Below are 70168 nucleotides of genomic sequence, written 5' to 3' on the forward strand. Positions count from 1 at the left end.
AGTGATATACATCATTAAACTAATGTTGACAAATGTGCTCAGATGTTTAACAATATTAAAAACTCAGCATCCTGTGCTTTACCAATATGTTTTCCCACCATTGACACGTGATACAGAACAAGTTCCACTACACCCAGTGCACTTTCATAAATACAGGTGTTTAAAACGTTACAAACACAGGACATAAACATACTTGTGTTGTAGATCCTACAGTGAACACTTCCCCTAATGATCACTCCGTGGCTGTCTTTTTACTTCTTCGTCTGAACAACTTAGAAACTGAAGTCTTCCTCTTGTTTTTTGATTTCCTAACTCCTGTCAACCACAAACAAATGTGGACATATTAATTTAGGTACTAAATCTGCTACATGAAACATCCGTTTGTGGCAAGTATATACACTCACCAAGACTCTGCATCATTTCATTCAATTGCTGATCCTCCTCTTCTTCCCTAAAATTGTATATTCTTTTTTTAGATTAGACAAGATTCCAGAATGTAGCACCTGATATGAATGATTACGTTAATACTTCCTTCCATTGTGACCATCCAGACTACCAAATCTACAGCACACGTCATTTCCCTCCAAATGCAACAGGGCTTCAGTCATCAAGATATAAATGCACCCTACCTCCGCCTGTCCTTGTCTAGCCCTTCCACAATGGCATTTCTTCCATTCACGATATCCACCAGTCTCTCCATCAGCCTATGCTCCTGCCAGCACTCCTCTCTGGACTTCAAATGATCTGCCAGGAACACCCAGATATCTGTCAGACAGGGGAGCCACTGTACCCAACTGCCGATCTCAGTGGTACAAGCGAGGAAGTGAGTAGTGAATTTGTAAATGTTCATTTTTATGTCTTTGTATTTTACATTCCGTTTCTTAACTTCATTTCAATTTTATGGCATTCTATAACTTAATCATTTTGAAAAGCACTGTGAATTTAATGTCTCTATTGTGAAGCCCTTTCAGGTGCATTTCTTATTTTAAAAAGGTGCAATATACATAAAGCTTATTATTATCCTTGTATAGAAGGGCCTCCCCCTTGGACAAAAACCTGGAGCCTCTAACCTGGTTTCTCTAACAGCCTCCGGAGCTCAACCTCCACCCCTGGCTGCTGCTCCTCCAGATCCTGGGTCTTTACTCTGCAAAACAACGCGTTTTATTCAAATCATTTAGCAACACTTTAATCCACACGCTCTTCCACTTAGCAGTCACCATCCCCCCAAGTTACGGGTAAGTTGTGTGATGAATCGACATTTGGAGTATACCTTACAGTAAACAAGAGAAGGACTTACATGTACACAAGCTCTGACTCCCTCCTAATATACATCTGCTTCTTTCGGATTAAGTTGAACCAGTCAACCATCAAAGGATCCATCAAGATGTCCCCGTCACCCTCTGAAAAGAGATGCTGATTGAGCCCCAAACATGCATGAAAAACACTTGTATCCTATGCCAATTACCACATTTCCAAAATAGCATCACTGTGTTGAGTTGGAACACAATGCATTACAATGTCCCAGTTCAACACGATCATTTATTTCTGCCTAAGGCCTGTTCACGAACAACCACCACATATTCATTAGATTACGGTGCAGACTAGTCTGGCCAGGGACTGAGAGGGTCCCATTAACTTCCACTGCCTACCATCAGCAAGACAGGTGTGAGGTTTGGACAAGGAAGGGCAGCAGTGGACTGCAGGATATTACTGTGCCCCAACCGCGGTGACCTTGAGCAGAGCAATCAGGCCTCCTTACTCCTACTCTGTAGCCCGTCTCAGGGGATGTGGGCACCACACCACTCCTTTCGTACCACCCCCACCTCTCCAATTCCAGAGAGGAGGAGTATAAGGCAGGAGGCTTCCCTGTGGGTACAGCATGCTTCTTTTGCTTATAGCTACTGGAGATGGAAGCTGTGGGCTGGCCCTCCTCTCCCCTCAAGGCAGTGGTTGTGTGTGCGTCCCATACAGGCCCAGTGGGAGAGCAGCCTCATCGTGAACAACTGTACACCAAGACACACTCACTGGAGTAGAGGAAGAACGTGACTGCTGAAATTGGAGGGCCGATAAGTATGACTTCAACTCGATGTTCAATTTAAAAGTTCATTTGGAAATTGACTTCTATAGAATGAGTATTAAATGATTCAGTAGTAAGTGCACGTATAGACATTTGGGGCCATAACAGTGTGCAGATGCATTTGACACTTGAGTCCTTCATAGTCAGGTACATCCTCAAAAAGGTGTTCAACTGGATTCTGGGAAAACCCATATATGAAACAATCTCACAGTGGGTGTATTTGTGTGTATTACAGTAGGTAAGGAAAGGTTGGTGAAGGAAAGTATCCTAAGTACCTTCCTCACAGGTGCGTAGATTCTTCTCCATCTCCACTCCCTCCCTCTCCAGATCGCTCAAACTGTCCTCAATCCCATTCAGCTCCTTCACAATGTCATCCATGGGAATGTGATGATTTTGGCTCTGAACAAAAACACAGGAATGAGTGACAAAAGTTTGAATCCTATAACTGACGTACATCCAAAACGAAAGAAAACATGAACATTTAGGAGGGACTGTTTACGCATGAGAAATTAAACTTACTAAGGGTGACCTCATTTCAGACCCGGAGGTGTTTGTGAGTGACAAACGCTTTCCATTTTTAGAACCTAAGAGGTTGGTAAAACAGGATTAATAAGACCTTCTATGGCTGTTTTGAGGCGTCATTGTCTCATAAGACTGTTGCCATGTTTTATTTTAAATTAATCCATTACTCATAAAATAGTACAATTTAAATTCATCCACATAATGATTAAGGCATCTGGGATTTGTGATAAAACTCAAAGCTCAGTCTAACCAGAGGTGGTAAGGAGTCTTCTGTAATTGGTTGGAGGAGAGCCGATGGACTGCATAGTTGGCAAACAAGAGGGGGAGCTCCCATTCTCTTCACCTGACAATGTCAATTAATATGATTAACTCCAAATATGGTAAATACAGACTTTCCCACAGAAATAGATAACAAAATACAGTTGGAGGTCTTGGCAATACCTGATTCTCCTCCACGGTGCTGAGGCTGCCGAGAGGAGGGAGGTCTGTGCCAGACAGGGACAAGGGGAGGAGAGCCCATGGGGGAACAGAAAGAGGAGCTGGTAGTTGGATAGTTGCCATTTGTAGCACCTGAAAAGCGAGGATTTGAACAACAATAACATTTTGATGACAATAAGAACTGTAAACGACGTTCAACTTCTTATGGTTTTGCAAAGGTCTTACCCGGTTCTCCAGAGCCTTGTTGAAGCAGCTGGGAAGAGGGAGCTGAGTAACCAGCAGGCACAGCCGGAGGAGAGCTGGTGGGGGCCGTGGGTGGCAGGCGAGAGGGAGGCTTTACGGCCTTGTTGGTAACAGTGGTGGAGGGGACTTCAGACTTAGGTTTCTTAAGGCTGATTGACTGACCTTCAGAAGAGCATGGGATCCTGGATGGTAATAATTTTAAATTAAATGGATAATAAATGGATCTCTTCTGAATAATATCATTTACATTTAAGAAAGAAGTACAGACATCTATAGAACACAAAACCTCACCTCTCATGACACTGAAATGATGGAAGTGGGAATGACTGGAGGGCTCATCAGGGGAACTCAGTAACTATCTAACAAGGCACTAGGGCTAATGTCAGGCGTAGTATTCCCTGGGGCTTGAGTAGATGGGAGAGAGGGCTAGCGGCTGCACTCTGAGCCAGTCAACAATTACAGAGATGGGCGACGTGGGATGAATCGGTCTGCTGCAGAGTGAATATGAGAAGCCCACCTGTCAGCTCTTTGGACCAAATATATCAGGCACTTTACACCCAGGTGACTGAGCCCGCTTCCCCTTGCGTGGTCTAAAGTGACTGGGTTAATGGAAAAATTGCCAGTGATTACTTACTGCATTTCTGGTCCATTCTTAACAGACCTGAGGTTGGACCGCCAGTCAATAGGGGCCTCTGTACGGACAGATAATAATTTAATAAAATTTCATACACAATTGTCATGGGGGTAATAGTTTCAAGATTAAAAAAATCTTTGGGCTGCTTGTGACAACTGCAAAAAGGTGAGTTAGATGGAAAAAAAAAAGTAACTGGAATTTGAGAGATCTTGCCTTTGGTGTTCACAGATATAGCTGTTGGTCCGGAGCTTGCTTTGTTGATGGATTTTTGCCAAAGTGTTTCCTTGTTGTGGGTGTAGTTATTAACTGGCTGGGTCGCTTGCTGTCCTGCTGTGTGTTGGCTACATTTAGCCAGTCTGTCAGCAGAGTATGGCTCCTCTCCAAACCTAAGGAAACAACTGTTATTAAAGTTATCAAAGATTTCAGAATCTACATCAGACAAGTGATATAGATCAAGCTGAACTGTTAAGATACTCAGCAGTGGTAGCTAGTGTCATTAAAGTTCTACTGAACTTCTGTTCCTCACCTCCTTTGAGATGATCTGACGACAAACGGGCAAGAGTTATTATTGTTGCGGTTATCCTCTGACAGTTTCCTGCCAACCATTGAGGTTGTCCTGCTGTTCTGCTCCTTAGGACTCATGGACACCCTCTCCCCTGCAGGGACGTCTCTGGAGAATGGCAGCTTGGTCCCGATAGGGGGGGCTTCCGGGGCAGCAGACTGGAAGAACTTCTGTCGGGCTGCCTGGGTCCTCTGGGCTGAGGCAGTCCAGGGCTGGGGAGCTGGGCTGGTATCCACCGGCTTCGGAACAAAAGCCTGAGTGGAGGACAGCACAGAGGAGTGGCGTGGGGCAGGGCGGGCTGTGCTGATGTCCGTTGTGGGCCGCTCTACAGAGCCGGCAGGCCCGGTTCTGATCCCAGCCACAGGAGGCTCACTGACGATCTGGGTGCTCTGGTGGGCATTACATATGAAGCTGCCTGGCTCTTTCCCCACTTTATAGGCCCCAGTGAGAAGGATGTTTGAGCATTCACTGCACCTGGTTTGAAGGTTTAACATGCAGCTTTAACACAATTTATTGACATTAGCACTGCCATTTGATCAAGGTGGTTTGGACTTACTTGAAGCAGCTGCGGTGATACAGCTTCCCTTCAACAAAATGCCTTTGGACCAAGTGGACATGGCTCTTGCACGCAACACACTTGCTATTGAGAGTGCCTGTCTTATTAGAGTTCTCAACCAGAACTGTCTTCTGTGAAGGGATGAGAAACAGAAGAGGAGTATGTATTCTATTACATGTACATGCAAAAACAAACCGATTGAACCAAATAGATTCGCAAACCTGCATATACTGTGAGTATGTCTTAGACAGCATCGAGATTAAAACCAAACAATAATAACCAACCTTATCAGCCGTCCTGGGTAACTCTGGCGAGGTTTCAGCGTTGAGACTGGGAGGTGGACGGTTCTCTATGGCCGTTTTAGACACAAAGGATTTGGCGACCACAGGGATATTCTTCTTTTCAGACGGCTCCTCCTTTGAGCCCTCTGCTGGCCTCTTCACCCCACCTACACCCCCGGCTGGGAAAGCAGACACGGTTAACAGATTTAAAGAATAACTCTGCTTGGTTAAGTTTGTCGTTGAATAGAACTGGCCCAAATGAATCCGTCCATTCGGATAAAAAGAACCAGCTAAATGAATAGAACCTAAATGTTATGTCTCACTGGGGGATCGTCCGCGGAAGTAGTTGTGGTACTGGGACACGTATGTGAGGATACTCAGCCTGTCTGGGATCCTCAGGGCCACCATGTCCTCTGCATCCAGCAGCGCAGGGATCCCCAACTGATCTTCTGCAATCTGGAAGGCCTGGTGAGGAAATAAAGATTTGAACAGAACCGATTTTGAGCGATTCTGAACCCATATAGATCTAACAATAATTAAGAGGGGGGAAATGCGAGTAACACAGAACAATATTTCTGACTAGGCCTTAACTTTCGAACGAAAGATATTTGGCAAATCACTTTTCTTGATGGCTGTGAATACAAATATGTATCTGGGGTTTTTTATATGCAAAACAGCTACCCTATTTCACAGTGAACAAGCTAGAACAAAAGTAGCTACTATAAATAGAGAATGTCCAGCAAGCAGCGTACTGTGGCCCAATGCTGGGAAAGTCTGAACAGGGGCTGAATAATAAATAGCACACATCCTGTGCACACTCGGGCCTGGAGAGAGGACGGAGGCAGGAGGATAACGGGGCATTGTTTAGGATCAACCTGGATGTGCTCATTAAAATCTACAGGACAGCTTGGCAGAAAAGGCAAATCCACCAATGTCAGAGCAAAGGAAAAGGAGGTCAAACCAAATATGCATCGGTGAGATAGGCCTGTTCTTCCTCTGTCTAAACTAAAAAAAGGAAGAGACCAGCGACGTAAAGGAGAAGAAAAAAGCAACACAAGGCTCTCTAATGATAAAAAGTCTCTGAGAAACAGGACACATGACAGACTGGGGAACACAAGTTCATAAAATATAAAGGAGGTGTTGTGCATGTGTGAGATTACCTCAGAGGCAGAACAGGAGCTGTACATAACCATGTCTTCCTCCATTAACATGTGATCATCCAATTGCTCAAGAGGGAAACCAATCTAATATGTACTTTAAACAAAGGTCCAGATGTTGTCTTAAAAATACCAACACAATACCTGACACAATCGTACTTGGAAGTGTCACTTTACTATCCGATGTTTGTAAATGAACCTTTATTGTTGGGATCAAGTAGCCTGGGATGATAGTACACCTCATTCATAATAAATACTCTGGAGAGCCTCTCCTGAGCTCAGGTTCTTAGGGGACACTGTGAGGGGGAGACGCACAACTATCAAGAAGATCTATAGCACACTGAGTCGATTTATCCTCAAACTGTGGAAATTGGGAAAAAAATAACCCCCAAATAATGGACCAGATGCTCTGTGTGAGTCATTCTGGTTCTGTCATTCATTGCACGCATCCTTGCTTAAAGGAAATGGAGGGGGTAACTGTAAAAATAGGGTCAACTGTGCCGGTCTAGTAAACATGCTCCTCATGAATATTTCAATTATAGAAGAGTTAAAGAGATGTTAAACATTAACCAAGGCAACTCTTATGTGACATGCAACTGTTGGTTGTCATGTTTTTGTCAAGAAACAGCAAGTGTTACCTTTGTGTCATCTGAATTTAGACCACATTCTGTTCTGCCTTGTGAGTTTTAATGCATTCAAAAATGGCTCTGGTACAAACACCGCCACAGCAATGTTAACATAAAACAGAAACCAAAGCCCTCAACGCCATGTTGGTCAATTGCTGTATATGTAAAAATGGCTATAAAGTACAGTGGCTAATGTATATAATACAGCGACAGTTTGCAGTCATACACGCAGGATCCCTCAAGATGTGTTCTAAGCACCAGAATAACCAACTCCCTACAGCTATTTTCAGTTCATCATATTGGCCAATTCTCCAACGAATAGAATACATACAGCTGCAGAGGGCTGTGGGCATATAAACAATGTAATCAGTTTAGACATAAACCAACTAGCTTCCTGGTAATGTGGCCATCTAGTTCAACAAGATCCTGTTAAATAGTTTGGAATCGAACTTCCTGCTCAAATACAATGTTCTTCTCCGTGGTTGGTAAAATAAATGCTGCCTCATCAACTTACCAAGTTGTTGTTCTCGAAAACATCATCCTTACTGAGGGAATCAAAGTCTCTGGAATTAGGAAAACAGGTTCTCATGACTACAAATGCATATTTATGGGTTTTTGAGAAATAAAGGCAACATTCATAATTATGTTTAAAAAAAGATGACTAAAAGCTGGTTAATTAAATAACAATACTGCTTCAGTATCATGTTATTAGACTCCCTATTTGATATTTAACTCTGCTTATTATATTTATACATAGACTGTGTGGCCATGACATCATCACCATGAAGGATGCTGAGTGGGGGATTCCCGCCACCATTGTTCAACGTGGAATATTAGCCATACTATTTGATAATATATTCAGCATGTAAATTGCCAACTCATGAAATGAAAAACACATTTATAAATGTATACTCGAATATACTCGTGATACTGTCCATTGCATACTACAGGCTAATAATTAAATTGATTTCAGGTGCACTTTCAATTTCAACAAACAAATTACTGTGCAAAATTGCTCTATCGTTTCTATTAAGGAGGTTGAATATCTAAACCAAACAGTATTTTTGTAAAAAATATAATTGTCAACACCATTCTTACATGAGATCCGGTCGGAATTTGTGTAAAAGTGCACAGAACGCCATTCCATTTTTGAATGAAGTTGTCATGTTGGTTATAGCAACATCTCGGTACCCCTCACATTGGATTTTGCACCACTGTTCGAGTGCTTTGATAGCGGCCATCCTTCCGAACGTGTTTTGTTTGGTCAGTGAAGTAACACGAGGACAGTAGCAAAGTTAGAACCCTGAACTGCGAAGCCCGCTTTGAGGTACTATATTCTAGTTTGAATCACGAGGAGGATAATTAAGTTGGTATTTCTCTTAGCCTTGACGATATTGTTTAAAAACAGACCACTTAAAGTTGTTCGTCCATCTGTCAACTACAGCAGTCAGATACTAATGTGGCACCTGAAAAGGTCTTGTCTCCTCACGCGAGGGGGTGGGGTTTGGAGTTCACGAACTTGAACGCCCATTATTTTACTCCACCAGTGATATAGGATTTTTTTTTAATGGTATAAATGTGCTGTTATTGCACTCAAATATTTTAGAAATATGAGCAAAGATCAGACAATGCTAGGTAATATGTGTGGGATAAAGATTTTGTCATGACAGCAAAGTTTAATGGCCAAAGTGAAACAGTGACAGGCAACACTACTATGCAAACAAAGCACAAAGCTTGGCTGTTGTTTTGTAACATGCATTAGTGTGTGCGTAAATCAATTTAAATAATGGTAATTTATGAATAGGATCTACTGAAGGTTGTACAATGGTTGAAGACACTGTTACCACTAACCTACTTTGGGTATGTTCTAGATAGACTGACCCATTTTAAAAGGTGGTTTCAAATTTGACCCAAAGCCAACTATCAAATCAAACAGTCTGTGACTTGAGGCAGTCTCTAATTAGTGCTGTACTGGAGAAAAACTTGAGCGTCTGAAATTTGATTGGGACCAGAGAGAAGCTGACCATCAACTGAAGAGATGGCACAAGGAAACATAAAACATTTATTTGGTGCAGAATTATGTAATCATCCCATTATCCCCAAATGCATAACTCTACAAACAAAACATTTGTTTAGGAATACAATACAATACATTTTTATCTAATCAATATTAAAGTGGAAGCTACAGTATAGCTGTTGAGTATAAAGTAATACTGGGAAGCACAAACAATTCTGTGGTCTGAAGATTGTTATGATACAGTTAGGGAAAAAGGCATTCTCATTGTCAAAGGGGTGCACAGTAAGGCTATGGAAATGTATTTGTCTGGATTGGTTTTGACCTATCCAACTACTAATACTCTATTCTATTATAGTACGAAGCAAGCTGCTGTTTTTGTGCATATGTACTTGCTGACTGATTTTCCAAATGACCCTGACATGTGGGTTATATCACATTCTCCACTCCACTCGACCTGGCTGTTGGACATGAGCTTGGCCGTAAAAAAACAGATTTACAAGGATGTGCTGTCTCTGGAAAGCTACTCTTTTAATTTCCCCAAATAATGTGAGAGATAATCCCAACATGCGGACTCTGTTAAACCGTTTCGCTGTCTAACTAAAGATTGCATAGACCTGATGTAAATCCCAACAATGTTAATCGCCCCAAAAAACAGCGGTACATTTCAGTTTGTTTAGGAGTTCGTCTCTTGCAGGAAAACAACAACAGCATGTGTCTGCTGTGTTGTCTATAGAATGTCCTTGTCACAGAGTGCAGCCATTTCTCAGTCCATTTCCATTGTTTCCTTTGAGGGCTTGTGGCGGCATGCAGACATCCTGCTCCTCCGTCCATAGCAACCGTAACAGGATAGCTCACAGATGGCCTTGTCATCGGTGAGATCATTGAGAATTCATCAGAGCGTTTCCTCTTTCAGTTTTACCTTGATCCTTTGGCTATCACAAGAGCTTTTAGACACCAGGTAAAGAGAAGGCCACATGAAAAACAAATGCCTATGAAAGTGTAATCAGGAATTAATGTCTGTACAGGAAACGAATGTAAGTGTTCATTTAACACCAGCGTTCATGGGTCCATCTCGTGAGAGTGGACCTAGAAAAACATACAGCGAGTAACATGAACACTCCTGGGATTAGATTTACACTTTGAAATTTGCTGTGATAAAGGCACTTTTGTGGTTTCAGCACCAGCTGCGCATTCTAAATCACCTTATACACAGGCTCAAAATGTAATTAACTTACATTCTGACACCCAGACAATGGCTCATAATTAGAATCGTGTTTGGAGTCATGCAGATCAGTCACTCTCTCTGTCATCAGTGTCCCGTGTATGTGTTTGTCTCTCCCCGCCTGACTTGGCCACAGTGCTGTGGATCTCAGCCTCATGCTCTCTGGCCTTTGCCCGCAGCTTAGCAATGCTGCAGGAGCGGAACACTTCCGGACTGGGCCCCTCCATGCCCTCCCATTCCTGGGCAAGTCTGTGGGCAGGCAGGATCACTAGAGCATTGGGGACTTCAGTCCAGGGGTAGCTGCCTTTCTCCTTCCTTCTGGGCTCGCTGTCAGAGCTCTCTGGCTCCTGGGAGATCTGGTTGGACTTGTCTTCTACCTCTTCATTGTCCTTCTTAGAAAACGGCTCTCCCAGCTGACCTTGCAGTTTTAGCTGCCTCCGCATCTTAGCTCGGCGGTTTTGAAACCACACCTGTTGACAAATTAAATAAATGCAGTTTTAGTGCAAGAGACATTAAATCAAGCAGTGTGTATGCAGTGTAAATGTAAAATGACTAAATGTAAATGTAAATGACTAAATGTGTACAGTGTGTTCCTAGTGCTGAATGCGAGTCCACATTCTTTATGATGTTCCATCTGTGTTCCTAAATGGATGGAGTGTGTCAGGAGGATTTCACCTGTACTCTGGCCTCTATGAGGTCCAGTCTCAGGGCCAGGGCTTCCCTCATGAACACATCAGGGTAGTGGGTGGTCTCAAAGGCCTTCTCCAGCTCCTCCAGCTGCCAGCTGCTGTAGTTGGCTCGAGCACGACGCTGCTTCACTGGCCTCTGTTCATCTGGAAAGCATAGCACAACCAACAATTACACAATTGCCAACGGGTGACAAGGAACTAATGGCTCTAGATTGGATAATTAGCGCAGCGTTCATTAGTTCCATTTTAACTGTGCTTGCTTGATAATTGATTGTTAGTTGCAAGCTGTTAGCCAATCTAAATATTTGCATGGCCATCAGATGGTGCTCAACGAATGTCTTGGAGTTCACTAAAAACAATTACATTTTTCAAATTCAAAGCACATTGTGACAAAAATTACATCCACAAAATGTAATGACGTTGGTTCCCATACACTCCTCAGCCTTGCAGTAACCAACATTCTTAGAGGTAGAGCTTACCCATGGTCTCTGTAAGGTGGCACATCCTTGCTGCTTGTGTAGCCAGAAGCAGAGCCTCCTTGCATGGCTCCGGCTGTAGGTAACTCCTCAGGGACTCGTAGCTAATCAGGGGCCCTGGGAACAGGATCTGAGGAGGGGAGCCCAATCTAGTGGGGAAGGCAGGGAAGAATTGAGCTGCAGAGGAGTGAAAAACTGCAGGTAGGAGAGTTGACACCAATTGTCCAGGGCCAAACATATCCCAGCTCTTTGAGGAGTCCACACAATTCAATCCGGTCAAATCAAAAGTGAATTCTACAACTGGGCTCCGAAACTATGAAGATCTCAGGAGCTCTTCACACAACTCCTGAACGAACCCCTCTGGAGCTGATTCTGCCTCAAAATAAAGTCAAGTGATGAAGTTGCATCATAGTGATGATGCTGATGGAATGGTGAAACACCTCAGAAGGTTCGGAGTCAAACACAAAAAGGAGCCGAGCCGCTCTAGTTAAGCTTTAAAATGACAGCTAATCCAGGTTGTGTGAGACTCTGGAGTTGAATAACCAGCAGCTCAGATGAGATGCAGGGGATGTGCGAAGAGGTAAGTGAGGACTGGACTCAGTAGTGGCTGAGTCTCACCTTAGCCTAGAGTGGATCTCTGCTACCTTTCCCCTCCTTCCTCTGTCACATGACTCAATGTTGAAGAGACAGGGCAGGGCTTCAGAAACACACTGAGTCTCAGGAATCCGGCCTAGACCGTTTCACAACATTGATTGATGACACATGATGTTGATGAGGAATGTAAACGTTTTGTATAGCTTGTTCTATATTTTTTATCATAATTTTCTGGATTGTGATTGGTACACATAGGTCGTTTAGAGCCGCATTTTAGTTTGACTCACAATATAAAAAAAGTTGAATGGAAATTAATCTTGTGGTTGATTGCTATTTTAGAAACAAACTAACATTCATTAAACCACTATCCACAATGTCCTCAATCACACTTAATCCCAACTCCCAAGAATGTTCTGCCAACTACTTATACTATACCCCTCCCCTCTTAATGTGCTCTGCTTATCTTGGACATGTTGTGTGCCTAATGTTTACCTAGGACAAGTTAAGACACCTTTTAGCTTCTGAAATTGCAATCAGTGTGATGGATTAGACATCGAGGTGTGGAAAAAATAAAAGATAAAAACTGTTCACAGACACCTAGAACATTCAGTAAATCACGTAGAGATACAAATGTTACATATGTTTGCCTGTCTTACTGTCTTAAGTGCTTGCCAAGTATGATATGAACTAATTACTTTTAAAAGGGACATGAATCAATGAAAATGGATAGTTGTAGATCAGGCACACAACGGCAAACCCTTCATCTGCATGGTAAACACGTTCATGCAAATTATACTGCCAAATTGACATCAATTCGCAAGCTCATTTGCTGAACATAAATTTGTTTCAGACTTTTTTCTCTTATTGTACCCATCTTGTTGCAAGTGCTGGTAATGAAGCCATGGTCCACATATAGAACAAATATGCAAACACAAATATTTCAAAGAAAGTAGTTGGTATTCATGTTTCTTCTTTCTAGATTAAAGACTGTTTGTGCCCAAATTAAGACAACATGATTACTGAGAATTTGCCTGATTGTCTCCAATCTGAGATGAGATCACCTGTACAAATAGATTACTTCTTAGAGCTCAACTGGGAACAGAGTTCACTGACAATGGTTGTGGGTCAGGAAACGTCTGGGCTTTGAAAAGAGTTAACTTTCACAGATAAGCCTCTACTGGAATTTGGGGTGTATTCAATATCACTTGGATAAATAACTGCTGTTGTTTGTTTCCGATAACCTTAGAAAGATGATACTTTAATGCAGCCACAAGAAAATCATTAATCTAGTTCTGAAGTGTCATTTGATTATTTGTGATCATGCCAGTAGACACTGGGCCAATCATAGAAAAGTTCCTAATAAATGTTTACACCCATAATGGTCATATATACCTGTATTTCAACAATCTGTGGAGATCACACTCTGTTATAGTAACACATATACAGTGAAAACCTCATACATCGTTTTTGATGTACAAATGTGATTAACAGAGTCTTTACTTCTACACACATAGACAATACTTGTGAAAATTCATAAGAAACGTAATCCACACCTTTCTCAAGGGACCCAGCTGTGGTTGAGTGTTGAAGGATCTATGATGGTTCATCATGAGCACCCTCTATGTGACTGTAACACAGGTGTGTCAATTAATACGGAAATACATATTGCTTGACAACACATCTGTCTAGCTGCTTTTCGGATCAGACGGCGGCAAAAGTACAGCACTGTCATCATTGTCACTGCTAACTGGTGAGTCAAACCGGCTTTGATCAGACCAAAACCTTAGCTTGAGACAGCTGGTTTCAGCCAAGCTCAAACACCAGGCCGGAATGAATCACTGGTTAGTCGTTCCACACAAAACCAATGAAGAAAGAACCTGTCTCACCTGTAGCGTTTTCATCTGCACCTGTCCAAACACAAAAGATAAGCCTGTGCACAGATAATGAAGAGGTCAATATGCAAACATTGAAAATATCTGTGCAGTATCTATGCATGTGTGTGTGTGTGTATAACAAGGGGGCATCTATTTTCTGTCAGTCCCTGTCATTTCTTGGCTTCGCTAATCCCAACAAAAAGGCATAATAGATTAAAAGTGTCTAGTTTGAGTGGTGGCTAAACAAACACTGTGTGTGGTAGGGTAGCTGACTGAATAGCCATCTCCTCTGGTCCCTGGCACACAGGTAAACAGAGGGATTTCTGGCACGTCTAAAAGTAGATCCCCCTCCTGCTGTGTTTGGTTTGTCCCTGATGCTGCTAATGCCCATTGATCCAGATAATCATGGAAGAAATTGGTGAAAAACCAGTGGGGGGGTGTCAGCCATCGGTTAGGGACTTGTGAACAAATGAGCTGCTTGTGGGTAATTGAAGGGGGCATTAGGACAACAATAGCAGTGGTTAACACCCGCCTAGATGAGCCTCTCAGGTATTCCTAGTTCCCTGGATCACATGACAGAATCTGAAATCCACAACAGGCTTAAACAACAATCATAGTGTCATTAGCCAGCCTTTAACAGAAGGGTCGAAACTCCATGGGTTTAGAAAACCCACCTACGATGTGCCCATTTTCCATTAGTGGTTTTAGTTTGAAAAGGACTTGTCTAAGCGTGTATCCATCTGATTAAGAAGTAAAAAGAGAACAAAAAAAATCTTAAGTGAGTGGACAAGAAACATTGTGGACTGCCTTTTCAGATTGAGATTCCTTTGAGACAGTTTGATTGGCAATGACTTGTATAGGTCATAGACAACCGTATAAAAGGTTTTTTCTTGAAGGACTTTTGAAACAGTTTCGTCTATCACATGAAAGAGTGAATGTGTTCGAACAGGACCTTAGATGACATAGACGGTTGAACAATGCACAATATAATTAATAATCATCCATTAGAATGGCACTTAAGCTCATAAAACAGAGGTTCCGCCACATGTCATGTGAAGATGGATGATTATCGTTAGTTACAGTGTCATGGGAAAGTAAATCTGTCTAGTATAATTTGCGGTCTGGAATAAAAATGAACACTGATAAGATCAATATTTAATGAGATAGACGTAAAGCTTAAGGGTTGTCACTTGTGCTTCTGCGATTAATGACATGTCATAGCATCACACTCATCAGATAGGGTTAATCTGAGCTGAAATTACTGAGTTCATTTTTCTTATCACAAAAGTCAACAATCTCACTTCACATCTGAACAATTAGATGAAGAACGTCTGATCACTAGTTGCTTCCAGGGGGTATTTTCTTACATGAACCAACACTAACTTTGAATCCAATAGTATCAATTGACACAATTGAATTACCTTGGGTTTAATGTGTTCGTGACATAGAGAAGACAAAGGGCTGTTTGTTTCCTAGCTGAGGAAGCCCCTATGCTTGGAGAATCACTCTCTCTGGTAACAGGATCCCACAGTGAGGAGGCTGATTGGTTTAGTCCTGGATCACTGGCCAGAGGATAAACCTGAGAGCAGAGCCTGCTTTTCATGTCAAAACCTTCAAGGGAAAGCAGCCACAATCCAAGAGCAATCACACTTCAGACTTCAAAGTGTCGGGGAAAAGAGAGGCGAGATCCAGTCCACATTTTTTTTCCACGCCGGCCAAGTGCAACTCATGCGTGGAGGAAGGGGAGATGATCTGAGGGGAAGCTGCCACTGAGAGGAAGACGCCCAGCAGACAGGTGTGCCTGGGCAGGTAGCAGCACATCAGGGCCCCTCCCAGAGTTGAGTGAGACACCAGGACACCACCACCCTCCGCTTCATGCACTAGCACATATCTCGGCTACAGGATAAATGTTTTCCGATTCTCATCAACACGCATACTGATTACGAGAAAACTACAATCGTGCTGTGAGGACAAACGACACGAGACATCTCATCAAGCTAAAATGCACTGAGAGACAGGCACCTGCATTAGGGTGTAAGGCTAGCGTGATGAATAACCACAGAGGTTGTTAGTATGTCAGTGGCTCATCAGGCAACTCAATGACAGCCCCGCCTTCTCCCTGCTCATCTTCGCTCCCTGTCACTCATCTCTGTTCCACCTCACTGCCCACCAGCCAATGGCATGCTGGCGCCTCACCAAGAGCCCAAGCAGCTATTAGAAGCATCTGTTGCAGGCTGACGGACAACCACAAACAGAACATTGAACTCTTGATGCAGTGAGTTAAAAGACACCTTACAGGTGCGATGAACACATCCGTCCAAAAAGCAGTGGGAGGACAACGTGGACAGGTAGGTCTAGAACAGTGAATGGAATCTATTTCTATGTGTGCAATGTGGGCAAAAAAAATCGCTTGAGGAATTTCTTCCCCTAGCTTCAAATCAATTATGACATCTTAAAAGGAGAGTGGGACGCAGATCACTGGAGATGCATGGACCTCACTGAGGGAGGCCGCTTTCATCAGCCCTGAGTGAGCAGCGCGGTGAGTACCTGACAGTCCTGATGGAGCCCTGTTTTGCCTGACCCACTGGTGCGGGCATGCCTCACCCTGACACAGGACCCTCCTCTCAAAATACAAGAGCTTCCTCTCCATGTCCCCACATGTAATGCAACACCAGTAAAGTCAGTTCCAGTACTGGGCCAAACTGCCTGCCCGCATACAGCCTTCAAAGGGCCCTTTGGTCTAGTGATTGAACAATTACGGCCTCGGTTAATTTCCCATAAATAGGACAGGACACTTCCCTGGGTTACCTGCATGCCTGCATGTCATTACCCCTACCCCTCTGACTCCATCAAGAGGTTTTCCGATGAAGTCACTGGCACTGGGCAAAATAACTCACACTTTCATGGCAAATTGGTTTCCATCACAGCATTTGCAGAATGCCTTTAATTTGTCTGCTACAGCTCAGTGAAAAGAGAGAACACGTATGACAGCTTTTCCCAGCTTTATCAGGACTCAGGAACGACTGGAATGAAATGAAAGGGCAACAAGCCTTGTTCTATTAACAGGTTCTTGGTTCCTCTTGTTAAAATGTGGTGAAATATTGATATGAAAAACAATAATTAGGTCTACCGGATTCTGAAAGCTTATTCGATACAATTTACTGACATACAAAATTGGTTCACCATGTTCTGTGTAGATAATTGGCAAGAGTGTGAACTCCTAGGGATGCCTTGCACTTCCTAAATTCACTTTGACATTTTTTTATTTTTATTCAAAATACACTACAGTGATTACTAGCCGAACTTCGAAACAAGTAGAAAGCAGAACCTGAAGATATTTAATCACATGAAAGCATACGAGGCCAATCTGAATTCAACACATATCTTGCATCTACAATGTTGATTAAAAGAAAAGAGCATGGGATGGTGTACCAAGCAGTAAAACACGAGTCATACAACAAAGCATACATGTTGTTACACTGCAGTAGCAGTAACAGCTCCAGTCTTGGTATTTTGTAATGTATTTGTCTCCGTGTTGTTAGGTTGTTGCATCCATGTGTAGGACCTTCATGGACTCAGAGATCATAGAACTGGTATCAATCTGTCCATAGACCCCCACCAGGAAGGCCTTGTGGAGCAAGATGTCTGCATGCTCTGGAGAAAAAAACCCAACGTCAAACACAAAAACGTGACTTTGCCATGATCACTTCCGTCTTTTATCTGTTCACACACCAGACAGGAGCCCAGAGCACGTAAAGAAGCACTGTCGAAAGAACGAGCAGTCCGAGAGAAACGCTCACCTTGACAGAGCAGCACATATTCTGGAAGGTTCCTCAAGGCTGTCTGTACCACATCAAAGTTCCCGCTGCCCATACAATACATGAAGGTAGGAAGGAAGTCTGCTGCCATGCTATTCCAACGAAACAGACAAACGTTACTCGTGGACAACATACATTTTGTGGCCTCTATCTTAGCAGACTTGACAAGACATATGCAGTTCACTGTTGGGCTCAACACCACGGTGAAGGGCGAGGTGCTTGGTCTGGGGTTGAGGCGCTCTTACCGGGGGTTGTTCTGGATGCAGCGCAGGGCCAGGCTGAAGGCCATGTTACGACACAGCTCCTCAGAGGAGCTCATCAGTCTCTGGAGGTCGTTCTAAGGATGAGACGACGCGGGGCATTTTAAACACACACAGTTCCGTTGCCTGTGCTTACGACAAACCTGTTTTTTTCCGTCTTTTTTATACAAATGTGTCCACGCGACTTACAGCAAAGTACTGGATGATCTCAGGGCTCCGCTTGGACTTCTCGTCCACCTCCGTCAGCACTTCCAGCATGTCTGCAACGCGAAGTAGGAGGAGACGAGTGATGGAACGGTGATCAAAACCGTGTTTTTTAAATTGGTTGAAGCGTCTGTTGTGACCGTAGGTTACCTACCTTCCACTGCTTCTCCTCTGGACATCTTCTTCAGACACATGGTCATGTCAGCGGCAGTCACAGGAGACGAGGCAGATATACTGACCATGGGCAGCGACCCCGCTGAGGAATCATCTAAAGAAGAAAAATAAATCGGCGATAAGTCACAAACCACTAATATACCTACCCAATGACTTATTTCCATTCACATGGCTACATTTACATTTAGTCATTTAGCAGACGCTCTTATCCAGAGCGACTTACAGTAAGTACAGGGACATTCCCCCCGAGGCAAGTAGGGTGAAGTGCCTTGCCCAAGGACACAACGTCATTTGGCATGACCGGGAATCGAACTGGCAACCTTCGGATTACTAGCCCGATTCCCTCACCGCTCAGCCACCTGACTTCACGCTAATGGTGAAAATGTCCACATGTCTATTTCTAGTCAAGGATCGATAATTTCGTGTAAGGATCGTCTCTTTCAAGAACACCACGGAGTAGGTGTTGTCGTCGAGACTGGAAGGTTGTGGGTTTGGTTCGGGGGCTTAGTCTTACCCTCTTTGTCCTCCTCAGAGACCTCAGAAGAGCCTGCCTTCACAGGCAGAGTGAGCCCAGCCAGCAGGGACTTAAGCTGACCCAGCTCGGGGTTCTCTGAGGAGAGAGCCCTGGTGGGACACACAGGAACAAACCACAAAACTTAGCACACTTCAGCTGGGCACAAAATACTTTGTTAATGATGCTGCTACTTGTATGTCTATATAGAAACTTGTATTTATGTATTTTTACTCTTAGCTATTTGACTTACTGCAGAATATCAGAGTGCTTCTGTAGGTAGGGGATAGCTGCAGCCCCGTTATGGATGATGTACTTCTGGATGAATTGCACAAACTTATTGAGGAAGACCAGTGGTGAGCGAGTTCGCAAGAAATTCTGTAAAGTAGACATAGGATACAATTTGTGATTTCAGAACAAAAAGATGGATGGTGTCGATGAAACAATACAAAAGACATTGGGCCTGTTATTTGGTTTGTGATAACGAAATAACGGGTAAGCATCCTCTACTGCAATGCAAAACATACCAAAAAGCTGAACAGCCTGGCCAAATATCGGATAAACACCGTCCTTAACCATGAAGGCAGCTCGGTGTATTTGTCGTCACCATGGAGCTTACAGGCTGTGCCTCACCTGAAGAACCTTCATGAAGGAGAGCAGACAGTCCTGCAGCGCCCTCTGGTGGTCGCTGTGGAACACCAGCGGCTGCAGCAGCTCGAGGATGGCCAGCACGTTGAGGAAGAACGCCAGGTGGTTCTGCTGCCGAAACTCCTGGAAGTTGAGGTGGATGCGTCCATGTAACAGTCCTGCGACCATGGGCAGGTGTCTGGAAACACGCACACACAAAGAGTTTGCACCGAGACACAAGCTGTCCTCTAAACCTCTGTTACGTCAAGGTCACACACAGAAAAACTAAATCCAATCGCCCAATTGCAATCAAACATTCATGATTACATGAACCGGTTTCCTGAACGATCCTCACCTGAGAAGCAGGACTGGGTGGGACACAGCCAGCTTCCTACAGGCTAGGTTAGCATCCGACATGCTGTTCTCGGCCGACTTGGAGTCTCCCGTATCGGACAGTAGCGTGACCAGGCGATGGACCAGGATGTCCATCTGAAAAGCAGCCAATGAACAGGCAGTCATCGTAAGGATGTCTATCACCTTCTCTACATTAACACTGCACGGCTGGAAGGTGAAACGGGCCCCCCCCCCCCCCCCCCCCCCCGGGGGGAGCGTGGCGCCAACCGGAGCTGTACCTTGCAGGTGCTCCCGTCCGCGGCCCCCTCGCTGCTCAGGGTGGCTTCGGGCAGGGTGACGTGCTGGATGACCTCAGGGAAGTGCAGGTAGATCTGGAGCAGGAGGTTCTGACAGCGCTTACTCATCACACTGCCAACACAAGAGGTTTAACAGGAGATGTGGGGGGGGGAAACACACAGTCTCGTCTCTATCCGTTTCAGTCACAGTGGAGGAGAAGGGGCACACTATACGGTGGATGAGGGAGTACTAGATGGTGCGCCATCTACCGATTTAAAAGGTTTAACTTGACCAGTATTGGCTGGAGGGTATTCGGTAGAGAAGAATGACCTTGACCAAGAGAGTCAAGACTCAACACTGCCTTTTCAACAGTGGATATGTAATCGCGGCGTAAACACCAGCTTATCTGCCTATGAGCCTAAAAGAGGTTGCTGTAACGAGAATCCCATGCACACAACAAGTACATGTTTATCCTACACAAGGCCAATCCGTCCACTTTGTAGGACGGTTTTAGCAAACAATGTTTTTACTACCAACAATTTTACCAGACAGCTTAGCTGTACTTAAAATATTGTAATTCCGAAGCTAATTTTACTTGACCTTGGCCAAAGTTTCCTCATTAAAGTAGTTTAATAACCAGAGACATATTCATGAAAGAAGGTTTTGCCTCCACAAAGAGTTGCACCCCGATCTCTGACAGCTAAGTCGAAGCAGGAATTCACAACACAGGCAAGTTTAGAGCTTCAGCCTTAATCCTCTTGGCTTCATTATAATACACTGAGCTTTTAAAGAGATCACAGCACAGACGACTTCTGCTGGTTTTAATTTCACACCAATAGACCTAATTATCGAGTTTTCCCCGGTCCACGGCATTGTGCTTGACAGAGACCGTTCAGTCTGAAAAATTCATCTGCTCCATGTGGGAGAATCTAGTGTGATATGCCCCGAGTTTATCAGTACATTCCTTTTAGAGGCCAAAGACCAAGTTCAATACGTGGGCTAATTGGAAAGAGAGAAGAAGAAAAAAACGATGTTTAACTTCATGACCTGTGGGCACTTGGGGGAATTTCATGGGACAAAAATATACATATTTTTCCTCCGTTGGTTTAGGAAGTGATGGGATCCAGAAGAGAGGGGGACAGATACACAGACAGAAGAGGGGGTGAAGTAGTAACGGACAAAACAGCAGCAGCCTCGTTCTCTGAGCAGCCCCTCTGCTCCTTACCTGTCTCCCCATTTTTTGGAGCAGTTGATGAGGTACTGGGAGACCTTCTTGACGTCCTCCAGGTCCTGGCAGCAGGAGTGCAGCAGGGGCAGGCGGGCCTGGATGAGGGAGCAGGAAGCCTGGTCCAGCGCACCGCGGCCCTGGGGCGAGTCACGGCTGTCCAGCTCTGACTCAGACAGGATCAGGTCCACCAGGCTGATGAGCTCCTCGGGGCTCAGACGCAGGACAAACTTCTCCGTCCGCTTCTGCGAGGGGAGGAACGGGGACAGCCGTCAGTCAGGCATGGTGGGGGGAGGAGGGGTGTCGGGAAAGGGGGAAGTTTGGGGGGAAGCAATGGGGTTTCCTTACTATTAATATCAGATGGCTGAGCGGTTAGGGAATCGGGCTATTAATCATAAGGTTGCCGGTTCGATTCCTGGCCGTGCCGAATGACGTTGTGTCCTTGGGCAAGGCATTTCACCCTACTTGCCTCGGGGTAAAGTCCCTGTACTTACTGTAAGTCGCTCTGGATAAGAGCGTCTGCTAAATGACTAAATGTAAATATAAACTATACTACGTTAGTTTAAATGGGACTTGAGGCCAGGAGGAGCCGTGTGGTCGACATGCCATACCTGGGGAGTCTTCTGGTCGCGGCCCTGCCAGATACGAGGAATGTGGCTGCAGGCCCACAGGAAGTCCAGGGCTGAGGAGGGGTCAAGTCTGAGGCAGAACAACGCATCGGGCTATTAGAAACATCTAGAACGCTATTCAGTCCACCCCTGTGCTATAACACGTTTCCTTAGAGAGCGGTGGGGCGAGCTGCATGTCCCACCTCTGGTCTTTGGGCTTGCCGAGGAGAGCGCTAATGCACTGGTGGAGAGTGGTCCAATTGGACTGGTGGGTCAGCAGGGCCAGGAGGTAAGGCCTGTAGGAGGGGGTCCCTCTCGCCTGCAAGAGAACACCCAGAGGGGCACGGTGAGCGGGACCAACTCGATTTTAAAGAAAGGAGTTATATGATAACGCCACACTTATTAGGTTAGCGTTACGACAGAGCAAGCAAGCGGCAAACAATGACAGCTGAGGTTTACCTTGTTGAGGGCAAAGAGTAGCTTCTGCTGGAGGTCTGGACACACTGAGGTCACCTCCGGGTCAAGGTGTTCCAGCCAATCAACCAGCAGACCTGAGCAAGACCCTGTCTTTGTCTCTGAGCGGCTGAGGAAGAGATACACAGCATTAAACACATGACTGGTGTCTACAGGATTCTCTAGAGAGAAACTCCATTTCAAAAGAACCATACGGACAAAGTCCATACTAGAAAAAAATGTTACACAAACAAAAGGTAATTTGATGTACATCACAGGTCTATGTTCAGATCTATGTCAGTTCTATGTCTCCAGGGGAGCGTAGAGGCGCTTTGCTCACATTCTAGAATCCGCCTCCATTTTCACGGCCTGCTCCTCGCTCCCCTGGAGGAGCAGAGATATCACCATGGTAACAGGGCCTGCTGTTCCCGTTTGTGTTCCGACGGTCATTAACAGGGACAACAGCTCCTCCAAGTACAGAGACTTCACCTCCAGCAGCCCCTGTAAGACTGGCAGAACAAACGGCATGTCTCAGTGATCACAAGAGGGGGTAGTGGGGCTATTTCGTGGAACACGGTGGAATATTTGGCACCAAAACAAACACCAAGGACGGCGTGCGATGGGTGAAGGAAAAATCTCGTGATTTAAATGGAAAAACAAAGACTCATGGGACCAAGGAAAGCCAAACCCACACACCAAAAATACAGACTACCATTATCACATTTTTTGTGTAACCTAAGTCACAAGCTTTGCCACAACCAGATGACTGTTACGACATCTTTCACCGTGCTTGATGGGAACTTGAGAACATAGGACGTAAACAAGCTCAGAATGGCCAGACCTCACTCTAGAGATGGTTGGGTTGAGTTTAAAGGAAGGAACGTTCTTCAAAGATAAACAAAAGGAAGAAAACAGACACGGGGTCCTAAAAACAGGTCTGGGGCTATTGCGAAACACCCAGCCGTGCCTTTCAACACGGCAACAAAAAGGCGATAACATATTTCCACAGAGCCGTGATGGTTTCATTTCCAAACTGAACAGACACTTTCAAATAACACATAGCCTAACACCCACTGACTCTACCTTTGCCTATGAGTTCAGGCTCTGCGTTACACCTCTCCCCTGCCCTCAGGGAGGCGATGATGGCTCTGACCGCCACCTCAGAGTCCCGTCTGTAGGCCAGGTCCTTGTCCAGGTGCAGGAAACCTGTGCGAACTGCAGAGCAGAGACACTCGGTTATCGCGACTTGGAAAAACGCCATAGCGACAGCGGTAGTAGCCGGATGTCTGACTGAGTCGAGAGGTGCCCACCATCGCTGAGCCGATGTTTGTGAGAGAACTGTCCAGCGAAGGACTTGACCAGGGTCTGCATTGGCCCCGCCTCCACAGATGGGTTCTCCAGCCAGGTCAGCATCTCGATGATGGCCTTGAAGAAGAGCGAGGAGAAGGTCACGTCCTGGGTGACCAGCCGCTGGGGGGGAGGGAAAAGATCACAAGGAGAGAGAAAGAGAGAGAGTGACAATGAGAATGAAAAACAAGTCCAAAAAAGCTAGAATCGACCAATCAGTATTTGGCGTTGGTGGTCGCCGGACAGATCTAGTAGAAGCCGGCACTGCCAGGTTGCACCGACCTGGTAGAGGTGAAGCTGGCGCAGCAGTGGGCAGGAGAGGGTGTGGCTGCGGTGCATGGCCAAGACCAGGGGCCCAGCGTGGGCAGAGCTGAGCAGGGTAGCGAGAGCCTGCAGGAGACGGACAGCCACACCGCCCGGCTGTGGCTGCCCCTGCCTGGCGCGCATCAGCTCCTGTGCCAGGGCCTGCTGCAGCGCCAGGGAGAGCTGGCGAGGCGGCGGGCCGGGCCAGCGGGGGTCCACCTTCAGGGGGAACATCTGCGGAGAGGGGGGAAACAGATGAGTCACACGGAAGGGCTGCAGACCGCACAACCCCACCACACAGCTCTGTTAGCAGACAGGATCAATTACAGTGGGCTTTACAAGGGCAATGCGGTGAACAAAACGAAATAAATGCTTTGATCTTTATATTAGCTTTTTATCAAAGTTTACGAGAGAGAATCCTAGTCTCTGTAACGGTCATATTGAGTCTCTTCAGGAGGGTTTAAACGGTTTTCATGAAACTTGAGACAAATGCGCCTACCTGAGCAAGCATGCCAGTGAGGTCATCGTCCGGACCAATTGCAGGCATCTGATTGGCTGCTCTCATCTTGACAGAACTATGAGGGGTCTCCACGGTGACCTTGGCCCGGCTCACCTCCGCACTGTCTGTGAGGTGGACAACACAATCACTGGTTAACTGGCACAACTAAAAACGTCCCCCCCCCCCCCCCCCCCCCGTTTATGATGTTCTTCGAGTGGCACAACCAGGGTGGCCCAACAAACCTCTCCGAGCGGGAATGGAGGAGCTGAGCAGTGTGTGGAAAGTGTGCCCCCCGGTGGCACCTCTTTCACGCTGCACCTCAACCAGCTGGGCCATGTACGCTGCGGGGAGACACACAGAGCTATTAGCCACCCGCACCCTCCGAACGTAGCCATGCAGAGGGGACGTGAAGGCAGCGTAGAGCAGAGGCTCACTCTTGTCCATTATGTTCTGCTCCAGGGTCTGCGGGTCGTGGGACACGGCCTGGTCCAGGTACTGCAGCAGCTTGCTCATGCTGGACACTGGGATGCCGAACGACTGGACGAACAGCAGCAGCTGCTGGGGCTCCAGGTCTTGCAACGCTACAGAAACGCACACAGTTCGAGGACCAGTCATACAAGCGCGTGTTTTTCATATCGCCACGCGTCACCCACCGCCCCTTTAAAAAAAACGGACGCCGCGACGTCCGGGATCGTGGGACTCGCACCTGCATCGACCAATCGCGCGACCTCCGAGCGGATCATCCGCAGCTTCAGCCAATCGGGCAGGAGGAGAGCCTCCTCGGAGGTGTCCACCAGGAAGGCCGTGGGGAGGGGCTTCTTGTCAGGGAACCAGATGTCAAGCAGGTTGTAGAATTCGTTCTCCCCTGAAAACATGGACAAAAGCACAGACCACACGTGAGCCCCCCAGCGTCCGATAGCACCGCGCGTTTCCAGTACGACGTCCACAGTTTGACAGCGGATGTTTGTAGTAGCGGCACTAGCTCGATGGAGAGAGTGCCACTCGGATGCCGACTCTCCGTACCTTTCGCCGGCCCTAAGGTCAGCAAGATGACCATGGCGTGCACCACCAGGATGTGCATGGTGGCCGTTTCCCCCGTGGTCCAGCGCAGAAACACCTGGTCCTGCGACTCGGACTGAGGCAGTCGGGAAGACCGACACACGTTACGCACGGCACTTGAACGACGAACGTAGCGACGCGGGCCTCGCGCCGGCGCGGGTACTCACCCAGCTGTAGAGGTCCTCCCCCTCCTTGGTCTTCCTCATCCTCCGGATGTAGGTGGAGAAGATGGTGAGGAGGGCGGAGAGCACGGCGTGGGACTCTGGCCTGTAGGAGTGCTTGGAGAACAGACTGTTCATGATGGTGGAGCGCTCCACGATCAGCCGCGCTATGTCCTGAGACACGACGACAACAACAGCAACACAGCAGTCAGCGTCTCACCAGGAGCGGGACACGAGCGCTACGTTTCACCGCATTTTAAGAGGTTGGCAGGTTCAAATCCACCCGTGTATGTGTGGCTTTAGATAAAAGCGGCTGCTAAATAAAGGCATTCTCAAGTACAGGGGGACGTGTGACTGAGGACATGCGTAGTCATGGGTTACCAGCGCCAGGTCGTTGTGAGATGACTGCTCCTCCACCGGGGCATGCTGGGATAGGTAGATGAGGTAGGCGCTGATGGTCTGAGGGTCTGTCTCCATGTGTATGGCCTGGGGAAGATCAAACACAATAGAGTCAATAAGTGTTTAGGGTGATGAGAACTGGTTGGTTGACTGAAAACGTGATCTGCCTTATGTTGTATATAACCATCACCTAAGGTATTCTTATGCTTATTATCTGGCCTCATGGCAATACACTACTGAGAGTTGTTGTAGTGAACACAGACCTGCTGTAGGGCAGTGGACGTCATGCCTCGCACGCTGTCAAACAGCGGGAGTTTGGGGAGGTCTTGAAGCAGCCACTGGTAACCTGGCAACAGCTCGCCGTCGGCCGAGTCTTCCTCCATGGGCTGGTCCCTCTCCTCTCCATCCTTCAGCCCGCCCTCCGTCAGCACCAGAGACAGGCCCTGCGACGTCGGACGGTTAGCCGCTCCCCATACCATATAGGCATTGCGCGGCCGTGTAAGTGTATGTGTGTGGGGTTCGCTGGACTGTGAGACAGCATACCTTCATGGCCAGCACTCTTGAAGCCACCTGAGAGGAGCTGAGCCTGCGCAGGAAGTAGTCCAGCACCTCACACGTGGTCTGCTCATCTGCTTTAGGACCCAACAGCAGGTCCTGCAGCCTTCCAAGCAGCTGCCTCTGTTTCTGCTGCCTCTGGCAAGGGGACAGACGCAGCCATTGGTGACTTGTCGAGACAAAACACGAAATATGCAACGGATCTGGCTTGGGGAAACAATATCCCTTCATACTTGTCGCTTTTTGGCTCTCTGCTCTTTGCTCTCTGCCTCGTCCTCGTCTTCGATGGGCATGGTGTCGTCTGCAGCATCGTGGAGCAGGAACTCACACAGGCACTGCACAGGCAGCACATCCAAGGACCCTTCACTGGACTGCACCAGGTCAGCCAGCCAAGGCATTGACTGGGACGAGGCCTAGGAGGACCAGGGAGGAACGGTTAGACGCCAACCCCAGGGGGATGGAGACTTGGTGAGCCAGTGCTGAGAGAGTGTGCCACCGCACGCTAACCTGTCTCTGGATGATGTTGAGCAGGAAGTCGGGGTTGCGGCTGCGACAAAGCAGGTGGCCCAGACGCAGGGACTGGTTTAGGGTCTTCACCTGTTCCTGGACCTGGGGAGGAGGTCTGCGAGGAGGGCCCCTGGACACACACACACACTTGTTCAGCAAGTCACAACACCACTTCAAGTCCAGTCAACATCGAAGACACTTTCCCGGGAAATCCGACTGATTGTTCAGGAAATACCAAGCCAGATACCTAGCATGCAGATGCAAAAGGAACGAGTGCCAGGGCTAGGATGCAAGTAGTTCAGCAGGGCTCTTACTGTGGGTCCAGACTGGTGAGCTGGCACAGCAGCAGACTGTTGCTCTCTGTGATGGTCTGCTTGGTGGAAGCTGCTGCCAGGTGGCTCTCAAAGGCCAGAATCTCCTGCTTCTCTCTCTGGGAGATCTGCAGCTCCCGGCTGATCATCTCAGTCTTGGTCTCCTCGTCCGCAACCGTGCAGGGAGGGTAGGAGTAGTTACTGTCCGGGTCAGAGAAAAGGATGAGAACACGTTTGTTGGGTTGATAAACTGATGTTTTGAGTTTCGGCTTGTGAGTTTAGGCATGCTTACTTGGTCATGACCATTTCCATGAGCATTTTCAGTGTGGGATAGCCATCCCAAGCTGCCAAGCCTGACGAAACACAAAGGGATATTAAGGTAAAGAGAACTCAAAACACAATTGTGTAATCCTGCATGTGAAGACTTAACAAAGACTTGCAGGTTATCAGTCATACCTATCTTCTGAGGATTGAATGCAGCCACAACAAGCAGTAGAAGCCACGCCTTCCAATATAGAGTAGATATCGCCAGGTTTGGAGGTTGATACCTACAACAACAATTTGGGTTTACATTCCAAAGAATAACTACTAGTTCTGCTACTGTAGTAATCCAGGACTTCCCTGACAGTAACAAAGCACAGAGAAGCACTGGACATACCCTGCAGGCAGTTGGATGTTCTCAGGGTGGTGATACGTGCACAGGTTCAGCACTGCATCGATGAGCTGGATCCTCTCCACTTTCAGCACATCCAGATCTACAGCACAACATCAAGTCAACTCAGTGTCACGTCCTGCAAGCGGCTTGAGCGATACGGAGGTCGCATCGAGACCCTGCCCGGGTCGAAGACGTACCATCTGACTGAACCCCGGCTGCCCTCTTCACCAGGTGGTCGGCCAGCTCCATGGCGTCAGCGGGGCCCAGAGGAAGTTCGCGTGACAGGCCGATGACCAGGATACGCATCAATGTGTCCTCCAGCAGGGGCACTTCAGAGCACAGACGAAGGAAAAAGCTAGCGAAAAAAAAAAGAAACGAATTAAAGACCGGCACAAACAGAGGGAGGGATACACCCGCTGTTTTTTGTAAGAGACAGAACTTTCTGGTCGTTGAAACGCTCACTTCCTGTCGCTCTCAGGGGGCCAGTTGTCCCATTTGTAGTAAGTCTCTGGCTGCTCTGTGAAAAGCACCTTGTGAAGGCTAGGGAAGAGAATCAGAGAAGAAAGAGGACCAGTCAAAACAAGTGCATGAAGGACATGTAACCAGTATTTCATACCAACGGTGTTTCATCAACTAGCAAACGCTCAATGTAATAGTCCATTACATTTACATTTAGCAGACGCTCTTATCCAGAGCGACTTACAGTAAGTACAGGGACATTCCCCCGAGGCAAGTAGGGTGAAGTGCCTTGCCCAAGGACACAACGTCAGTTGGCATGACCGGGAATCGAACTGGCAACCTTCGGATTACTAGCCCGATTCCCTCACCGCTCAGCCACCTGACTCCCATCTGACTCCCATTACATACCAGTGGACATAGTCCTTGGGACCCGTTTTGCTGATGGTGGGCACGACCGTGTGAAGCCACCACACAGCATCCCTCTGGATGGCTGCTATCTGGTTCTGGAAGGACCTCAGCACCTCGAGATCTGACACAAAGTGGGGTGTTAACTGGGGTGTTCAAACGAAGATGGGAAAAGAAACGTCCACGTGTAAAGCGACGGTCGACAGGTCAATTTACACGCACTCTTCTTCTCTCCTTTGTCCCAGGCGACGCCGGCCTCCTTGACCTGAGCGGTGATGCCCAGCATCATGGACACTGTAAGAAGGTCAGTCACCTGGATGACAAACCGTTCCTGTGGGACGGACAGACGACATAATGCGACTTTCAAAAGCTGTAGGTAAGGCACTGGATCAGGACTTTAGAGTGAGATTGCATTGGTAGTCAACAGTCTGTATGTTGCTCACCTTGAACTCCAAGTCTACATAGGTGGCCTCCTTCCTCTCCTGCATCAGGCCCAGACAGAAGGACTGGAAGTTGATCTCGTGCTTGGTCTGTTTGACGATCTCCCTCAGCAAAGCCCGCGAGGCTCGGAGGTAATCGTCCTTGTTAGTCAGCAGGTCTTGGAACACCATGGCAAGAAACTGGGGCCAGGAGGGAAACAAGAACAGAGAGAAGGCAAGTGATATAGAAATGCACAGACATGATAAGGCGAGCTTGTTTATTCCCAGGTGTCAGTATGGGGTATTTTCGTACCTTGGGAGCCTGCTCTGGGCTGTGCTGGAGAACCGTGTGGAGAACCTGCATGTTGTTGGGGTTCCTGGCATTGGACAGCTCGTTAAAGATCACAAGCTTCACCATCGTGCCGAGGTTGTCTCTGTGTGCGTTCAGAAGCTCTCTGGAAACCAAAGGCAAGCACAGCAAGGTGGTTTGAATTAATGTTTTTTTCAATAAAAAATTTTCTCAGAAAGGATTCCTGGATCGATAAGACAGTCTACGCACCTGACACAGAGCATGTAGTGATTGAGCAGGACTTTGGGTTTGAGGCGGATCTTGATCAGGTTAGAGATCACCTCCATGTCATCCGCTCCGTGAGAGTTGCAGTTCATACACAGCGACATGAGGAGGTCCTGAGCTGGGCGAGTCAACTGCCAACACAACAACACATCAACACACCGTTAAATATGATTTTGTGGAATAACAGAGCGTACAAACATCTGAAATAAACAAGGAATTGAAATCTGCTGAAGAAAAGCAATTCCCAACTACAATGTATGATGGTTGATGGGGATGCCTTGTGGGGCTGTGTTGCACCTCTCACCTTAGGGTTCTGCAGCCACATCTCCAGCCTCTGCACAGCCATGAGCCGCACCTCCTTATAGCCACAGGTGGCAGTGAGCAAACGCAGAAGGTTCCGGGAGACGTTGTCCATGGGCTGCCTGCGGTTCAACTGATCCCTCAGGACGTCCAGCACGTAGTCCTCCACGCTCTCAGCCAACTCCTCATACCTGTTTCACGGCAAAGAGGAGAATGAAAGAAAAAATGCTTCTTAAAGAGATATCATCTCAAACAAGGCAGAAGAGACCAACGTCTTCGGGAAACAATACCTTGGCATAACTTGACCATCGTCCTCAGGGCTAAGCTTCTCCTCGGCAATCAGCAACTCAGTCTGGCTATCATCCTCATCTGGGGTGGAGGGATGAGGACTGCTGCCTGGAGCACAACAAGGTAGACGTCAGTTCACACTGAAGCCTTCCATGGCAGGATGTCTAGATGAACAAGCTGGCCTACACACTCCTACCTGCACTCAGATCCCCTGCAGAGCGGCCAGTGTCTGTCTGCAGCAGCATACTTTTAGGGGGCATCTTGGTGCCAAAGGCAGTCTGAATGTTGTCAACAAAGTTCTTACAGTGGGAACTGTCCACCCAGATTCTCTCCCCCAGAGAGTCCTCTATGTACACCTGAAAATCATCATCAGCATCAAGAAGTTCCAATTAGTCTAAACAGATTTTGGATCGTTTTCATTGGATTGTTAAATTGTAGAAAGCTGACAAAATCGAACCCAAAAGATGCTCACTTTGACAAAGATCTCTGGCCAGTTCTCATCCTCCTCATAGGCAGCCATCAGCAGATTGCAGGCGAGCACAGACACAAGGCTGTTACCTTTGGCTTTGAAGTTGATTGAGGCATCTCGTCGAAGAAGACTGCACAACGCCTGTCCACAAAAACTGTTATGAACATCCTGTGAAACTGAATGGAACTATATCCGATAGTTTGTCTCAATTCTTACCTCAATAATGCCTTCCGTGGCAAAGACGTTGGGCTTAATCTTAGCCAGAAACATGAGGCTGAGGTACAGTGTGATGTCAGGCTTGGCTCTGTTCATCTTCAGTTGTTTGACTGCCCCACACAGCACTCCCTCGATGCGGTCATCGTTTCCCTCTGATTCTGCTGCTTCAATCTCATCTAACAGCACAGCTGGGGGGACTACAAGAATGGCACGGTGTTCGTAGAGCATCAGATACAGTTGAATATGTCAGGACCTCTACCATTTCCAGTTAACAAACATAATAATCTAAGTGTCTTACCTTCTAATGGCACCACTGAGGGTTCCTTGATAGAGGGTGATATAGCTCTCTTGTCCACTGCAACCACGTCAGCCAGTCGCCCCAGAGCACTTACGGGAGGGGTAGAGGATAATTTGGGGCGCTTCACAAGGCTGGACAGGCCAGAGGAGGAAGGGATCGAGGAAGAAGCCTCTCGTTTACGGTCAGAGGGGGTGGATGATGGCTTCAGAAGTACCGCAGGTGCTTTTGACTCTCCACCCTGGCTCTTTGACCCCAGTGCTATGAAGTCCCCAGGGGGAGGGTGCCCTGGTGGAGTAACAACATCATTGATAGTTATCCACTACAGAAAATGAGTATTTATCTAGCTCTAAATCTTTTAACTCTTTCCAAAGTCAGCTGAAAAGTACTGCGATGGGACTGTCTCACAAAGCATAATAAAACATGTTATATTGTTAGCAAAGTTGATACAATGTATGTCTAGACTTAACAGTTGCTTGCTACATACCTGATGGTTTTGCGGCACTGGGACGCCTTAGTGCTGTAGGCTTTGGACGATTCATCTTAACTTAGATCATGTACTGTACCTCCTTCTTTGTATGGGAATGGCTAGGTTAACAAGCAAACGAGCTAGAGAGATAGCTATAATCAGAGCGGAATAGAAAAAAACGACATATAAAGCTCTCTTATTGAGCAGTAAAAATAAGTGGAGTTCATACTTAACTGTGAAGTTATCTATTTGTAGAGCAAACAAGCTAACTCATTTCTAAATGTTTTAGGTTGGGATCAAAATTAGTTTTGCACTGGAAAGCTAGCTTGCTAGCTAGCTTCAGGGCTAAGATTGTTTAGCGGAACTTCCTCCTCCGCAACGTATTGTATTCAAGAACGTCAAATATGCGCGCGATGCGCACTGTGTGCTGCCCGTAGCTTAGCGGTGCGTGTTCTGCTTTCAATCATGAGCTTGAGGAATGCCTCGATTGAGCGGGGATTTCATTTGTCTGTGTAAGTGGATTCATACACGAGCCAATGTCTGGTTGTTGTGTTTTACAAGCTTGAATAGCTTTTCAAAAGCTATTCATATGCACAAATTATGAGGATGATATTGATTTTCTGGGAGTTTCATTGTAGGCTACCACACCTCTCTTTGTACCACACCACACAAACAAAAATAACTTGAACTGCAAGTAATAACCGAGGCAGGGTTTGCTGTCTTGCGTGTAACATCTGGGTGACATACTTAAAAATGGACTCTAAGGAAGGAAACCATACTTTATTGTAATAATACAAAGATGGTTAGCGTGGAGATTTGTTAAGGTAACCTTTTGTAATTAATTATTTTTAACATCTTTGTTTCCATTTAATTAAAATGTAAATATTTTACAACCTTTTACACACATGCGCAAAATTTTGTTTTGGAAAAAGCATTTCATTCAATTATTCTGAGAAGTGCAGTTCTAAAAGAGAAAATGAATTGAGTGTAGAGCCGGGAGTTTATAAAAAATAAAGCCATCGTTTTAAGCATTTATAGGCTACATACTTTATTATGTCAATATTGTCCATGAGGGACCTATGGGGACAGGTGGCGCTGTTCACTCCTATATAAGACGTTGTGTCTGGAAGGCGTTAGTGGATGAGTGGACAAGTGAAGCCACAGCACCAAAAAATGTTATTTTGTTTCCTTACAGCCTAAATCCAATAGTCGTCATCAGCAGAATGCCTCTAATCTACAGATTAATTTCGCAAGCTCCCTAAAAGCATGCATTTGCCAGCTGCGTCTCATTTCTATTTCTGGCCTCCCCTAGTTTCCCACTTGACTCACGTCAGCAGAAAGTTATTTTCATGAATGGAGGGGGCGGTCACGAGGAATTGGTGACGTGAATGCTGTCGGAAGCAAAGCGTGGAATGTTGTTACATTGTTGTTGTTTTGTAGTTAATTCAGAAGGGGGATACATTGCAGTCCGACTGCTGGACACGTTTGCTAATTTGCGACAAGTAACTTCAAACCTATCGGAAAGCAACTTCAAAAGTTGTACGCATCCCTGAAAGAATATCCGCGCTCAAAAGGTGAGGAAATATTTTTTTCTGGGAAGTTTTTTTTCCTGGGAAGATATGTCGACATTCCTATCTAAATTGCTGATGTTACGATGACATATTGTAGGGTACGCGTGTGAGACTTCTTAATTCAAACGTAAAACATGTTTTTAGATCGTTTCATTACAACGTTTAAAATACCAATTAATAGTAAAGCTTGTAGATTATTTAGAATTAAGGATTTATTTTAGACACGTGCCAGGGAAGACTATGCTATGCCAAAAGCCAGTTTATCAATGTATTTTGTAGTAGCCTAATCGTGCATGTTAATCTATATTTTAAAATCTGCCTAATGGTTTAAACTATCATAATTTCCCAAATAATATAGTCTACTCCGTCAATTTGTCTTCTATGATGTATAGGCTACATTAGGTATATTAACTATGTTGGGCAATAAACTTTGAAAACTCTGATATCATAACCAATTGTTGACAATCCCCCAACGTAGGTTACATGTTTTCATAGTATCCGACTACGTACAAAATAACACGTGGTCTATATTTTAGAGTTCTAGGACAAAGGGCAAGATGTCAGGATAGACCACCAGGATAATTCAAAAAGGTGCTGCAAAAAGTGCCGCTTCAAAGGGACAAAACAGCACCGCTCTAGACGACAAGGCTACAATTCTGCAGTTTTTTCTAAGTCTGTGTCCACTCGAGAGACGGTGACATGTGTTTATACAATACGGTCTTCTTGTACACATGAACGGTAAACATCAGACAGCTTCATTGTCCTTCGTAGCTATTTTATTTTCGTAGCTGCATTCGTATATTATGCTAGTATCTCCAGACAGTAAATGGCATGACATTTGATTATCCTACTTGATATGAACTCAGTGTTGTTTTGTTTAACTCTCCCAACCGCTTAATATGACAGTACAGTGTCTTGCAGTGGCCCTGGCTCAGCATAAGCACTTAGCAGTCACAGTATAACACAGTCCAAGATGAAATCGAATCTACTCCCAGACCTACAGTGAATGCAATAATTTGAACGTCACCTTCCAAAAAAGCTTGTTGCTGGGTAGGCTTGGCCATGTTGTGCCTCCCTCATAGTAAAAAAAAAAAAAACGGCATCAACAATATAATTGTATCTAAGTATATTTAGTTTACACATTTCATATGTCTGGACCAACTTGGACAATTTACCTTTAAGGGCATAGTGATTTAGATGGAAAATATGAGACAATCTCATAAACTTACTTAGAAAAAAATAAACGTTCCCATGAAGGGCCCAGGACCCCGCCCAAGGGGCTGGCTGAGTCACTATTGATGAGGTATCTGTGGTTACGACGACCTACATCCAAGTGTGCTGGATCTCTACTTTTAGAAAGGAAGAGGAGTGTGTGTAGTGCTCTCATGGGGATAACTCATGGCTCAGTGACTGATGTGATGATGTCAAGTTTAGAAGGAAGCTAGATTCCATCTACTTACCCAATAATGACACAATATGCCTTCTCAGCCTTTTGTTCATGCAGTGAATAATAATCTGAATATATTTGTCAGTTTGGGATGAAGAGAAATGTGTTCAGTTCATAGACAAGGGGACTTGCATGTTTTTTTTCTTTTTTTCTTCTGTGTTTTGAAAATGAAAAGCTGTGGTTAGTGAAGGTATGACTCAAGGAACACAATTGATGGTTTCATTATGTGTAACATCATTTTTACTGGAAAACTAAAGTAATAGTGTTTATACCCACAAATTGGACCTTATTGAATTTATTTGAAATTCAGGATTGGGCTTCACATTACAGATGTTATGAAGCGCTGTTCCCAAGATATGAGTCATAAGCATTTTTCAAACACATGACAGACATGTACAAAATATATTGCATGTTGAGTCAAAAGTCAGTTCAAACAGGTTTACACTGCATGAGGTATACATTTGCCACCCACAGAGATATGCTCTCTGCCCATTCCTGCTTCTCAGTAAGAATTCTTGGATCTTAGACCAGAGCTTACGCCACCCTGTGGTCTGGGGTGTGGAGGAATCATCTGGAAAGTTCCTTGTTTTTCCTGATTTGGTGATTATAGTATTAACGGGTGTACAGTAAGAAAGAAAAAATGTCTTGTTTCAATCAGAGGTGGTATTATCGAAATAAGAGTTACTCAGACGGAATAAAAATATTATCGACTTAATAGAGTGGCAGGGTTGGATTAATGTGTGTAAAGATTTTTCTTGCTGATGTCATCTCAAGTCTCTTGCATAAACTAATCCCACACCCAGTCTTAGGAAATGGAAAACATGATCAATTGTGCTCTTACTGCACTGGTATTCTTATGGATGATTGTTCCTTCTGTTCTATATCATGGCTTCCGGAAGGTGAAATTAGGACAGGATTGTCTTTGTTTTCTTTTTTAAATGTTAAATTCTTAACATTCCTTCAAATCCCTGAGTCTCAAGTTGGAAAGTCGCTTCGCTCAGATATCTTGCTACCTCTCCTCCCTTTCCGCTGAATGTTCCTGCAGTCATGCCAGACGTTTCCAAGTTTCCCTGTACTTTTCCTTCCTCCCTGCGAAACAACGGGATTTTCCAGGAAACGTCAGTTTCGGGAGGGTGTGATTCCCTACTGCCTGTCCTCATTTTTACCAGTAAACAGCATGACTCACAGCACAGTTATGCTCTCCATTTCCTTTACATAATATCCCACCAAATGTGCTGTGCTGGAGAGAGAGCTAAGGGTGTCCCAGTCTGTAGCGGGATGCCTCCTGCAGCCTGAGATCAGGGGACACAATCTTAGGAAAAGGAAGCTTCCATCTTGCCAGAGGAACGTAGAAGTGGGGCGTGGAGGGGAGCAGCATGCCTGCTCACTGCTGAGCCCACACTCGAATGGAGAAGAAAAGAGAGGGAAAACAAACAGCAAGCACAAGACAACACTCCATATATCACCGGAACACAAGCACTTAGGTCTTTGATCTTCTGTTTGTCTTGGTGAAAGGTTGGGGCCAAAGTATTACCTGTTGTAATTGAAGCACAGGCTTGAATTTGAGTCAATGACAACAAAAACTGACAGTTATATGTAAAAATCACATAACAGGCGTTTAAAAATAGTTGAATAGCTAATGAATGTGCATTCTGTTTAGTTATCCCAAACCTAAAACGGCATGAAACCCCTTCATGTTATGTACTGTGTAACCTGAGGTAACAAGAGGATGAAATCATCCCTCTCCTCTTGCCAAAACAGAGTTTATTTTCCTTGCCTTTCCCCCCCACATACCATAGTATAAGAAGTCATGAACTCCATAGTGCTCTCTCTCTTTATGCTTTATCACTCTTAAGTCATTACATGTGAGCTAGTAGGGGACATGAGAAGCATCTGAATTCCAGACATTTAGTAGTTTAGAGCAATGGTTTTACAACTGGACTGTAGACTTGAGTTCCATTACCAGTACATAGTCTGAATGCATTTATCTGCCTAAATGAGAAGAGGGGCCCCTTTCCTTTCTCTGTGTGTGTGTGTTTAGTCAGGAATGTGGTTCTGTTATCCACACTTCACCCACCTTCTATGGTTTCTCCTAGACAATGTTTATAGGAGTGCCAGTGTTGCAGATACGTTCTGAAGAACTACCGTTATACCTTTTCATAAGTATAACTGAACATGAAATAGTTTGTGACTTCCAGGAACAGAAAACTTTAAAACAGAGCTTGAGCCCTGTCCCAGCTCTGCCTTTTCTCACTGAAGAAACCAGATGGACCTTGAGAGTCCATCATACTACCATTTCCAAAACCAGAGAGCACATTAAGAAAGAATTTCAAGGAAACAACGTGGCCTCTGAGCTCAGAAAATTGTGGCCCCTCTGTATTTCCACCTCACTACAGTGATCCTTACAAGGAGTATACCCAGGGTTTCCCTGTGATGCAATAGTGCAAGCCAACTTTCTTCATATTTTTCTGTCTTTCGTTGCATTATGCGATTCTTTTCTGCTCAATATTCTTGTACGTGGTTTACCAAAACACAACGTTCTTTATTGTTATATGTACCTGCATTAACATATGTTTAGATATCTCAAACATGAGTGAACTCCAGTTAAAGCTATCAGAACCTGCTACGAGGCAGTGTTTATTTTAGGGACGTTTAGAAAGCGCCGATATTCCAACACAACCACACCCACTGGTTTCTTGCTGGAGATAGTGCAGCCCAATGGTCTTTGGAGAATATGTTGCCCCTTAATGGGGTATCACTTATCACCAGTTCACTTAAATTGTTTAGTTGGCAGAATTTTGTGTCAGCACATTGGGCTAAATATAACCAGCAGAGTTAAATAAGGGCATGGAGCAGCTTAGGAAAGCCCAGTGTAATAAGATCCAACCAACCAGACACAGGCCTAAACCTGATCGAGTACATTGTCTCTAAGCAAAAATACACTTGTGACTGTCAGGGAAACTATGCCTCTGTGACATCCTATCTACAGGAATTTTCCACATGCGTATCTGCTAGACTGTAAAGTTCAGCATAACCTTAAATGCAAGCTAATGCTTGTGAGTAGAGTACGTTTTACTGCTGATGGGTCGTTTTTAAGAACTGGGCTATATCAGTATATCAGAAAAAAATATAGTTTGTGTGCTCAGAAGTAAGAGGCAAATAATTGTCATAGTGAAAACATGTTGGGTTTGCACCTGTAATGCACTAACTACACAGTTTGTTCATTATATTCACCAAGTGGTTCAGACTGGATCGGCTCTTGTAATTTCTACCATGTGTAGGTTATGGCGGGCTTATGAATGAGGCTTGTTTACCCTTTGGCAGACCATGTGACTTGCACTCCCACGCCCAGTTGCAGGGCGTTTCCATGGCAGCAGTCGAGTACAGAGCAGTGCACTCACAATCAGGCTGGTGGATGGGGCCTGAAATGGAGCCTTGGGGACTGTTTGTCTTTACACCAGTTCACAGCTGTGTCTCTTTTTTTGGACCATATGGGCAGTCTCAAAGGCATGCATTTCACTGTAGTGAACAGATATGGCTCTCTAAAAACTGCTTTCATAAAAATAGCTCCAGCAGAGTGTCTAAGCAGAGAGATCAAAAGCTGTGTGGGGAGAGCTGACCTGTTTCTATTTTAGCCTTCTTGCTACGGTCCAGTGAACTACATTGTTACGGCTCTTCTCACTCAGCACGTAAACAGGGTTGCCCAAGAGTTCATCCAAGCATCTCCCCGCAATATACTGACCTCTGCTGGTGGTGACTGTTTTTAACATTTCCAGAGCATGGTACAGTGACGTAACTCTGGAATGTTGTTTTGGTATTTATTCAGTAGGTTTTTTGGAGAGGGAAAGTGACTCTTTGCTTCTCTAATGTCATCAATGTCAATTTTACACCATTTAGGATTTCTATTTGAAGTAAATATGTTGATTCAATTGTAAAATATCTAATTCGTTTTTCTCTTTTTTTTATAGTGTAACTTTTGTGGGAGTCTGGTCATTTGTATGCATGCAGGGTATGACGACTCTTTTTAAAGCAAGCAAAGCACTAAAGGTAAGTAAATACTTTTGCCTTTAATGCAAACGGTCTATCAGAGTATTGTGTGTTGTACAGCAGTGTAGGTGTCTTATTCCTTGTGTCTGTGCTGCAGGTTAAGAAGGAGGCAGGCGAGAATGCCACGGCACCCAGTGACGACGAACTGGTGGCCATGTCAGTGCGTGAGCTCAACCAGCACCTGCGGGGACTGACCAAGGAGGATGTGGTGAGGCTAAAGCAGCGGCGACGGACCCTCAAAAACAGGGGCTACGCCGCCAGCTGTCGCATTAAACGTGTCACCCAGAAGGAGGAGCTGGAGAGACAAAAGACAGAGCTGCAGCAGGAGGTGGACAAGCTGGCCCGCGAAAACGCCAGCATGCGGCTGGAGCTAGACGCCTTGCGCGCCAAGTACGAGGCCCTGCAGTGTTTCGCCCGGACTGTCACCCGAGGACCCCTCTCCCCTGGCAAGGTAGCCACCACCAGCGTCATCACCATTGTCAAGTCTACAAAGCACGGCTCCAACCCAGCCCCTTTCTCAACTCCATCCTAGTGCAGACAGGACTGGGCTTTTCCTGGTCCTGGCAGGTTCTGACCCAGCCCTAACCCACCCCGCCCCCATGCTGAGAGGAAGCTCAGTAAAAGGACCGGGGAAATGAGGTGGTGTGGCTTGCTATGTGTGATAACATTATGCTGCATTCATTACTTTCTTTCTATCACATAATCAACATTGTCTGTTGCACTGTGCTACAACCCCCCCAGCACCGGCAGAGCTGACCCCTCCCTCCATGACTGAACGACAGCAGAGATGAGCTCTTACAGCAGTGAGATTGAGTACTTGATAAATCCAGTCATGGCAGCACTGGTCTGAGACAACTCTGATGCCTGTGGTATCTAGGATTTGCATCAGAAATTAAAGTAATATATATAATCATTGTAATACAGTAAAATATAGCTATTTATGCAAACAAATGCCAATCTAAACACTTTTTCTACATGTAAAAGCACAATATTTACCATGTCTCAGTGTAAATTGAGCCATTGAAGCATTTGCCTTAAAGTGATCTATAAGTGATTTCTGTAATATTTTATTTTCGTTTATCACAGTCTTTGATGTTTCCTTTTTCAGTTGCGATTTTATATAAAGCTAGTTCATATTTAATTTTTGACCAAGGCAGGTTGGATGACACATGTACAGGGCCAGAAGAACCTTCTGTTTTGGTTTGTTTATGAAGATTCAGAATGCATGTATTGAATACAGTACATAAACTTCCTTCTCAAAGTTAGGAGAAAGTAAAGCTACCATACGGGGGAAGTCAGTCCATTACATTATTGAAAACTTGACAAACATTGCTGATTAATAAATAGCACTTATTGTGAAACTGTCAATGCACAGTATAAAGGTAACAGAAAGCACTTTCAGTGCTCCTGGACCCATGCAACTTCGAAAAAGAAATCTAAGGACACCTCAAGCTTTTAATAGGGGAATACCAACCCATTCTAGTGTTACAGTAGGAATGGGGGATGGTTTTATAATATGGTGTGTGGATCATATTTAGTGGTCAAACCTTTCATTGCTTAAGGTGTGTCTAGTTTATTACTTTCGCCAACAAAGGCACATTTATGATGTTCTATTGTGATGTCAAGCACTTACCTATGATCTTTTGCCTCTAAGCCGCCTTCTACATGTCATTTCATGTTGGGTAATCCATATTGGATCAAGTGATAATGTGAGCTGTCCTGACTAATGAAATGCAATTCACTTATTTCCTGTATATTACAGACTTAGACTTAAATCTCTATATTCATTTCAGTGTAACAGAAGGAAAACTGAACCTGTCAACTGCCTCCTTTGTAACTTTACAAGAGAATCCGTCCTTAGAAATCATTCCTTCTATTAGGTTAATAGAAATTGCTGCTGCCGGTGTTGGTAACTCTGAAACAGTATACCTTGAACATAACCTTTGACACAGACTCTTAGAAAAGAAAAATCCTGTCCCCAAAGTCTAGACACAAGGAGCGGTCATGACCAAATCCAGTGACTCTCCTTTCTCCAAATGTAACCTATGTTTGTTGAAACGGCAGTTTTAAAATACAAACTGCCGTTTTTAATTTAGTCATTTTCAGTTTTATTTGGGATGAATGCTTCTGGATGTCAGGATTTTCTCTTATTTAAGAGAATATGACTGTTCTTACCCTGTTTCTTAGCTGCAAAGAGCACTAAGAGGTGACTTTGCTGCTGTATGGCCCTCAGAGTTTTCAAGCAGGGCCATTGCTGTGCTCTTATCATTCTCATTTTGTATTTTCAGCCCATTTACAATGTATGTTGATTCACCTGTTATTTCCTCATAATATTTAGTTTTACTGTATGTATATATGTTTGTGTGTGTATATAGATATATAGCACGTGTGTATTTTCTATATGTGTGTCTTTATTATTGGGACATTCAATACCTGGGAGTGGTGTGATCCTGTAATAACTTTTAAAGGTATATATAAATACTGCAGTGGGATGGTAACGTTTTGCCTACATATATCATGAATCAGTTCTGGGGCCTTTTTATAATCATAATTTTATAATTTTGGACCAGATTATGGTTTTCCGTGAGAAAAACACCAGGTTAGTCAGTAATCTATCAGTAATGGGTAACAAAAACACTTGAATTAGACAACAATAAGCCCCTTTACAAGCTGTTTGGTGACATCTGGTGGTAGTCTTTGTGTTGTGAAAAGGAGGGACATGATCAATTCTTGGTGACACGTTTCAAATCAATTGGATATTACATTTTGATTTGTATTTTTTCCATTTAAAAAGCCTCCCATTGCATATACAGAAAATGGAGAATTCAGTAGTGGCTAATTCATCTATGTATCATACTGTAACTTTATTTCCAGTAAGTGTTAGCAAACATTATCTTACTTGTTGGGACTATAAATTTACAATCATGTCTATTTAAAGGGGACAAGGCACTGTAACAGCAGTACATTTTTAACATTGACTGTTGCCAATTTTCTTATGCCCATTACAATGCAATGATAAAGAAATTGGTGGATGTTTTAATTACTACGTGGGTACTACTTTATTTCTTTAGGTTTGTTTTTGTCCCCTGTAAGAGGCCTTATAGACTGATAAGTTACGATTATTATATAAATATCCTTCCCCTAGTGTTTCTATTTTTTAAGCAAACCTTACATATTTTAACTTCTAAAAAGCTAAAGTTTTACGCACATAGGACATTTTTTACCCTTACTGTTAAAACAACATTTAAAGCTCTAAGACATATGAAGTATGCTGCTCCAAATTGTTACTTTGTACGTGTCATGTTAAGAGTGAACCTGTAAGGTGGTTGGTGAAACTGATCCAGCATCCTACGTTAGTTATTATACTACCAGCCGATGTCTTGTAACTTCTGCCATGTTCTTGCCATGTTCTGGTTAGTTATCTAAGGAATAAGTTATAATGTTGACTGTCAATATGAATGGGAGTTTCAGTTTTGTAGACTAGTAAAACACAATCTAGAGGCAAAAGAAATGGCCAAAACTCTGAAGCCACTGCCCTTCCTCACGTCTTTACTCTGCTCGTTAATTTGCTCATATGTATGTTGTTTTAACTTCAGTATTTATTTGATTTTCTGTGTTTTTATTTTCAACATCTAAATTATTTTATTTACATTCATATATTTACATATTTTCTCAATGAACTACCCTTATGTATAAATACAATGTTATTTCAGTTCTCGTTGACAATAAGGAGGTAAATTATTCCTGTAAATAGGTCTGCTGTGTCTGTTTTTGTACTTTTAAATAAAAGTCTTTCTCATTAAAACAATTCAGTTAAGAATAATATTTCTCATTAATCCTTATACTGTTAAACTGAATGCTACTAATAGGACTCACACACAAATCCTAGAACCCTCCAGTTTATATAGGTGCTTCTTTGATCATAAAGCTATTCATCAAATTATTCGTTTATTTTGACATGAGTGCAAAATGTCACAAGGAAAAAGGACATACTAAAATGTAATCTGCAACCAAATACAAATCTAGCAGTCAACATAGCTTCATAATAACTCTACAACGGAAGGGTCACTTCCCAACTTTGTCTGCTTTCCCTGTAAGGCAGCAATCATTGGCACACAAGGGCATCAGAAAATGATCCCATGTCTCCAAACAGCTAATAAAAAAAGTACAATTATTATCTGAGCCCACAACTAGTGGGTTATGTTCCTCTACGCACCAGATACAGTACACACTGTATTACTATTCTTTTTTCCTTGAAACAAAAAATAGAATTAACAAATCATAAACCATCAATGCTCGATATAAATCTGGCTTGTGAAATTACACAAACAATACAACTGGAATACCATGCATTTACACAAATATCAAAAATGTTAACTTAAACAGCTGCTAATAATATAATTGAATCATGCAAGTAATTTCTGTACAACTTTCCACCTAAATAAACTGGAACATCAGATAAGAAGGTATTACAGAAAGTATTTACAATACTGCAGATGTTGCATACATGTAGGATTGTTTTAAAGGCTATTGAACCACTGTGTGAGTCAGCTTAATTATACACTCTATCGCATGCTGAGAAAATTAATGAGAATACCATAACCCTCCAGTTGGTGGGAGCTTGGCTTATCCCCCAATTTGTCCATTGCATGTTAGATACAAAGGATTTCAAAGCGTCAAAGTCTACAGTTTGAAGTGCTTGCTCCAAAGCCAGCATGTCTTTGAAAGAATTCTTCCGTTCGTTGGGGAACCCAACAGAGAACTGCTGAGCAAGTACTTCAAACAAGCAAATGCAAGAGACAGTCCCCGAAGTGCCAGTCCCAGCCATCGCCTGCTTGCTAGGCTCCCTCCTGAAGTCTCACATTAATCAGCCTTTCTTTGAAACTGACATGAATCCGAGAGGACTACATACTTCAGTGGCCAGAGAGCTCATTCACAGCTACTCTGATACAGAATCAGGATCACGACACCCCTGAATAAACTTATGGAAAGAATTGCATAGTTACAGCTATACCTGATATGGTTCAACAGACAGGCTGCCCTCCTGTGGAATTATAACTAGCAGGGAAGAGACAAACCCCACCTCATCATACGAGCCAATTAAAAATCCTCATTTCATCCACCTCTTGATCCTATCTTTGGGTATTATTCATAAAAACAGGACAAAAGTAAAGAGTTCATTTTCCTAACTCAGATGAAACAAGATGGAAATCGAGCACACAGATTCTACCTCAAGTCACGTGCAGCACAAGTGTTTACCTGGGGTGGCGAAGAAAAGCGGACAAACAAACAAGGACACCGCTGGGCAGGCAGACGGCTCCCTAGAACTCGTCGTCGTCGGTGATCAGCATGACTTTGTCAGACTTTCTGGAGCCCTTGCCATTGCCTGTCTTGCCATTCTGGCTGGGCTGCACCACCTCTTGTGTGGATTGCTGGGTATACTGCTGGTAGGCTGGGGAGAAGTTGTGGATGGCATCCTGTACCATATCTCCAGGGTTCATCGTCTCCTTGAGGCCGCTAGAAATGCTCTGCATGGGGGCGTTGTTGTCTACGAAACAAGACATGAACAGCACATCGAACATCACGCCGATACATGCACGGTGTTGGCAACAGATTCAATGTATACACAGCGAGGCCATTATTCTCAGTGCATTTAGAAGAAAAATCCAAAACGATATTGTGATGACATGCAGCTTTGTAGAGATTTTTCTTTCATTTTTTTTGCGGGAAAGCCCCGTTCTGGGAGGTCATGAATGAGTATATACACAGAGGTGACAGGGGAACGGCATAAGTGGAGAACAATATGCGTTCTCTCTCTCCTTACTGTGTTGTCAAGGAAACCGTCTTCATGATCTCAGTGCAGAGAAGCCACAACTATAAGACAGGCTGCATTTAGCCCTACACTTCCAGGGTGCATACCCCAAATCCCAGAGAGTGCCCTGGTGCAAGCAGGCCAGCGCAAACAGACACAAAAGGTTTTAGGGTCAGCATGCGGTGCGTAGTGTACTGCACAGATCCCCTGGAGAGGCAGCAGGGAGGGTTACGTGTTCTTCTGGGTCAGAGATGCGGTTAGGCATGCTCCCCTGAGCTTCTCTTCACAGCTGGCCTGTTCCGCAGGGGCCGGACTCGGGCAGACGTCTGAGAAAGGACAGCCTGGAGGGATGTCAGCCTCTCGGACCTCTACAGTCACAAAACACCTTTCACACAAGGCTGACATTTCTAGACGGATGCAGGGGTGGGAGCAGTGATACAGCAACCCTGACCTCAGTGTCAGCAGCTATATGGGAAGGCAAAATACTTTAATGACGGGCATTCAGGTTCAGAAAATATCATCCAATTTAATTACGGATCATCACATTTTGACCGTTGCTTCTGATATGACAATTTGTCTAACACCTTACTGTGTTTTACTTTCTGTAAAACACAATCAAAATTGCTATATTACTTTTCAGCAGCTGCATTAAAAGGATCATTAACCTAACCCTAACTGAACACCCAAATTATACATTTTTCTGAGCTTACTGAGGGAAAAACTCAGAACATGATGAATAACGTATTCGTATTTATTTTTTTATCTTGAAGGTAGATGAAAGCGATACTTTTACCGCTCAAATGAAATGGAGAACGGACACATTCCACACTTTATCAGCACTTACACATTCCCTTTCTCTCAACACCTCCTTTAGCTGCAGGCCACAGCGGGATTGCTATTGAAGGGAAAAGCGAGCACCAATGATTGATATCTCTGCATAAGGCTCTTTCTTGGTCTCCATTTGTCTTCAGCTCATGTGAACGGTATTGACGTCAGACGGCTACCTCTAGCTCTTTGCTATTCACACTACACTGTAGGCTTCATCTTCCAATCCTGTGCTGTGCTAGCAGCTGTCCTATGAGCCATGAGTAATGATGTATCCCCAGGGGATTGCGGCACCCTTTGCTGACCTCAGGCCCGGCTCAATGCACTGTTCAAAACACTGTTCACCCTGGCCATTCTTCTCCTGCCATTCCCCCCCTGACAGGCTGGAAATGTAGGATGTGGAGTCTAAAAGCATGTACTTTCAGCTCCACCTCCCATACAGAGAAACATAATCCTAATTTTGCTTGGGGTGTGACGGTATACTATATGTGTCATTATATGGTCTATAGTAATGTATGCATGGCCCGTTGTCCTGCACTGTAGCAGAGAGTATTTGTGAATGCAGCAGGTGTACATCAACTGTTATCTGTCCTGTGGCTGAGGGACCACTGCTTGCTGTGGAACATGTCAACCTAATCCTAAAGGGTAAGGTTTATTTAAGCAGCTCGTGTTGCAGGTTATCCACCCAGCAGATGTGTAGGAGAACCGCAAGTTACCTGGCACTTCGTTCTTCTTCTCCTGATACATCGTACAGGTGAAGGCGTAGCGCAGGGCTATGGCAGCAAAGAACATCTCGATACAGATGGTGAAGTTCTGCCAGCCTGCTGCCACCGTACCAGCGCCCACTTCCTGTCCGTCGATGAATAGGGCGTTGGGGATGACCCCACAGCGCTCCAGGATGGCCAGCACCATACCTACACGACATTCCAATGTTTACATCATGCTACGAGTATTATGCTAGCTAACTTAGCCCGGAAGCTAACTCGTACATGGATTTGTATCTTTACATACACAAAGTACAGTGCAGGAATGTTGCAATCCGTTATCTGGATATTAAATGTTATACGCCCATGCCATTATTATATTCAATTAAAGCCTTGATGTACGAGCTTACCTTGCCAGAAGGACAGAAAGATAACAGATTTGATAGTGAGGAACTTGAGGACGGGTTCGTAAGGCCTCAGCAGGTCACTCGTAGCAAAGAAGAAGAGGAAGAGAGCGTAGAGCGACAGGCTGACAGAGAAGTTATAGATAATGGTTATGTAAAGGTAGCCTCCAGTCACACTGCAGAGAAGAACAGAATCAGGCATGAACATTAGCAGACATCTTGACTAGACCTGCTTTGTTTCATAGTCTGCCTTTCATCTACAGCAGAACCAGTGTGGCTTCCTGCCTGCTGACATGTCAAATGTGAACAAGTCAGATGAAGTGAAATGATATGAAATGAAAAATGCTGCTCACTTAAAGTCTCCGTCATGGTATTTGCCAAAGGCCTGCAGGAGGATGGTGATGACAGCCATGATGGGTTTGACAACACAGAACTGCAGAGTTGCCTGGGTAACAATACAGGATGACATGCAAAATGAACACACATGATGACACAATGCATAAAAAAAGAGTTTGCTGTTATTCAGATAGATTTGTCTCCAGGATTAAAATAAACGAGACTATTCTTGAAGCGAAGCAGCCATTAAAGGAATTCTGAAACCAATAGGTCTTTAGACAGAACTGATAAAGTTTCTAACTTGTAATTGTGCTTTAAAATTGAATCATTTATCCTCCTCTGGGTAAACTCAAGTATTGATCTGCCTTGACATCCATTCCCACTGAGACAGAAAATATTTCCTGTTACTTTGGAACTGTGCCGCCAGAGGAACAGCCAAGTTGTGCTTTAAAAACACCCCACGTAGGACTGTCAAAGCACACCAAGTGTTTATCACTTTCCATTTCTGGGGAAAATATATTTTCTTCGTCTAGTCACTGTTTTGTAGACATACCGTTCTGATTCAATTTCCATCACTGTTAGACTCAGAGTCCATGCAGCATCCCAAGACGCTATGAAGGCAGTTCGGAACTGACAGCTCCTATTATTTCTCCATGTTCATTACAGAGCTGATTTTACCTGGCTCAGATTGTTTTTGTTTTCTTTTCTAACCACAGAATGTGATTTGTAGAAAAGTGGACAGCCAATTATAATGGCTGTCATTTTGTCAAAGGGGGTAGACCTAGATAAGAGGCTATATAGGATATTCCTTAAAATTAAAATTTAAAATCCTTTCAACGTACATGAATGCATTTGCATCCAAACGGGGAAGTGTTTAGCATGTTGAGGAGAGGGAAACTTAACTCACCTGTTTACAGAATCTTAAAAAGCCAATAGAGTAGCTCATTCCAACCAAACAGCAGGTACCGTACAGACAGCTTGACCTGGGAGAGGAGAAAGGGTAGAGGAGCTTGAACAAAATCTTCTGCTGTAAAGAAGCACTACTTCTAGTGGTATAATTTGTTTCACTACAGCCCATTTACAAGGTGGAAGCGTAACAGATGTTTCAGGTGGTCTACATTCATGCTGAAAATGCAGTTTCTTTCAAAACAGTTTAAAAGCCTGACTGAGGGCTTTTGTACGCCAACTGTAGCGCAAAGAGAAAAGTACCAAATATCTGAATGGGACTTTTTAGTGGAACTTGCATAACTAGTTTGATGACAAAGGTATCAAGCCATGGTAAGGACTAATACATGAATTTTTTTCAGGAGGATGGGAATGAGTGAACTCACTGAATGGGCTTCCCTCGGATCTCTGACATGATTGCACTCTCTCCCCCGAGATACTCGAAGGACAGGCTCAGGAAATTGTAAATGACAAACGCTGCAATGGAGAGGGAGGATTACTCTCAAACATCATGTTTAGTACGTGATTCCTTGGACATAGACTTCAGAAGTATGTGCAAATATTTCAATAGGCTTATTGTTTAAACTTTTTGCATAAACTGCCGAACAGAGATATTTTTTTATTAATTCTGTGTTCCCTTCCCAATGCTAATAGGCTTAAAGCTTCTGTCCTCGATATCCCATCTAATCTTTTGTTGCTATTTCAGGAAGGCTTAGACAAAGCTAATGCAGGTGGTGTCCACTCAAGATTCACGTCAATGTCTTGCTCTAGGCACTGAAAGTCACTTTAAGAGTTCTCCTACTGTCTGAGGCTGCAAGCAATTGTCATCGACCAATAAAGTTTTTTAAATATGAAATGAATTCCTTAAATAATGTACTTGATTTACAGTTCACCATCTTAAATTACATTCACCTCTGCATCTGTGAAAGTTCTGTGGCATTTTCCTATTCCCTCAGTACATAATGACTATTAAAAAGAAGGAAATTCTAAGAGCATCTGATGGTACATTAATTATTAAATGGGGGACGACTTGTAGCTAGAAAGATGAACATTTCCATTAAGTTTGAATTAAAATACAATTCTTTTATATTACTCCAGAATAAAGAAGCAATCTTCACTTAAATGTATTCTTCCTGCCATCTAAAAAGGACACACGATTAAACCCCCCTCCTTGTAAAAAAAGGTAGAAGGTCTGAAAATAACACCCACTGGGTCAAAACACACCCTGAACAATAGGTCCTCTCACCTAATGGAGAACCAGAGAGAGGTGAGAAAAACAAGTTTGACAAGTGACTTTTTTTGTATAGTATTTTTTTTTTTTTTGGCATCAGAGTGTGCGGGCTAGATATCAGCTTTGCTTGTTTCCTAAACTCACAGAAAAAACCCTCACAGACTAACCACCATTACAGAACCAGAGGGACCCCTCCCATTGCATGCCTGATGCCAGCTGAGACGGTCCATCATGAGGAGAGGTTTGAGGCAACGGTGTTGTGCAGGGGGAGGGGAGGCTGGAAGGGTGAGGTCAGGGTGATGGTGCATGTTTACCATACCTTCATAGCAATCTCGAACGGAGTCAAAGTAGACGTAGTACTGGTCATTGCTGATGAAGAGCAGGCTGAGCCAGGAGTCGAAGGCGTAGACTGGCACGATGAACAGGATACGAATGATGTAACGCTGCTCGTTGGGAACGGTATATGACCTCAGGTGTGTGTAAATCTAGCATGGCATCACAAAGAAATGAAATATAATACCCATGAATCAGACAGGTAAACATGTACAAACCCGTTCTCCAGAGTTACAGATTAGTAATAAAGATCATTCTCCAGGCTGGCTAAAACAGAGGGACCTTTAACATATGTTATTCATAAAGTTTTGAGAAACACAGCACCTGTCTGTAGCTGGGAATATAAGGTAAGAACACAGTTGGTGGGATTTGTTTTCAATTCTTATTCCTGATCAAAGAACAATCAACTCTGCACTAACACTTTCTGTCAATGTGCTTGTGGTCTAATGCTCTCCCTTGGGCGCTAACTAGTTTGACAGGTAATGCTAATTGAATGTAAAATCTCATTATCCAACCATCTATAAAACACTAGCAACATCCATACTAAAATAAATCTAATGTAGCAATTTTGAGCAGCATCCTGGTGTTTACTGGAGTTCTGGCCCACTCAAACAGATGCCTGCACCATGATTAAAAGCCCATTAGAGACTAGCCTCTAGGACTGAATCAGTGAGGGGCAGGGTCATGATGCATTTGGTCCTCTTCAGAAGTGAAGAGTGGCAGGCTGCAGACGGATGTTCTATATTTCATCTGCATGGCTGAGAAAGAGCTGTGATCCTCCAGGCTCCATAATGCTGACTTGACAGTAAGACAGAGCTGTGGCATGTGTAATGGCTTGAGTCAGACTGCAGCAGAGCCGTTGGCCCAGTTGGGCCCTAGCTGACTCAAGTCAGGCTGTACTAGGTTATAACTCTGTTACCCCTTCATTCTGACAGCTCTGAGCTTGTACGTGTCCATGTTCGACCAAAAATGAATCTGTGTCCAAGCCTGTGAGAATGTTGTGGTGTCACTGTCCATGATGACTGTGCCACAAAAAAACATAGAAGCAAAGTAGAAGCAGGGTTTATAGGTTATAATGATGAGTTTAGTGATTTATTGACTAATTTCAAATCACACAAGGTCTGATGATTTATGTAACCTTTTTATACAATCAGTGCCTTCCCTCACCCTATAGCTCTACATTTCTTGCAGTACTTGAAGCAAAGGAACATATAAGGTCGAGGTATATCAGAGTTCACATACGGAACCGAAGGATACCACCCCAGAGAACAACTTGAGGAGGAAATCAAACGAAGTGGCGGAATACTAAACCTTCTTCTGAAGGGTATTATACTCTCCCTAGATGCATATGCACGTCTTATGTAAATCTTCCAGCGCTTGCTAGGACTCATGACATGTAAAATAGTTCAGGAAATGCATGGAAATGTTTTGCGTATCGCAGAGAAAGAAAGTGTTGTTTCTGTTCAGCTACAACACTGTACTGCCATGGATTTCAGTGTCCCTGCTAGGTAGATGATAGCTGTCCCCAAAAGGTTTGAGTTACATCCCTGGTTTCAAGATAGTTAGTTGTTGTAAGCATCCAAACATGACCCACTCCACAGTTAATATAGTGGCCACATTTAGGCTTGAACTTCATAATGAAGTACTCAGGAGAACAACGATGAACAATACAGAGGACATTCTCGTACAGGGATGTGACCTTTTGAATGCAATCATATTGAACTCAAGCCAACACAAAAGGATTCCCTGGAGCCCTTCTGTCTATCCGGCTTGGAAGGTTGAAGGCAAGCATATTTAGCAGGCAAGTTTATCGGTTTATCAGCACAATGTGAGAGCCTTCTCCACTGCTGCATGGCATCAAAACACAACACATTCATCTTCTGCTGATAGGATCATGTTTTAGTAGGACTATCATTTATGGCGATGCTGTAAATGTGACCTCTGTATCGCATGAACTTCCTTGCTGATAAAAGATCACACGCCATTCAACAGTGCTCTCCACTGTTAATGAAACCAGAGTTTGATGATAAGCTATCGACATTGTCTCTCAAACAAAAAGGACTCTCTTATAGCAGTAACGGAAAAACAACCTTGAACGTATGCTCGGAATCATAGTGCTTGGTTGGACCTATGTTCTGGCTAGCTGCTAATCGATTACTGCTCTGTTTGCATTGTGCTCTTATCAGTTAGAATGGCATGAGACGCCCTGTATTACAGTCATAGTTAAAAGGAGGAGCTTGTATTAAACAACACTTGCCACAGATTAATGGCTCTAGTAGTGACAAGAAACAGACAGCAACACCCTGTACATTTTGTTTGTTTTTTTAAACAAAGGACATATTTTAACTCCTTATTGTGACTGTTGGTCTACAAAGTTGTAGCACAAAGTTGAGGTAACAGTGAGGATAAAGTATTTATGTCTGGTCATTATCTGACACTGACACACAATACTGCATTAAAGTGAAAATCATGATATTGTTTGACATGTCCTCCGGCAAGGGTGGAGAGAACCAGAGTTTCCCTCGTAGCTCCTATTACTCATTTGCATTTATTTAACTACAGTAAAGTTTTCTTAAAGGCTGCTCCCAACCCATTTGCCACATGGTGTGCTGTGATTTCTGAGTGCAAGCAGCCAGCCAAATTCAAAACATTGAAAGTTGAAGATGAATGAGGCCTACCTGATGGCAAGTGATCATAAGTGCGGACCACACAAATATCCCTGACAACACTTGAGCAGCTGTAGTGTTGAGAAACATTTGATCCTCTATTATTGATCCATTCCCTGTCCGGATAATAGTCATGTTGGAGATGTCTGACTTGTCTGGCAGGATAGGTGCTGCTAGATGTACAATTGTATCATTTTCTGAGGAACTTGGATCCATGTACTTCAAAGAGATGTTCATCTGAAACATAACATTGTTTTGGTGAAGTAAGAATGTCATAATTGCATTTGTGTAATAATATTTTACAATTACTGTTAATGGCAGAGAAACTTTGTCTTAAGGGTCATTGGACACCAAGTCAACACTCAAAGAAATTAGTCTGTTAGGATCAACTGTTTACTGTTAGGATAAACAATAGCTCTTTACAACTAGTGTTTCAGAAGGCTATACGAATGAGGCTGCGCACGGCTTCCACTACCTTAGCCTTCACTACGCGCACCACACCTGTTGAACATTTAAGTTCTATATTACCAACATATTAGGAGTTTTCTTAAATAAGTTCATACATTTTGTTTTTCAAAAGCATATACAGCTTACCTTGCTCAGATTGGCTTCTTAAACAGATTGTGTCCTTTGAATAAGTTCAACTTTGAAGAATACAATTTAATGGCACGACAAAGTGACTGTTGAGAACTTGCCACCATCAAATAAACATTATTTGTTTTTCAAACTAAAACTCAATTCGACTGACAATGTGAAAAGTCGGCGTTGTCATTAACAAATGGCCACGGGTCGATGGAACCTGAGAGAATGCAACACTTCCTTCCTTGTTCAGAGCACAGGTAGACACCGCTGTTTTGAGGTCGAAGTCCACTACCGATTGGATATTCACACACGACATAAGTAATGTTCAGACTAATATATGAAAAAGGGATACATTGTCCTTAATGTGTGAACTCGTATCCCAAGACTGCATTATCAATTTCAAGTAAACACATTGAGGTAGATGGATGTCACGTCATGTGACACTGCAGGTAAGCGACATAAGTAGGCTGTAATGTAACCGCCTCCTTGCTTGTAGGTCTATGTGCACCAGATTCTCTGCGTGACACTGAATTAAGAGGTCAATGAGATTTCTGCTTGACTGTAATCCTATAAAATTTGATTGTATGACCACCGGGAGCTGTGTAGGCTAAATCTTAATTCTACAGAATGTAATGATACCTTAGAACAGTACGCTATACAAAATAAAGATAATGTAATTAATTTTGATTATTATTAGGCTATTATTAGTCTTTGTGTGTGTGTGTGGTGGGGCATATGCCATACATTCAAATAAATGCTGTATCATAATGTGGACACTTAAATACAAATACATACATTTTTATTCCTCTGAAACAATGACAATTGCATGATGCTCTCCAGCCGTCATGTCCTTCCATAGCCTACTAACCATACCATGTATCTGCATTATACAACAAAATACAAAATAACCCTAGGGTTTAAAGGGAAACATTTATTTTCCCTATGTCACCAGACTTGACAACTTTTTATAACATCCTTCATGTCCTTTATGGAGTCAATGGAGTAGTCCTTGAGTGCCAATCCCAGTAGAACAGGTCTGTTGCCAGCCTCCTGAGCCACAAAGGTTGCCAGGTTTTTTGCACAAACATGTGTCAAAGCCTGCAGAATGACAAAAACAAACCAGGAAACCACACTGTTGTATTAAAAATCCAACAGAAAATGTATTAACAGTTGTCAAACATATAAGAAATCCTTACCTCATCTTTTCCAAGCAGGACTTTGGTGGTGAACATTGAATTGCTTATGTCATTCGACTTTGAATCAGGTGTGACAGATACTAACGTTCCAATCTTTCCGTACTGTGTGAGAACTACAAATATGTAGTTGCTGAATTCGGTGCAAACAACCTGGGTGGAAATCCCATTGATCGTTTTTTCTGTCTGCTTTGATTTGATGAGGCTTGTCATTTTTCTTGTCACTTTTCACTCTGAAAAAAATCCAAGCGTGTACTTTATTACCTTGGCATACATGTTGTACTGTAGCCTACACTTCCATTTACGTTTAACACATGCTAAAGATAAGCGCAAGATAGGCAACTATCTACTGATAATCGTTACGTATTTGAACTCTTTAAAAACTGACACCTTTCTTTGTTTAGAAAAATACCACACATGCACAAATGGGTTGTTTGATACAGTATAGATAGACTAGCATGCTCATTCTCAATGCATCTTGTTAGCTATAGCTAGCGGTAGCATCTTGTTTCCTGTGACTAAGTCCGTAATACACTCCCTCGGTGATATTGTGGCATGAATAGTTAATCGGTAGAAACTAGGATACACTAACCATGCACTCAGACATTAAATAATCTCCAACAGTCGTTACTTTACAAATTCCTCGGTTGGAGTCTAGGCATGCCACTTCCGCATACAACTTCCGCGCACACTTCAGCAGTTGCGCAGAATGAGCTTTAAAAATAGACGCTCATACAATAATATTTCACAATGAATTTGTATCTTGATGTTTTTGTTTAAGCTACATTAGGCTACTGGAGACATGACCTTACTTTAACCTACATTTCTATAGTTTACTAACAACCACTTACAAGACACGAGACTAACTAAGGACGGTCAAATTAACTATTGATTCATTCAAAAGCCTTTCGGGAAATCAGCTGTTCGGAAGTTTCTCTACCTATCAACTCTATGTGAGGCTTTCACATGTTCATACTTTCGCTTGAACACTTTCGCTGAGTGTGGTATTTATACATTTTACATTATGTGTCATGTTCACTGAAATAGATCGAATCTGCCTGATGCTCCACTTGGAAACAATTACAAAGCTAGCAGTGAGAAGGACAAGCTGGTTCCTTTCATTTGACTGATGATGTGTGCCAGGCCTTCCAGTCTGAATCCCTTTTTTCATCCCCGTTACTGCTTAAACAGTACCTGTATGACAGTTATTTTAAGAAAGGCTATTAAATTGAGCAATATAGGCTATAATGGAACCCATATAACAAATATCTTCCCTTTTGTAAAGTAGAAATTAAGCTATTTTCAAACGAGCTTATATCTCTTAAACCCATCTTTACCCTGTTACATCGCAAAACCATTTATTACATTATGGATTTTACTTGCTCCAGGAAGGCAGAGAAGTAATATCTTAGAAGACCCCAATCATGCATATCAAAAGTTGTTCATGAATACCTGCTGTAGTAAGCCCTATCTCTTTAATATCTGTTTTATGTTCTTGTAGACATTTGTATTGCTTCTCAACCCTTTATGTGATAGGGAAGATAAGCTTGATTATTTGGCAGAATTTAATTAAAAGTACATCTCATTTTATTGTAACTTGGAGATTACAGCATAGACCTATACCTACTGTGAATGGCCTCAGTTCTTAGCTGTAAATTCTAATATTTAGCAGTTGTAAAGTTGGTTTAATGATACAGGAATTATTGGCATGATTGAGGTTCGGAATCCACTGAATGACTCCATTAATGGGTGACAATACTTAGGGCAGTATAGTGGCTACTTAATTGTCACCTTTATTTGCCAGGGATGCATTGTTTATGCATTGCGTTTACTAGATGTCATACCAGTTGTCGATCACAGGTAAGAAAAGTGACCCAGTCTATTCCTTTTACTCAACATGCAATGAACTATAGCACTTTATTTATCCCTGGCGTGAAGGGGGTGTCTGTAGGATATGGAAATAAAATAGCATAAAATACAATATAGATCTACAATATACAGTAGTGGAAGTGCAGTTAATCCTTAGCGTGTCTAGTAAGTGTAAATATGCCTAACGTGTGCCACATAATAGTGAACTCACCAATTCAATAACTTTACAACTGTGTTGTACTAATGGCATGTCATACCCAGTCCAAACATCTTCCTTCTCTCTCTCTCTCTGTTTTTCTCTCTCTCTCTCTCTCCCTCACTGCCGCTCCTTTACGCTCTCTTTCCCACTCTGGTAAACAGACACACATACATAAACATAACAGTTTGACATGTCAAAATGTCATCCTAAATGTGAGTAATTATCTCTTAATTGTAAGACTTCACTTCCTTCCCATCACCACACAGCATTTGAAATTTACATTTAAAATTGTTCTCTTTGTGTATCTAGCTCATCAAGTCTCTTCGATAGGGTTTGAATGGATATTATGTGCTCTTTCCTTCTTTGAATGACAACCTGCATGAAAATTGTGTGATTTAATTATTTTTATCTGTGAAAGAGGATTCAAAATGCTTCATGAGCGCTGAACAATGTGTTTAATTGAAATTGCTTTCCTTGCATCTGGAATATAACTTCAGGGAGTCATTTACTGAAGTATATTGGGAAGAATGGTGTGGCTTCTCTTCATAGTTTTGTACAGCAATAGAAAGAAACACACACACACACACACACACATTCCCCTTGTGGCCACTAGAGTGCTGTGCTGTATTGCACATAGAACTCTGAAGCTCAGTTTCAGAAAAAACCTGTGCTACGAGCAACTATGGCTCTGTAACTTTCATCCCTAGTACTATGGGATCATATATATCCCAAACAAAAGCAGCAGAAGGCCTTTCTTAAGGAGGGATGGTGAATTCCATTTTAGGATAGTCTTATCATATGCATGACGTTGTTGTATATTGCCTGTCTCCAACTTCCAAAGATGAGTTTACCCTCCATATGCAGTGTTTTGAGGGTGCTGTTGTACTGTTTATAAACTCAACAGAGACATAGGACCACACAGAATCGGCATATAGTTGGAAAGTGACATTTTCATAGTGGTACTAGCTTGGCTTTAAGTTCTAGTTCACTGCTGAACCCCATAAGATGTTATCCTAAAGTTATGTTAATTGTTTGATATGTTGCAGTATTCACATTATTCCAATGCAGGTACGGTATGTTTTGTCTTATTATTAGTGACTGCTTATCAGTCACTAGTAATCCGAGTTTGCACTTCACTTCGCTGTTACCAGGGTAATGATTCCCCTCATTATCTTGACTAAAGCTGCTCTGCTTCTCGTGCTCAGGTCAGAACAATAAGCCACTCTAAGCACCAAATCTTGACCTCAAAGGACCAGGCCAACAGTTAGTTACAGTGCTCAAATGATAATTTGCTGGCAAATATTCATGTTGCATGAAAATTACTGTTCCTATTCAAAATAGAGCACAGTCTTTGCCTTGTGTGTGGCAGTTAATCATTGTTACAGGCCACTATTACCTCTTATCTTAGTTTACGGCTGCCTCTGTTTATTTTACAGGGTGAGAGCTCTCGCAATTACGGAAACATGGTTACTGTGAGATGGCATCAGTGTCAGTCCCCTTAGAGTAAGAAGAAATTAATGAGTTTCCATGACACCTTCCAAATAGTTTGGTTGATGAGTTCATTAACCGTAATCTATTTCAAATGCCTCTTGACATGTGTATGTAAATTAAACTAAAGCAGTAAGCCCTTTGGTATTGTTTAAAATCTTCAAGGTATCTGTAATACCTGATTAATTTAAAGAACTTTGTTAGTTTGTGCCACTGAGTGTCTTGCTGAATTATGATGCAGCACCTCATTAAAATAAAAATTGCTCCATGGCATTATTAACAATTACATTGACGTGCATGCTTTGAAATATTCAGAGCAATTAATATAAACCTTCAGTTAGCCTATCTGAAGTGCTTTCATATAATTAAATATTGATTCATTAATAACCTGTGAATGATTACATGATACTGTACATGGACAGCTTTGTCATTGGTTTGAATGTACAGCAGTCGAGAAAGGTAAGATGTTTCTGCATGCTCATTTATTATTGAATGCCTGGAGTTGTGTTGGTATAGTATGATCACAGTCTAGCCTCGTTCTTACCACCACACAACTTCAAGCTATGCCTTTCAAATCATAGCTCTTTGTCCGCCCTCTACAGCTGTATGGTAATAATATTTTCACTAGATTCATGTTGCCCCTCCAGTCCTGACAGTTGTCAACACTGACCCATATGGCACTGTTTGAAGTCAATTTGGTTGTTGTGGCTCTTTCGTGATTGTTGTTAATTTATGATCTCCTGCCCTGTTTTCCCAAGCTCAGTATTCACAGGCTTGTTTAGCTTTATTGCACCTCTAAATGTTAATTTCAAATGAAGACAATTAAAGCACTATATCTGTGTCCCTAGGTATTCTCTGAAACACTAGCCGAATCCAAAAGCAGCTCACTACTAAGAAGTCTCAAGGTGGCTACATTTTTAATGACTTTTGGTTTTTAATTGAACATGCTGAGACATTCTGAAAGCCCTGGAGAGGCTGAGAATGAGGAGATTTTGAATGTGGAGCATGGTATCGCCTGTTTTATTCTCTCTATTCTCTCAACGTATAATAGATTACTTAATTTCCAGAGATTCGCTATCTCTGATTAAGATAAGATTTGCAAACACAAATGAAGAGTGCAGAGGGAGGTAAACGAAGGTGGTAAATAAAAAATATCTGAGGTGGGGTGTTGTATACAGTAAAATAAATTAAAATACATACTATAGTATTGCAAGCTCAAGTTTGAGTTGAGTTTCATCCTTATGTCTCGGTGAGTTGTGCATCTGATTACACACTGTGATGAATGTGTTTTATCAAGAGATCATTAGTGAGGCGTCTGTGCTCTTCAGAGTTTGATGTCAGCCTGTGACTCAGGGGCTTAGCCAAAATGAGTGGAACCTTGAATCAATCAATGAATAAAACAAAACGGGTAGCTTCTGTGAGAATTCTTGCTTTTCATTTTCTTCCCAGATCAGACCCTACGCCCTTCTAAATGTTTCAGTAGTCTCAAAGTTGCTACTTAGCCAGGTTGTCTCCTCAGAAAAAAAAAATCTGTTGTCTGTCCCACCCCTCCCTCCGCCTGGTAGGAGAGTGGCTGAAGGGGTTTCTTTAGAAGACGGAAAAAGCTATTAATTACCGATATGGTCTCAAAGCAGGGCCACAGCGCCAGGTAAATGAGATTCAGAAGGAACAGCTGCAGCTTCTCATCTCCTGTGCCCTCCATTCTTAGAGGAGGAAAAACAGGGGGACAGCTTTGGGACTGGACCAGAGAAATGAATGCTTTTTGGAAAGTGGCTGTTTTGTTGATATATGTGATCAATACTGCTTGTTATTGGTATGGCTTCAGAAAAATATTTCCTAAATCTACTAAGACATTCCCATGATATGTATTTGCACTACTTGAAGATTCTTATTATGCCTCATAAAGATTGAATCCGCGATTGAATTCTGGCACTACTCTTGTGTGTCAGCATTTTATACAAATATCTATTATTACAAAAGACAAAAAAAACTCACTCTTGACATATATATCATATATGTCTACACATTTATCAAGAATTTGTAAATTCCCCAACCCCATTAACTTCGACACCAAACACCATTGCTCATTAGGATGCTATTCCAGATAATCAGTATCTTGACAATCATCATGACTTGATGAATGCATTGGGATCATTTCACAATTTTTTGTTTGCGGGCATAATAGGCCCAATATTTTACAGTGACACTGCACCATCTTTGAAGGCAGGCCATCTTAAATTCATACATCAATCTGACCCTCTCTGTTTGATGATTGGGCGGCATTTTGTGCAGACTGAGTCCAGGTGTGGTGACATGTCTGTAATTCTGCCTCCGCGTTATTTACAGCAGAGCCTGGCTCCCAAATACATTACACACATCTGGGAAAAGGTCATGGAGAAAGATGGAGAGCAGTGCTAAATTGCCTCTCCATCACATCTTCGTCTTTTATGTTGCCAAGTCATATAGTCATATTTGGCCATTGTGAGGTAATGGCTCTGACTGAGTATGAGCACTTTGACTGGTTTTACATTAATCTGCCTACTTCATTTACACTGTTCGCTGAATTCATTGTATACGCATCTCAATGGGATGGTACTTTTCTTCATTAATCAATAACATCTTGTCTACAAGACTATGATGATGAGTTTCAAGATGCTCATTCAAGATGAATAATTATTGGCATGTTTCACAGTATGCTTGTATTGCTTAAAACTATAGAAAATATCCTGAGTTCTTGACAATAATGAAATTAGGTGACTGGAGGTATTACAAGGAAGAAGGAATCCGCCCTATACTGTAAATGACATTATATGATTAATGCTCTAGCTTTTCTTGTCTGTGGTTTACAATGGTTTGGACTTGATTGAAATCAAGGGCTGTGTATGTTTTACCTGGACATGAGATGAATGACTTTTTCCTCATTTCCTCTCAAGGTTGGTGGTCCACTCCCATGGGATGTGCAGTGCCATTGGAGAGTCAGGCCTAAACACAGGGCTGTATGTTTCAACAAGACACGCAGTGACCTTGCTTGATACCAGAGGGCAATTAAAGATCACAGACATCTCTCTCTACAGTATACACAATTTAAGGCTGAGAGTTATGGTGGCTGTAGATGTTTGTCCTTCAAGGCACCCAAAATGTTGATTGCCATAGTATTACAACATTAAGACATTTATAGGAAAAGCTATTGGAAATGGCACAAACCAGTCTTACAGATTACACTGTAATTCAGAAAGTATCAGTTTAAATAAGTATTTCATCTTGACCATGCACCCAAAAAATACTTAATGTTTATTGAGCAGTAAGCATAGTTTAATAGACACACAAAACAAAAAAAGCATTGTATTTAATTGGATCATTTCATAAAATTCTAAAATGTGTACAGTTGGATGCATCAGAATTTGAAACTCTTGATACCAATGTATTATTTGCATACCTGAGCTGCTTCGAAAAGCACAATCTGTTAAATTGGGATTGTCTGAATTGGTGTTACTCAGCAAAGAAAGCTTCCTGCAAGCCTGATTTTGAATTTTCCTGCAGCGCTCCACTAAATTAACTATGGTGGAGGCAGCAATTTGGAAGGGGAGTGCAGAGCTTGTCATCGGTCACAAAGGCATCGGGACATCAGTGTATGTCCTGAATAGGAGGAGGGTGGCTGAGGGCTGATGGAGTTGGGGGAAGAGGGGTTTGCTACCACATTGCCCCTCTGTAGTGGTTGCTTTGGTTGGAGCCTGTTTTGAAAAGATTTCCACCTAAGCCATAAAGATTCAAGGCCATGTTTTCTCAAGTGTACTTGTGGTCTAGAGCTTCCCTGGCAGTGGGAACATAAATCTGTCTGTTTAATGTGCTCAGTGAACAGGAACATTATGTTTGACTTCACCTGTTCTTATCTACCCCTTGGTAGTATCCTTCTCGCTCTTTATTTTTAACAGCATTCATGTGATTCAATTATTCTTATAAAGCCTACCACAGAATATGAAATGGTTTTCCATTGAAGGCTATAGATAAGTTAAGATTATAACATTTCAAATAAATCCTCAAACCTGAAATGTTATGAGACAATGCAATGACCCACAAGAGACATATAAGACAATTTGAAGCAATATTTGATTTGGTTCATATCAATCTCAGTTACTGTAAAAACATACTGGCATTAGTTTATTGTCAAAAGGTTCGCCTCAAGTTCATATTATCCATCTATTGTGAAGTGCCTGTGAAGTGCCTTTAGGTTGAATTGCTATGGCAATTATAAGTCGCTCTGGATAAGAGCGTCTGCTAAATGTAAATGTAATGTAAATGAATTGATCTTTGCCATTTGTGTTGTCTTTTTATCCTCTTACAAACTTTGCATAATGGCATTTGAATCAAGGTTTCCTCATATTTTGAACTCTTTCAATAGTTTGGCTTTTATGATTGAGATCAAACTCCTGGTACTCAGTATTTTATACATGCCAAATACCTTGCTGGTCCCCAAACTCTGACAAAAAGTAATCTACAAAACCAAACATCTCATCTGCTCTAGAACTACTATGGATTGCACAGCAATGCGGGAGGCCCTCAGAAAAATGCACACTTCATACCCTCACATCTACTGTACCATTCACCCAATAAAATCAGTCTGTTTGGAATGGTTTATTTTTCCCACCAATGTCCCAAGAGACCAATACCACAGCAGACCGTTTCTTATCACTACAAATCAGAAAGACAAGTTTCAACTTGCTAAATCAAGCAGATCTTTCCATTTCTTGTACCCTAGTCAATGCACGGGTTCAGTGCTGGCATGTCTAAGTGAGCCATTTACAAGCCTCGGCTTATTTGATATAACTTCGAAGGAATGCTGAACTTCTTCTGCTATTATTAAAGTGGTGACTATTATCGTCCCTTTCAGATCCCTCACAGATGTGCTCTAATACTTAGAGCTAAGACTCACATAATTACTGGTGTGGTCTAGTGTCGCTTCACAAGGTCTAATGATGTAATAGCTTTAAGACAGAAATGTATTGGACAAGTATCAGCTTTTATATGAAATATCAATAAAACATTTCTGAGTTTCCAAGTAAACAAGTGCAATAAATGTGCAGAATCTTGTCAGGTTTTGCCAGATGAACAATAAACAAAACACGTTTTGATGATTATGGTGTACTTTGTTCTAAAGTTCCTCTTACATTTTAGTTTATTTTCATTATGGCATATAAAAAGACGTTTCTGTCGGGTGTTCCACAGTGTTCCAAACTCGCTTCTATTGATGTTACAACAGGTTAGAAGGTAACAAACCCCATGTGGTTAAAATGGATGTGCAGAATGGTGTTGCTATGGTAGTGGATGCATGCTAGAACATGTCGTAAACATTTAGAAATATCACACAGACAGAAATTATCAGCAAAACCAACGTAGGTGGATTTGTACCTTATGTTTTCATCCTCCTCCAGTTGAGTCATGTTTGTCTGTAATTTAGACCCTATGAGAAATTAACAGCTGCAGCGTTACTAAACATCAGCTTCATGAAAAAAATTTTTTGTCTATCAACTTAATGGAAAAAAACACTTTGAGGAAAGTATACTTATTTAAAGTGAATAGGCATACACATTGTACAATCAACATTTATTTTCAGAGTCTGAGTCATGGGAGGGCAATGAGATATGCAGAAACAGGAATGGGCAGGCTTTTGATGTTCAGATATCTTTCTTATAATTTGATTGCATATACATTTACAAACAATACTATATTTATCATAAAACAATTGAGGGAAATTGTTTTTCAACAAACAATTATTGAAGTTTCACATTCTACAGCTTAACATTTTGCAGAGAGCAACAAACAAGCAAACAAACCAAATTTGTTTTATTTCAGTTTTGAAATAATATGGAAACAGCTGAAATATTCATGTTTGTAGAACACAGGCACTTGAAAAGGTATGCAGAAGAGTTTTTGTCAAACTCAATCAAAACAGACGAGGAAATTGTGGAAACTGAAGGACTATAATTGACAATTCAAGTGTGTGCTGTTGGTTTAGAGTTTCTAGCTAATCAACAAAATAGAGGCATTATATTAGATTGTTTGCTGTATTTTGGCCCATGAACAGGAACCCTTGTGTTATTTTAAGAATGAAGGCATCCCATATTGACTCTCGAGCACTCACAATGATTAGCCATTACATAACCTCAAGCAATGCCAAAGGGTTAAAACCCATTTTTAATCTAGTTCATGCATTAATGGGTTTCAGTCTTGGGCTGCAATCCAAGAGGACAATTTAGTGGAATTATTGGAGGCACATTAAGTTGTCAACATAACCATTCCTTCACTGAAAGCCCGAAGTAACATGTTATTAAAAGGAGGGGTGTAGCAGTTTCTACTGCCAGTGGAGATATTTGAATGGCTTGGATAAACAGGATAAAATGTGGATTATGCTTAAACTGACTATCTCTCTTTAATGCTGTGTTTCAGTTTCTAAGCAATTTTTTTTTAAATAATTTCTTCTCTCCACACTTTTCTTATTCTACCTCAACACTGATCTTTGGTCAGGCTTTCATTAACACTGTGAAGGTTTCCATAAGCTGTCAGTTTGTGCTAATGAAACAATGAGTTCCCCAGGTTAATCAATGATTTAGTCTCATGCTCTACCTAGGATGATCATCTCCAACTGTCTTCACTGTTGCTACAGTTCAATGCTTTATTGACCCAGACTCTGTTAAGATTCTTGATAGTTGATTAATGGTCACAGGTGTTTCAGGTTATGATATTGGCCATGACATTTGGACACATCTGTCTGGGGTTTTCACAGCCAATGACCAAACAAAATGTGTTTGTGTGTTCATGTGTGTGACCTTATTTGAGAGGTTTAGGGAGGTGATGAGGCCTTTGTAACCTTCTTTGACATGGCTATACCTATATAACTACGAAATGTCCTGATGACTGACGTCTAAATGCCTAAGCATACATAAAATGCTCATTAACTATAGTCTCAACTCTACAAATAAGACCGAGATAGAAATTAAACTATACAGTATTGTTCCCACGGAGGATGACAGACAGAGGTGAATGTCAGCCACATGGAAAAACCTTTTCAGGTGATCATTTCCACCACACACTATGTCTCTCGGCTGGCCTGGGAACGCCTCGGGGTCCCCCAGGAAGAGCTGGTGGAAGTGGCCGGGGAGAGGAAAGTCTGGGCCTCCCTGCTTAGGTTGCTGCCCCCGCGACCCGACCCCCGGACAAGCGGAAGATGATGGATGGATGGATGGCATTTCCACCACAATGCTGCTACTGTATGAAATACTTTGTTTGATATGGTTGGCTGTGGCAGACAATGTTCAAATTAACTTTTCCCTGATTGATCTGTAAGAGCCTATGACAAAATACATTTCCAAATCAAATCATTAGTAAAGGTGCTCCTCATCCACACTGAAGTACAAACTCAGAGGGAAGCATTTGTTTATTAAAAACACGACAAAACCAAATTCTTTAAGGGATGAGTAACAATTGAATATGACCACCTCAACCCGAACTCTTCAAATGCAGTAAAATTATTTTGCTAGAACACTTTTACACTGGAGGTAGTTGGTCTAATGTACTTCTAACAACATGCACTCGCCACTGAGTGGGTTGCCTAGGATTCAGACCTCTCAAACAGGGGCACCCTGGTGGTTCACAGGGTACAGCGTGTCCCACAGGCTAAGGTCTTGCCACAGGGATTTGGGACCTATTCCAGCCATGGCCATTTCCTGCATGTCAGACTGTCTATAGCTGTTACTGTCAAAATAAATAAAGCATAAAATGCTACAAAAACTGCCCCAGTCATGCTCCTCAAAAGTCTGATAAATTGTTGAAAGTGAACATTTTATTATTGATATCTACAATAGGTAAAATACATTTTTACCCAATAGTCAACATTTTTGTTCTTAGCTACATTGACAGCACAAATTCTTAGTATTTACACAACACTATTGCAATGCTTAGGCATAGTCACAGTTTATAAATCCACAAACATTTATTAATTTACTTAATCTGAATGTTGATTTTTCTTGCCAATGTTGTACTTAAACCAACCTAGGGCATTTCCACTTTGAAATTCAAGTGAATCATAAGGATGCCTCAACTTTATATTTTTTTGTAGCAGGAAATCCCAACATTACTACCCAAATAGAATTTGAAGGTCCATCACTGTGGCCAGTAAGCCAGCTTAGCTCCTCTCTTGTCTGCCATTGAACATAATCATCAGTGGCAAAACTACATAATATTTTTCATAATATTCTCTTACTTGAGGAATACCCAAGGCACCCTCTAATCTCTAAGCAGCATGCGGTTCAAAGTAGGGATTTAATGCTTACAGGTTGAAATTAAATTAACTCTGCCAAGAGTTCCAAGTAGAATCAAAGGCCTGCAAAATGTCTTTTTGTATGTTTTCCTTTTCATGATATGTACTGTTTCAATTATGTTCCTCCAAATTCAGCTGTCTAATGTCTATGTCCTTCTCAATAATCAGTGGATTGAATGTTTGTGATTTTAATGTTTTCTTTTCTTGTGCCTGTGTTAGGCACTGAGACGTCTGTTTTAGAGAGTAGAAGCTCTCTTCTTCAGGCTGAAAACCAAAGCCCCAGAATCCATACCTTACCATGAGGGCAAAAGTGAGTTAATAATATACATTTATAATTTGGAATAAATCATTTTGTTATGGTAAAATGTTTGATCATATAGTATTAAAGCGCTTATATGACATCACAACACTCCATATAACCAAGAACCTCCGTGATTAATGATGCAAAAATGCTTCTACAGCAAAATTCCTCATCTCCTGCAGCTCATGAGTGCCCTTTTATATACTCTAAAAATGATTGAAGGAGAATCTCAAGAGGAACCGATCATCAACTATTTCAAATTGCAGTTCAGTTGAGCAGGACCCACTGTGGCCAAAATATCCATCAATTGGTGGTTAGTCAGAACAGAGCAAAGTCAGAAATGTTCAGCCTTGGTTTTATCACAAGTTCATGTCTGAAGAAGGCCAAAGCAAAACCTTGTCTGCAAGGACGAGCTCTTCAGTGTAGAGAAACCTGGTGCTGAATCAGATACATGGGAGTTCATCTTTGTAGTCCAGTTAGTTGGGGTTCACCATGGAGTGGTCAGAGACGAGGAGCATCTCGAGGTCATTAACTGTTGTTGTGTTTGCTGTGCTATTCTGTGTCATCAGAATGTGATAGTAAGTACAGGAGCAAGTGATCCACTGTTGTGTCTCGAGGCACAAACAGTACGAAGCAGAATCAAGGTCTACTTCCATGAGTATGTGATGTACACAAGAATAGAATGTGTTTATTTACATAGTTTTTCATCCAGAAGGGTTACATAGAGTCCAAGTCTCTGAAAATGAAAAACACCAAAAGGCTCCCAGGGTAAAATAAAAAGGCTATGCTAATTCAGTAAGTTAGCCATTTAGTATATAAAATCCACTTTTCTTCTGTGTACATGTTGAAATTGTATCTTAAATATATGCTTAATACTTTGCTACTGAAGGTAAGTGCTAATCAGACAAAGCTAATTATGGTAATACATTTTAAGAAAAAAAAAAAAATCCTCAGAATTTTATCATTTTAAATGCCTTCCTATTCATAGGCATACTCACCTTCCTGACCCCCACTAAAGAGTGAGTATGTTCTCTGAATTTCAAAGCTCAAATAATAAGATCATGGTTGTTAAAGGTCAGGGGAGTAATTATTTTATTTTAGCCATTGAGGATGCCACTAATTATGCCATGCATTGTAATAATTGGTCAAACTTTTACATTCAGTTTTTTTTGCATTAAGTTGCATTATGTTGATTCTACTGAACTTAATATTTAACACAATAAGCAACCCACATTTGGTTCTCATTTTGGTGGTATACCGAATCCAGTCTATTAACTATTCATCAAGCTTTAATATTTATTTTGATTGACACTGAAAACCTCATCTGTATGATAGAACGTGCATAGTTTATTGATTGACTGAAACAGCTGGGAGTCAATGTGAAACCAACATGTGAAGAACAAACACAATCAAATCTAAAATTCCTTGGATGCTTTTCATTTGGAGTAGAGTCTGCTTTTATCCACCCCCTGTATTGTAAAAACATTTTGAGGTCACCCAACCAACTTTATAATTTTTTTTTTAAGGCTGCTTCTCTCTCCACCCTACAACATCCTCCTGTATATAACAGATGGAAGGAGAAAAGGAAAGAACTATGCAGTTTCAGAGCAGAGTTCTCTGTGCAGAAGCCAGAAGCAAATTTCAATTTCTAATAATGTAAATTCACACCCAAATTGGCGGCACACCATCTGTTTCTGACATAAAATAATGAGTCAGAATGTTTTGCTATTTACCGCAAAGAGAAATGTTATGTCTTCAGTTGTGACAGCAAAAGCTAAATGCTACTGCTGAATTTGTTAATGTTCTCTGACGTATATGGATATGAATTACTCAAGGTTTTTTGTGGAAAAAAAGGCAGCCGCTTCAAGTGGTTGACTGAGTGATTAATTTCCCGCCTGGTTGTTCAGATGGTACAGTCTTCATCAGTGTTCCTCCTTGTCCTCATCCTCTGCCTCTTAATGGCTCACTGCACAGTTTGATTGTATGCAGATGAGGGACTCTGATGAAGCCATTACGTGTGCACATGCATAACTGCAGGGTTTCAGCTCTGCCACTCGAGTCCTACTTATTAATGATCTGTGGGAGATGAGTAGGTACCTATGCACTGAACAATATTGAGCTTAATAGACTGACTTTTACCTGATGCGATGTACTCTATGCAGTATATAAAATTGTCACAGGTAGCCACATTTGATGTGACTACCAGTGACATCAAATGTGTATTTCTAACACATGACGGTGTTAGAAATACATTTACAGTCTAATTATAAATGTCTAATAATTGTCATGGGTTTTTGGAACACTATTTACGATGATTGTGATTGATTAATAGATATCTAATATTTAATTGAGTCCTTGTGTTCACCCACTTAGCAGACCGTACAATGTCCAGAAATACGCTTCCCCATTATAATTTTTTTTTCTCACCATCTTAGCAAATATGACATAGTGAGAAACACTCTTAGTGAACAATATGTGTCAGTGGTTCAGCTTGCTCATTGGATTACAGCATTTGGATTGCCTTCATATGAGTTATTTTCCAAGCAATTATCTTCAACATTTGTGCTGCCTTCGGGTCACATGACCCAAAGGTTCACAACGAACCATTGTTGTGTTTACCCAATTTTACCCAATACAAAAAAGAATAAATGGCATTTTCTTTTAACCTTCGCAATGTGGGGGGTCTGGGACAGCCCGACGGTTAAAAGAAATGCTTCACTTTGTTTTTGTATGCGGTAAAGTTGTCACAATACGACGGTGGGTCACAATGACTGATGGGTCAGAATGACCCGAAGATAACACAAGGGTTAAATAAAGATTATACCATACCTTTTCATGCTAAATGGCAAATAAGGTCTGATCATTTCATTGCATGATTGAACATTCCCTTTGTGGGTTGAATAGATTTTCCTATTGCACTGGCCATCAAATCAAAATTCTGGAATGTCATTTTGAAACTGTCACATCCATCTGGTCCACTTTTACACTTTTATCAACGCTGTTATCTATGTGAACGTGTCAAGCCATCAACAATAATGGAGGTAAACACCCATAGGCTGTTCGAAAAAGACTACTGGGGTGTTCCACAGGGAACAAACAATGCAATTCATTAATTTGCATATGAATGAATTATTATGTTTTATAGTGTTATAGGCACTGTTTTAACTGTCATAAGTCTTTGATATAGTCTTTGGATAGTCATTGTACTTTGAACCTTTGCCATATGGCTATTCATCATAGAGAATAACTTTGCAGTGACCAGATTGACAGAAAAATAATGAAAAACACACTCTCTTTCGAATATTGAACTCACTGTTAACTCATTTAAACATGTCACCCTCTGCTCCACACTATTCCACCACAGATGGAAGCTAGGAAACACAATGCATATGAGAAACTCTCTAATGGAGAGGAATAAAATAGATTCACACATGGAGAACAGTCAGATAGAATCTGCACAAAAATAATTCTGGGATATTCATTTTCTCGCACTTAGTGCTCTTATTGTTGGAACAATTGAAACTATCAAAGGTATAAAAACTGGTTCATCACTCTGATGAAAAAATAACTGTCTTAGTGGATGTCTGATAACTCATTTTCCTCTGTAATCATGGCACAATCTTGATCGGGGCAACAGCAGCTGTTGTCATTCTCTCTGCGTTCCAGAATGACTGCGGTTTGCCCTTGACCTCGATTAAATATTCAATGAAAAGTCACACACATATAACCCCCT

The 70168-nt window shown here is 42.8% G+C and overlaps 6 protein-coding genes across 8 annotated transcripts; 1 reads left to right on the forward strand and 5 right to left on the reverse strand.

The window, feature by feature from the left end:
- Window positions 1-32: 32 nt before the first annotated feature.
- Window positions 33-8402, reverse strand: micall2a (mical-like 2a). The gene is made up of 18 exons (XM_067233234.1): window positions 8195-8402; window positions 7611-7659; window positions 5637-5778; window positions 5317-5492; window positions 5033-5163; window positions 4441-4950; window positions 4128-4312; window positions 3915-3972; window positions 3263-3462; window positions 3041-3169; window positions 2850-2942; window positions 2597-2661; window positions 2353-2476; window positions 1298-1400; window positions 1071-1144; window positions 630-744; window positions 405-451; window positions 33-315 (listed from the first exon to the last, which is right to left on the reverse strand). Exons 1-18 carry the CDS (start codon window positions 8335-8337, stop codon window positions 233-235), a joined length of 2427 nt encoding a protein of 808 aa, XP_067089335.1. The 5' UTR covers window positions 8338-8402; the 3' UTR covers window positions 33-232.
- Window positions 8403-10403: 2001 nt separating this feature from the next.
- si:dkey-43p13.5 (paired mesoderm homeobox protein 1) lies at window positions 10404-11738 on the reverse strand. The gene is made up of 3 exons (XM_067232738.1): window positions 11504-11738; window positions 11011-11168; window positions 10404-10805 (listed from the first exon to the last, which is right to left on the reverse strand). The coding sequence occupies exons 1-3, from the start codon at window positions 11736-11738 to the stop codon at window positions 10404-10406; spliced, it is 795 nt and encodes a 264-aa protein (XP_067088839.1).
- Window positions 11739-16879: 5141 nt separating this feature from the next.
- On the reverse strand, window positions 16880-32475 carry ints1 (integrator complex subunit 1). Of its 2 annotated transcripts, none has more exons than XM_067233253.1 (47): window positions 32187-32475; window positions 31703-31987; window positions 31405-31601; window positions 31192-31329; window positions 30916-31075; window positions 30722-30827; window positions 30436-30622; window positions 30117-30262; window positions 29871-30012; window positions 29582-29758; window positions 29361-29469; window positions 29142-29262; window positions 28737-28814; window positions 28472-28629; window positions 28278-28374; window positions 28076-28167; window positions 27912-27972; window positions 27623-27820; window positions 27309-27438; window positions 27035-27214; window positions 26790-26939; window positions 26510-26689; window positions 26229-26333; window positions 25854-26021; window positions 25651-25762; window positions 25334-25492; window positions 25062-25208; window positions 24870-24968; window positions 24628-24752; window positions 24108-24362; window positions 23789-23948; window positions 23562-23693; window positions 22819-22987; window positions 22485-22608; window positions 22229-22344; window positions 22029-22116; window positions 21418-21662; window positions 20195-20324; window positions 19918-20051; window positions 19569-19761; window positions 19189-19313; window positions 18939-19048; window positions 18405-18518; window positions 18236-18306; window positions 18032-18123; window positions 17769-17878; window positions 16880-17622 (listed from the first exon to the last, which is right to left on the reverse strand). In XM_067233253.1, the coding sequence occupies exons 1-47, from the start codon at window positions 32239-32241 to the stop codon at window positions 17507-17509; spliced, it is 6546 nt and encodes a 2181-aa protein (XP_067089354.1). In that variant the 5' UTR covers window positions 32242-32475; the 3' UTR covers window positions 16880-17506. The 2 variants fall into 2 exon arrangements, with proteins under 2 accessions (XP_067089354.1, XP_067089353.1); XM_067233252.1 differs by having other exon boundaries at window positions 29355-29469.
- Window positions 32476-33607: 1132 nt separating this feature from the next.
- Window positions 33608-43034, forward strand: mafk (v-maf avian musculoaponeurotic fibrosarcoma oncogene homolog K). Its single transcript, XM_067233255.1, has 3 exons — window positions 33608-33742; window positions 39155-39233; window positions 39331-43034. Exons 2-3 carry the CDS (start codon window positions 39189-39191, stop codon window positions 39763-39765), a joined length of 480 nt encoding a protein of 159 aa, XP_067089356.1. The 5' UTR covers window positions 33608-33742; window positions 39155-39188; the 3' UTR covers window positions 39766-43034.
- Window positions 43035-43162: 128 nt separating this feature from the next.
- tmem184a (transmembrane protein 184a) lies at window positions 43163-53481 on the reverse strand. Its single transcript, XM_067233254.1, has 9 exons — window positions 53084-53481; window positions 52502-52726; window positions 49810-49975; window positions 48646-48736; window positions 48222-48297; window positions 47332-47423; window positions 46985-47154; window positions 46587-46784; window positions 43163-44781 (listed from the first exon to the last, which is right to left on the reverse strand). Exons 2-9 carry the CDS (start codon window positions 52724-52726, stop codon window positions 44555-44557), a joined length of 1245 nt encoding a protein of 414 aa, XP_067089355.1. The 5' UTR covers window positions 53084-53481; the 3' UTR covers window positions 43163-44554.
- A 372-nt stretch (window positions 53482-53853) lies between these two features.
- psmg3 (proteasome (prosome, macropain) assembly chaperone 3) lies at window positions 53854-54962 on the reverse strand. 2 transcript variants are annotated; one of them, XM_067233366.1, is made up of 3 exons: window positions 54857-54962; window positions 54268-54497; window positions 53854-54169 (listed from the first exon to the last, which is right to left on the reverse strand). In XM_067233366.1, the coding sequence occupies exons 2-3, from the start codon at window positions 54475-54477 to the stop codon at window positions 54017-54019; spliced, it is 363 nt and encodes a 120-aa protein (XP_067089467.1). In that variant the 5' UTR covers window positions 54478-54497; window positions 54857-54962; the 3' UTR covers window positions 53854-54016. The 2 variants fall into 2 exon arrangements, with proteins under 2 accessions (XP_067089467.1, XP_067089468.1); XM_067233367.1 differs by having other exon boundaries at window positions 54896-54941.
- Window positions 54963-70168: the final 15206 nt, after the last annotated feature.

Source organism: Osmerus mordax, chromosome 3 (assembly GCF_038355195.1).
Source record: "Osmerus mordax isolate fOsmMor3 chromosome 3, fOsmMor3.pri, whole genome shotgun sequence".
NCBI classification, from domain to species: Eukaryota; Metazoa; Chordata; class Actinopteri; order Osmeriformes; family Osmeridae; genus Osmerus; species Osmerus mordax.

Bases quoted from the DNA above. Each gene is read 5' to 3' on its own strand.
- si:dkey-43p13.5 (XM_067232738.1), bottom strand. From the start codon at position 11,738: ATGTTTGGCCCTGGACAATTGGTGTCAACTCTCCTACCTGCAGTTTTT. The intron at 11,169-11,503 runs GTAAGCTCTACC...TATGCTTTCCAG, and splicing joins CCACCTTACAGAGACCATGG to ATGAACAGAGGCCAGTGAAG. The intron at 10,806-11,010 runs GTGAAATCCTCC...ATTTGTCAACAG, and splicing joins TCATAGAGGCCAGAGTACAG to GTGTGGTTTCAAAACCGCCG.
- ints1 (XM_067233252.1), bottom strand. From the start codon at position 32,241: ATGAATCGTCCAAAGCCTACAGCACTAAGGCGTCCCAGTGCCGCAAAA. The intron at 30,013-30,116 runs GTGCGTAGACTG...TTTGGTTTCCAG, and splicing joins CACTACATGCTCTGTGTCAG to AGAGCTTCTGAACGCACACA. The intron at 19,314-19,568 runs GTGAGGCACAGC...TCTACTTTACAG, and splicing joins CCTTCATGAAGGTTCTTCAG to AATTTCTTGCGAACTCGCTC.
- mafk (XM_067233255.1), top strand. From the start codon at position 39,189: ATGCAGGGTATGACGACTCTTTTTAAAGCAAGCAAAGCACTAAAG. The intron at 39,234-39,330 runs GTAAGTAAATAC...TCTGTGCTGCAG, and splicing joins AAGCAAGCAAAGCACTAAAG to GTTAAGAAGGAGGCAGGCGA.
- psmg3 (XM_067233366.1), bottom strand. From the start codon at position 54,477: ATGACAAGCCTCATCAAATCAAAGCAGACAGAAAAAACGATCAATGGG. The intron at 54,170-54,267 runs GTAAGGATTTCT...GTCATTCTGCAG, and splicing joins TCCTGCTTGGAAAAGATGAG to GCTTTGACACATGTTTGTGC.
- tmem184a (XM_067233254.1), bottom strand. From the start codon at position 52,726: ATGAACATCTCTTTGAAGTACATGGATCCAAGTTCCTCAGAAAATGAT. The intron at 49,976-52,501 runs GTAGGCCTCATT...ATGCCATGCTAG, and splicing joins TTATGATCACTTGCCATCAG to ATTTACACACACCTGAGGTC. The intron at 48,298-48,645 runs GTGAGTTCACTC...CTCCTCTCCCAG, and splicing joins ATCCGAGGGAAGCCCATTCA to GTCAAGCTGTCTGTACGGTA.
- micall2a (XM_067233234.1), bottom strand. From the start codon at position 8,337: ATGGCCGCTATCAAAGCACTCGAACAGTGGTGCAAAATCCAATGTGAG. The intron at 5,493-5,636 runs GTGAGACATAAC...CTGCTTTCCCAG, and splicing joins CTTCCGCGGACGATCCCCCA to CCGGGGGTGTAGGTGGGGTG. The intron at 2,477-2,596 runs GTAAGTTTAATT...GTTTTTGTTCAG, and splicing joins CTGAAATGAGGTCACCCTTA to AGCCAAAATCATCACATTCC.